Source organism: Papaver somniferum, chromosome 4 (assembly GCF_003573695.1).
Source record: "Papaver somniferum cultivar HN1 chromosome 4, ASM357369v1, whole genome shotgun sequence".
Lineage (NCBI taxonomy): Eukaryota > Viridiplantae > Streptophyta > Magnoliopsida > Ranunculales > Papaveraceae > Papaver > Papaver somniferum.
Window position 1 is genome coordinate 45,995,246 of NC_039361.1, and position 72,089 is coordinate 46,067,334.

The 72,089-nt window shown below is 38.4% G+C and overlaps 1 protein-coding gene across 1 annotated transcript; it reads right to left on the reverse strand.

The window, feature by feature from the left end:
- Window positions 1–49,223: 49,223 nt before the first annotated feature.
- LOC113272446 lies at window positions 49,224–53,993 on the reverse strand. Its single transcript, XM_026522277.1, has 6 exons — window positions 53,969–53,993; window positions 50,713–51,046; window positions 50,353–50,535; window positions 50,087–50,244; window positions 49,753–49,830; window positions 49,224–49,612 (listed from the first exon to the last, which is right to left on the reverse strand). Exons 1-6 carry the CDS (start codon window positions 53,991–53,993, stop codon window positions 49,224–49,226), a joined length of 1,167 nt encoding a protein of 388 aa, XP_026378062.1.
- Between the last annotated feature and the right edge of the window lie 18,096 nt (window positions 53,994–72,089).

Sequence of the window (72,089 nt, forward strand, 5' to 3'; positions counted from 1 at the left end):
GAGAGGGAATCAAAACTCTACTCGACACTAATTTGAGATGGTAAACTAACTGCAATTAATAGATACTTAACTGTTACGGGAGATCCAAAAATTCCAATCAAACTCTCATGCCCTGCAAATTTTAACAAAATTCAGAAAATTTAAGAAGAAATTAAACATATATTTTCAAATGGAGAAATGCGTAATTCGCAACTCATGCATTTTCTACCTTGATTTGTCAACAATGACTGAGAAACCCAACGATAAAAAAAGAAAGATCAGATTGAAACTATGGGAAAAACTCAGGTTCCTCATTACATCGAAAGAAAAGCGATAAAAAACTCATTTTTAATCATGCTCACAAATAAGATTTAACATGACCTTAATTAATCAAAAGTAACGCCTCCTACATCAATAGAAACGACTGAAAAGCAGACCGGGGATAGTAATGGGAGGAAAATATAAACACTCGGAGTTGAAGGGAAAGACTGGAAGAGTACTGAGCGGAAGCAATATAGGGCGTACGTGTGATTGGAGTGTACAAATATGTGGAGACATCTAGGACACACTTTGTAACTCCAATATATATATCCCCGTTCATTAATGGAAAATGAAAACAAAAATTAGTGGCTCAATCTGTCCGTACTTTTTCATATATGAATGATAAGCACCTACATATCCAAGGAAGGACATCAAGGCCAGTTAGTAATGTAGCAGTCAATTGCAAGGATTAACCCTCACTTTTAATATCCAGGTTGTTGACTTATTAACTTAAAAAAGAAATAAAAAACTCTAAAACATTTTATGAAACAACAAGTATGCACTAAGAATTTGTATTACCTTTGGTCAGTTCAATCATCTTCCTTGATGATTGTGTATCATTGTTATCTTGAACTGTTGAGACGCTATATAAATTAGCATACCAATGTTCTGATATGCATGCTTGATTTGAAGAAAAAACTAATTGGCTTACCTAGAAAGAACACATCGTCTCTAGGTGGACGTCACAATAACTAAAGCAACTTCTTGGTGGAGTACCAACTGCAACAATTAGTGAAGAAACATTACTTAATTTATAGAATTTCTAAGAATACAGATTCAGCAAGAAATCAAGCATTGGGAGTATAGACAACTTTTAAATATTCCTTCAAAATTTTAAAATTTAAGAATCTACTGCACACTCTCCTCTACCGGTTTTAGCTTAAATTTGGAAAATTTTAGCCATACATACTGCAAAGAATCGAAAAAAATACTTTCCAAGATCAGTTTATTGGTCCCATCGTCGATGCAAATTTGTCAATTTCCTGAATTCTAAAAATAGCAGTCAAAATGATGTATGAGTTCTTCCCAGAATGTGCAAAATCTAGAGGTGTACAGACTTAAACAAAAAATTGATAAAAACCAAGTTTCAGAAATAACTAAAGCATGTAAATATGATGAATAAATAAAAAATACATAAAAAAAAAATACTAGCATTCTAATTTGAATTAAAAGGAAATTGAAACTACACACCAACTTCGCTAACGCCAAGTAAACCACAACCTGCAACGAAACATTATTCATCCAATCAGAACAACAAAATTCGAAATTAAAAAGTATGAATTCTTCCCAATCACAACCTAAATTACAAATTAAAATCGCTTAATTAACAATTAAAAAGTAGAGATCAACATAGTAACCCTAGATTGAAATCCTAACAAATCAGTTGAATGAACATACTGAAATTGTCATTTCTGCTCTAGAAAATGCTCTCACAGTCGGAGAGAGACTGTATTTTGAGATTATGAAAAGGTGGGGTGAGGGGAAAGAATGAAGATCGGTTCTCGCAAGAATGAAACAGATCGATTTGAAACAGGAAAAGCAATGAGAAACTGATCATCAAACTTTTTTTTCTTCATAAAGAGTGTTTAATTTGACATTGATGCATAAAGAGTAACGCCTCTAGTGAAACGGCTGAAGATGGGTGAAAAGAGTAATAATGGTTGGGGAAATAGAAACAGATGTAGTTGTAAACGAAGAGTAATGGGAAGAATAAATCCAAGATTTCAGGAAAGTTTTATTGAAGTGTCAAAATATTAAGCTCGATCTACACCGTCCTTTATCATCCCAAAATGTAGATTTGGTATTGGCTCAATCTGAAACGTCTTTTATATGTCCCAATTTATAGAATTTCCAAGAATACAGATTCAACAAGAAATCAAGCATTGGTAGTATAGACAATTTTTAAATATTCCTTCAAAATTTTAAAATAAGAATCTACTGCACTCTCCTCTACCGGTTTTAGCTTAAATTTGGAAAATTTTAGCCACACATACTGCAAAGAATCGAAAAGAATACTTTTCAAGATCAGTTTATTGGTCCCATCGTCGATGCAAATCTGTCGATTTCCTGAAATTCTAAAAATATCAGTCAAAACGATGTATGAGTTCTTCCCAGAATGTGCAAAATCTAAAGGTGTACAGGCTTAAACAAAAATTTGATCAAAACCAAAGTTTCAGAAAGAACTAAAGCATGTAAATATGATAAATAAATAAAAATTACATAAAAAAAAAACAAACTAGCATTCTAATTTGAATTAAAAGGAAATTGAAACTACACACCAACTTCACTGACGCCAAGTAAACCACAACCTGCAATGAAACATTATTCATCCAATCAGAACAACAAAATTCCAAATAAGTTCTTCCCAGTCACAACCTAAATCACAAAATAAAATCGCTTAATTAACAATTAAAAAGTAGAGGTCAACATAGTAACCCTAGATTGAAATCCTATCAAATGAGTTGAATGAACATACTGAAATTGTCATTTCTGCTATATAAAATGCTCTCACAGTCGGAGAGAGACTGTATTTTGAGATTACGAAAAGGTGAGGTGAGGGAAAAGAATGAAGACCGGTTCTCGCAAGAATGAAACAGATCGATTTGAAACAGGAAAAGCAACGAGAAACTGATCATCAAACTTTTTTTCTTCATAAAGAGTATTTAATTTGACATTGATGCATAAAGAGTAACGCCTCTAGTGAAACAGCTGAAGATGAGTGAAAAGAGTAATAATGGTTGGGGAAATAGAAATGGATGTAGTTGGAAACGAAGAGTAATGGGAAGAATAAATCCAAGAGTTCAGGAAAGTGTTATTGGAGTGTCAAAATATTAAGCTCGATCTACACCATCCTTTATCATCCCAAAATGGAGATTTGGTATTGGCTCAATCTGAAACGTCTTTTATATGTCCCAATTATGGACAACCGTCCATATAGAAAAACATCATTGTCCCTTATAATATAGATTATATGCTTTATCATGTTTCCTGTGTCCATCTATGAATCTAAGATTGATTATACCCTAACAAGTATTATGTATGTATGCTATGATCCCATGTACTATGCTTATTATTAGATCCATTATGTATGTATATATCTTTATGTATGCTATCTATCTATATATTTTTATTATAAATCTATGACTTTTTTTTCCCTAGGCTATGTATATCTATATGTATTATATATGATGTTTTTTATCTTATGCATCTATATGTTGCTTCCTAGGCTATTTTTATTTTGTCCAGGCTATGTACTGGCTGCACTACTTTTGACTGAATGATGTCACATGCCTAGGATATGTATAATTTTTTCTCTTTCTCCTAGACCACGATCCAGTCTATGAACATAAATGATACAATAGCATTTTTTTCCATCTAGTGCAATCCATCTAATTTTTATTGTTTCTTCTGCAAATCAATTGTTGCATATGTGTTTGCCTATTTCTTTTGTGTGTGGACAAGAATTTTTTTTTAGTGCACGATTGATTGTGACTTATAATGATTTAAACCATTTCTGTTCAGATGCTTATTTTTTTTTGTTATATATTTTTCAAAACCAACTACTTCCTGCTAAATTAGGAACATGTGGTACTGTTAGGTTGAAATTAAAAGCTAATAAACTCTCCTCCTATTTCTCCGCCGTTACGACGAAGTTAATAAACTCTCTTCATGTTTTTCTATCATTACGAATTTATATGTAATACCAATAGGTTATTCATCATGATTCATGGCTCGATAGGTGTGTATATGTGTATATATATATGTATATTACTATTATTAATTTTAATTCTGTATTATAATCATGACTTGACTTCCATGTGTATATATATTACTATCATTTATTCTTTTATTTATTATTGATATTTTTTGAAAACCTGTATTATACTTATTTAATAAATGTATAAATTTAGTATTGTTCAACCTGCGATCTTTTTTGTATGCATGATTGTGTAAAATGCTTTTGTGTTTCATATGAATACTTTTGTGCATGTGATCGTGTTAATTTTTTTTTAAATTATCATTTTAATATGATCCATCTAAACCGTTAATGGGGTGCTGTCATCTTTTGGATTTTGACTCAACTAGGATACTTTAAAAACCATAAATAAATTTGGTTTCTCATTCCATTGGCCATTAAGAAACTTGGTCTTTAGGAATACAGTACCGGAATTAGTCATACAATGAAGTTGACCAACTTATTACGGGTGGCCGAAAGGCACGATGAAGTTCTAGCAAACAACAATACTAGAGCCCCCGGGAAGAAGAAAATTTTCCGAAGCTAACTATGGCGAGGATAACAAAGGAAAACACCCAAAGAAAAGAGGGTTAAAAACGTTGATTCATTTTCTCATGATCCATACTCACGTGGGGATAACAACCCACGTGAAAGAGGAAAAAAGGGTCATCGTGGAAGGGGCCATTGGCATGGAGGTCATTCAAATACCTGGTCTAAATATGTTACTTATGGACCTAGTGGTAGGGGCAACACTGTTGAAAAGAAAAACACATAAGAACCCCACACCTAAGGAGGTAGAGAATGGAAATGCACCTTGTTACAGGTGTGGAATCTCCGGATATTGGTACCACCAATGCAAGGCTAGTTCCAAGGTAGCACCCAGCTACAAAAATTACCGGGAATCTATAGATCAAGAAGCTCACTGTGTGGAAGAACATGATCTTGCCCCATATGTCAACTTCACCATTTCAGACTTCCAGGGGAACAAGAACCATTCCCTTATGGAAACACCTGACTTTGATTGATTGATATTTTCTTTTAGTTATCCTTTGATCCTAAATTTTTTTTCATTTTCTTGCTTTGTGGTTTAACATATTTTGGTTTAAATATTTGTTTCGATGACTTAAACTATGTTAGGTAGTCTTAAATTATCTTTTTTTTTTGTTGATGGATCAGTAGTTTTTTATTTTTATGGATACTCATTATGCTTTAGATTTAATTTTTACTGAGATAATCTATTGCATGATTGAATTATGTGACCGAATTCTCTGAAGTACCATTTACTTGTAGGAATGTCATCCTCAGAAGAGATTGAGTTCCTAGCTGATAGTGGCACCACACACACTATTTTAAGAAATAGACAATTATTTGTTGACTTAATTCCTTATAAACCCTCTGTGACTATGATGATTGGATCATTACAAGTGATCATTGGGCGAGGTAATGCTCAATTTTTGTTGCCAAATGGCACAATGATTAAAGTCACAGAAGATCTATATGCACCAAGAGCTAACCGTACCTTGTTGAGCTTCAAAGATATCCGTGCAAATGGTTATCATTTGGAAACTCACTGTGAAAATGGAATTGAATATATAAATATTATCTCTAATTCATGTGGAAGAAAACGCATTTTAGAGAAATTAATGAGTCACTCTAGTGGTTTGTACACTACTACTATTCGGATTATCGAATAACATGTTGTTACCAATGATGAACTGTTAAACAGTGACTTATACAAGCTTTGGCACGACCGCTTGGGGCACCCAGGTCGTGATATGATGATCCGTGTTTTAAAGAACTCACACGGATATCCTTTCTTTCGAGTGAAAAGTAAAATGAGACAAAAGACAGCTACAATGCAAAGTAACAAAGTCTGCGAGCCATTGCCATCTAAAGCAACTGATGTGCAACCTATCTCTCATTATACTTCGTGGACTTTGTCAAAAGCACACCACTCATTTTGCAAAGCTTGTTCTTTAGCAAAGACATGAACGAGACCATCCTATGCTAAAGATACAAAACAAAACATTCCATTTTTACAAAGAATACAATTCATTCATATCTTGCAATTCATTCATAATATGCATACAACTCGAATTAAGCCAATTAAAAGTAGACTTATCCCACCTTGGTGCTTGACTTACATACCTACTACAAGGTTGTTGATATGTATGAGAATATCCATAATGTTCTGTAGGAAATTGATCATAGCCAAAAGATTGGTTTTGATTGTATCTTAAAGATGGATGGAAGTTGCCATAATGTTGAGGTTGAAAACCGTATTGATTGTTGTAATATGCTTGCTCTTGTCCACCATACATGGAAAACTGGTACCTGAAATAAAAATTATAGAAAATAAAGTTAGAAACAAAAATAAAACGAAAATAAAATAAAAACAACTAAAGCTGCTCCGCTGCTCCCCGACGGCGGCGCCAAAATTTGATGCGTGTCGTAACCACAACAAATTAATTATTATTTTACTACCTAATTAACAAGTAATATAGGGTAGTAAAGTTCGTTACCATGAGGAGCAAGAGGTTTTAGTTGTCTTATAATGTCACAAAAAGGGGGTTTTGGTTTTAGAATTTATAAAGTAAAAGAAAATAAACAAAGCAATTAAAAAGATAAAGTTGAAAACAATAAGAGAGACAATATCAAGGAACCGTTCTTCGTTGCAAAATAATGATTCGAGTTATGTTCTTTTCCACTTTTTATTAGTCACAGATTATCATCAACCGTAGGATAGCAGGTTCGCTTAGCTAACCCCAAAATTCCTCGTTTCACTGAGTAACAGGTCCGCTTAGTTATAAGATTGTATTCAAAAAAACTACCTTGAGGTTCGCTTACAAGATGTAATTCCCCGAACGCATTAAGATTTATGAATTTAGGTTTAGTACTAGTAGTTAAACTCGGTTCGCTTGGTCCACTTTCTAGCGTTGTTTTCACACACAATTTCTCCACAGAATCCCTTTGCAAGGTCTCGTGTTTTCTATTTATGTAAAGTGTCGAGAACGATTACGTATTCCCTAACTCTACTAGCTTTAGGTTGAGTTAAAAAATCAATTCAGCATTCACTCTAAATAATCTGTCAAACAACCATGAATATATAAACATTCCTATTAGTAAAAACAAACGATATTCATGTGAAAAATTCGAAGTAAATTTAAAACAAAACTCAAAACATGTCAAGAACTAGGAATTCATCCTCAATCAATAATAAAATTAGCTACTCATGCTAAGAAGTTCACACAAAAAATAAAGAAAAGAAAAGTGTTGTGTGTGTAAAGTTGTGTAAAAGTATATATAGAAAAGTAGAGAACTTCTCTATTTATAAGCTTCAATTTGCTTGAAATCCTCTTAGGAATAAATTCCATTTCCTTTTGTAGCTTAACTTCCAAATCCTTGTCTTTGTAAAACTCTTCCACCTTCTCCTTCCAAATTCAAGCCCAATTCCTCAAACTCATGAGTCTATATGAGTCTAGAGAATCCTTCACAAAAATATGCACTTTTGTCCGCCTGGAAAAGTTCTTGGGATCACCGGAATCCGGCCTGAAAGTCGTCGATGACCACCTGGGTATCACTGCCGGTCACCGGAGGAATATACCGTCTGATGACGTTAAAGTGAACGGTCAAACTAACGGTCGTTGGTAGTCAAGGGAGTCAAGGGAAGAGAGAGTCAGCCACTGAGTCAGCAAAGAATCAGATCACTTGACTTGGCTTACTGGCTTGGGTTGAATCGTCTCATCGGCTGGTATTGAGTTGACTTAGCCAAGAAATGATTTCAACAGAGTCTCGTTTGTTTTCTGGCATTTCTCAGGCCGAGTTCAGGCATTCTTCTTCTCCCTGTAGCAATCTTAACATACATCTAATGCAATTTATCAGCTCAATCATTCTGCTACTGCAATTGCCGCTTCAATTATTTATTTTCAAGCTTCCAACACCCACAGCTGCAGCTTCTTTAATCTGAATCATTCACACAATTTCAACCACAGAACTTCTTTATTGCAGCAGCTACTCATCCTTATACACAACCACTGACCTATTTCATCAACAACATCACTGGGATTCACTCTTCTCATTTACAGCACCAACAGACCATCACAGACTTCTTTCAATCTACCATGCTCAAAACCCTTGAATCTCCTCCATGAATTCCTCTTCTGCAACTTCAACAACATTTGCATCTACTTCAAATCGTGGTATCATTAAACCCATTCACTCCTAACCCATTTTACCGAACTTCAACAACAGATTCTGTTTACAAATTCTAACTATCAACATCTCTTCCATCCACTGAGTTCGAAGGCAACAACTCCAATTCTTCACTATAAACTCTAAATCGAGGAAAACCCATCTCAATTTCAGCTTCAAATTACTTCTTCAGTTCAATCAAATTTCCATCTACAATATCTTCTCAAACCCTAAATCACCTTCAAAAGAACCTCCAACCCATGAAACTCACCAGTTTTAACAACTTCGAACCCCAATTCTTTTGTTATTGAACCCCTTTCATAATTCCGCCCGATCTCTCAGTAATGGCTGTGCCTCTATTTTCGTCTCTCTTTTTTACATCATTGATTTCAGACGATGGAATGATTGGGGATGTAAAAGAATTATCGTTTTAGGGTTGTAACTGAGTTTGGATTTAGACACCCCAACTGATAAGAACCACCCAGCTGGTATTCCCCTTAGCCTCAGCTGGTCTGTGGTTAATACTCCTCCAAGGGAGTTTCCCCTAACTTTGACTGGGCTCCAGATAGTGTTCGCCCAAGAAATGACAATTATGCCTTTTTTTTACACTCAATTTAGGTGATTTCTTCTTCTTTTCCTCCGTGCGACTCCAGAGTAGCTATGAAACTCAAAACAAGTGTAAAATACATAATTTACAAGAAAAATAGCAAAGAAAGCATAACCAATAGATAGTAAATCAAGGTGTATTCTACACCTAACAAATTCCCCCACGCTTAGACTTTGCTAGTCCTCGAGCAAATCAAACTAAAACTTACAACTTCAAAGCTTTCCAGCGTCCCAAGCATCCAAATAGCTATGAGGACATATAGTTTCTGCATGCTAGTAATAAGAAGTTAGAAATACTAAAGAACATATTCTCATTCTTAAATGTTGAGTGAAAAATAACCACACCATAATGAGAGAACGCGTTTTTGAAAGCGATCAATAAGCATTTTGCCTTGACTTCTGCCTCACCAAAAAGGGTTTTATGAAATTGCACTCAAAAGAAGTACTTTTATGGTTCTCACATGTGTGCTAGTAGGAATGAAGAGAGAAATCCAGCAACACGTTGAATGGTGGGAAGGACAACTTCCGAAATATTTTAAAAACCCACATCTTTTAACATTTTGAAAAAACCATTTTTCTGACGATCTCTAAGAAAGGAAATCAACCACTATTATTGAGGATGAGATTACTTACTTACCTTCACATACGATTGCCAATTATGATAACAACACTCAAACAACATCCAATAGAAATCGTCTTCATCTTCTTGGTCTTCGTCTTCGGCTTCAACTATGATGATAAACACTCGAACTTCGTAATTCCTTGACAATTTGTAACTCTTTACCTTAAACCCTTGTCGCTTGAAACTTCCTTATAGATTTTTCCTTCACCACGACTTATTAAATAAATAAAAACCCAAAAATAACAAAAATTTCTCTTGTCATCATTTTTTTTATTTTTTTATACTTTTTTTTTATTTTTTTTATATATATACTTTTTTTCTTCTATTTTTCATGTTTTTTCTTTAAAAAACAAGAGAAATAAAATATAAAATAGAGTGAAAATAAAACAAACCATGGACGTGGGAAAGTACTTTATCGCTTGATTCTTCACAACTTGTATTGTCTCAAAATCATAAACTTCAATAACTCTCACATTTTAATTTTCTTTGCTCTTGTAAATAGGTCTTCATACTTGGATATCAAATTATGCTCATAGTATTGTAAGTCTTCAACATGTATGTATAAATATGCTCCTTGTTTTGTTGCTTTATTAGAATGTGAAATTTAGCTCTTTTCTTGTTCCGTTGCTTGTATACCTTAAACGTCCTCAACTTTCCTTGTAGATTTTGATGTCGCTCCCTTGTTGATGATGATGGTGTTTCTATGGACCTGTTGTTGGCGAGAGAATGATGCTAACTGCAAATCGAACTATAAGAAGGAGTCTTTCATCTATAGACGTCACCCTCATGATTGACAAAATTAGCACTCAAGAGATAAAAAATAGTGCTGAAAATTGGTGTGAAGTTGGTTAGCTCACCATTCTACCCGGAATTAATGTACGGTCACACACACTCAAAAGAAAGCTTTTTTAGTCCGCTACAAAGAAAATTTGGTTTGTGCCTCACATGATATATATACGGGTAGTCTCCACTAATGATTGATCAGCAACTCTAGTAATGCATTTCTCCCTGCTCCTTATTTGCATCCAGCATGATTAAATCCATTATTTAACCCTCTAACAAGAAAGAAATCCGAACGTAGTTCTCTAACACTTCCAAGTTCAGTTATGTCGGTCAGAATTCTCTATGTAAACATACCTAGAAGTATGCTAGTGACTCTAAAATCTCTACAAGTTGAAGGTTTTATATGCAATTTTTTTTTTAAATATGCATAGCTACTCTCCCACACTTAAACCTTACATTGTCCTCAATGTAATTGAATCGTCCTAGTAAAGTCAAGGTGGGAAATCCTAACATAATATGGAAAAAGAAAAATAAATAACAAAATAAAAAGAAAAAGGATAAGAAATACAAAACCTATGGGTTTCCTCCCATTTAGCGCTTGGTTTAAAGTCCTCGGCCCGACTTGGCTCTTGCTAGATTCATTCCCCATATACTAACAATCTGAAAATTTTGGGATCCTCCCATGGTACCTGTTTTGCACACAATAGCTTCATACAAATGTTAGCACAAGTACATAATAATGATGTTATCGCTCGATAGAAATTTCCCCCACACTTAGTCTTGTCTACACTTGGAAGTGTATAAAAAACATAGAATTTGGGAACTTCCATGGATTCTTCTTGGCAAACCTGCATGGGTGTTAGCATCAAGTGTTTCCAATGGTGGATATCGAGAAACAAAATAATCCAAAAATACTTTCGAAGCACATACATTCAAACCAATAAGAGGTAAAGGAGAAGAATCAATATGCAAAGGGTTAGACAAACCTTGCACAATCTCTTGTATTACAGAATCCTCTTCATCCTTAAATAATTCAAGTGAATTACTTACCTCTTGCGTATCATGGTCCTCTATCAAACCTTGAAACCATTCTTCGTCGTTTTCTACCTTAACCAAAGTCTCGGCATCATTATCTTCATAAAAATCTTTTGCAAGCTTAATTGGGTCTTCCACAATATCATTCAATTCGGTTTCCTTCTCGAGCATATCCTCTTAAACATCCTCGTCATCGGAATCGGGCCATTCCTCTCTCATAAAATCTTCTTAGATATAGATTGTAAGATCTTATTGTGAGGGTGTTACACCGTTTATAAAAATAGGTAAGTCACACCCAATCTCCTCCTTTTGAATAGGTGAAAGATCGTTATTATGATCCGGAGTTGGAATAAATTCCTCATTGTTGCAACGCTCATACACTACCGCAGACTCATTTCTTTCCCTAAGGAATTTTTTAAAATCACTAATTGCATTTTCCTCAAGCTTTACCTTTTGAATTAGTGATTGATCATTATTAAGATCAAGTCTCGAGTAAGCTACACTAGCGTCATTAAAAGTATCCAAAGGTTGGTCCTTTTCAATAAAATCATCTTCACTTTCAGATTCACCATAATAAGAATCTTCATCGGTTTCATAACCTTTATCCAGACGTCTTAAGTTCCATATGAATGGTCCTACTAATTTCTGCGACAAGCTCTTCTGAGGTTCCATCATCTTCCAACTTGTATAATTTCTGTGCAAGTTTATTGACATTCACACACTTACCACCATTGGCTACAATAGGTTCTCTTTCCCAGGACTCTTCCCTTTGAATGGGTGAATGATCATAACTACGATACGGAGTCGGGTAAGAAAAAGTGTTGCAGAAATTGGTTTGTGCGACGTTCTTTCAATCACAGTCAATTTGGTCTAGTATTTGTCGCATATCTTGCAATTCATTCATAATCTGCATACAACTCGAATGAAGCCAATTAGAGGTAGACTTATCCCACCTTGGTGCTTGACTTACATACCTACTACAAGGTTGTTGATATATATGAGAATATCCATAATGTTCTGTAGGAAATTGATCATAGCCAAAAGATTGGTTTTGATTGTATCCTAAATATGGATGGAAGTTTCCATAATGTTGAGGTTGAAAACCGTTGATTGTTGTAATATGCTTTCTCTTGTCCACCATACATGGAAAACTGGTACCTGAAATAAAAATCCTAGAAAACAAAGTTAGAAACAAAAATAAAACGAAAATAAAATAAAAACAACTAAAGCTGCTCCGCTGCTCCCTGGCAGCGGCGCCAAAATTCGGCTGATTCGTAAAAATACTTGAAAGCCGATCTTACGGTTCGGCTGGTTCGAGTTAGACTTACAAAGACGAACTAGTAAACATATATGGGTTCGGCGTATTGGGGACTAACATTATAAGCCAAACCAGCACACTTAAGATTTATCAAAACAATAAAACCATGTTCGTCTGGAATATGTGACAGCCGAACACGACACTGTAATTCAGAAATATTTTTGTACAAGGTTCGGCTTATAATAGAACAACATTCTAAGCCGAACCAAGTAAATTAATTGGCACGAAAAAAACTCAAGGACAATTCGACTTATATAGAATTCAATCGCATAAACCGAATTGTTCTTATATTTTAAGGTTCTGCATCCAAATTATTTGTCGAACCTAACCCTGTTGCGCCGAACTACGTTCAAAAATCCAAACTTTTGGTGAATTCAAGCTACAAAATGGACATTAAACAACGTCTACAACCATACATGTGTATTATTAGCATTGGGTTCCTCAACAATGTACTCATCTTCTGGATTTGGCTCCACAAAGGAATCATCTTGAGCTTGAGAAAAAGGTTGAGTTTGAGATTGAGTTTGGGTAAAATCGTTTTCATAATCCAAAAAATAAGCCATCTCCAGATCTCCATCGTAATTGATATGTATATATTTTCTTAGCTTTACGTGATGAAGATTCACCTTCCTCACTCGAATTTGGATCACACATGTTTTAACAATCACAAATATCACAAAAGAAAAAAAAAAGATTTTTTTTTCTCTACTCCTCCTCCTCCTCCTCTTCTTCTTCTTCTTCTTCTTCTTCTTCTTCTTCTTCTTCTTCTTCTTCTTCTTCTATAATAACTCATTCAATCTCTTTAAAAAGATAACTATTACCTAAATTAACACTAATACAAACTATAATCCAAAATATAAGCCATCTCCGGATCTCCATCGTAATTGATATGTATATATTTTCTTAGCTTTACGTGATGAAGATTCACCTTTCTCACTCGAATTTGGATCACACATGCTTTAACAATCACAAATATCACAAAAGAAAAAAAAAATTCTCTACTCCTCCTCCTCTTCTTCTTCTTCTTCTTTTCTTCTTCTTCTTCTTCTTTTTTTCTCTTCTTCTTCTTCTTCCTCCTCCTCCTCCTCCTCCTCCTCCTCCTCCTCCTCCTCCTCCTCCTCCTCCTCCTCCTCCTCCTCCTCCTCCTCCTCCTCCTCCTCCTCTTCTTCTTCTTATTCTTCTTCTTCTTCTTCTTCTTCTTCTATAATAACTCATTCAATCTCTTTAAAAAGATAACTATTACCTAAATTAACACTAATACAAACTATAATCATTAACAACTAATCATTAAAATTAACACTTAAACACTAATCATCCAAGGATATTTTAGCATTTTTAAAAGTTGCTAGATAAGGGATAGCCTAAAAACACTGTTTACAACCATGTTTTTGTCCTAGAATTTTCTTGTATGCCCCAAATGATGGTATGGAATTTGGAAGTAACATCTTCTTCCTTGGATCATATATAGGTCTTTATGGCTTGGGCCCTCGGCCAGAAACATATCTTTGGATTAGTTGGATTTGAGGCTAACCGCGGAAGAACTGATAGAGTCAAAATGTGGAGTACTACTGTAACGCGTATTAACCAAGACGACTCCAGGACAAAGTAGATACATGAGAAACTGAGGTTGATACCAGATATAGATGGTGTGTTTAGGGGCCACCGGATTCTAAAATTTTTGAGCCTGCAACCATAATGCAAGATAAAATGAGCTGCAAGTTGTCAAGAAGACTCCACTTTAAGTCCTAAAATATACCATTATTCATTTCACTTAACACATCTTTTGAAAAACCTTCCTCCCTTCTTAAGCCTTAAACGTGCATGTATTTTTCCTTACTCTTGATGAGGAAATTGGTTTCTCTGGAAACAACTTTACGTAGAAAAAGAGTTGAGAATATTTCCAATCTTCATGTTCCAAGAATGGTGCATTTGATGTCATGTGAACCCATACAGATGTGATGAAAGTTCCTTACATTAAATCTTTTCTGAATATATTTGATCATTTAATTTTTGTCAACTTTTCTATCGAGCAACTCTATCGCTACTCTTTTTCTTTTTAGGCAACCTCCCAAGTGAATGAGCTAAAACCAAATATTTCGTCGTGTGTATGCGCACTGTTGGCGCTACCACTCCAGAGTATACTGATCAATGCATTTTACTTGTTGCCAAATATTATGATTTTGTTGATCTTTTAGATGGATCAATCTCGTGTCTCTGTAGCTTGTTTGTATTGAAAGATTAGTACAAACTGGATTGCAGCATAAGCATTCAAATTTTATGGTACATTATTTATATGTCCTTCCTTTTCAAACCCAACAAATATATCCTTTCCCAAAATAAATATATCCCTACTAATTTCAGGAATTAAAATCATGAATTATTAGATTACTAAACTGCGCTCACTATATATTTCACATTAAACAAGGCCGGACACATTGAATCTCATTACGTTTACAGGTTTCTGTCACTACCCAGTCTTCTCTCTCCCACTCTCGTTTACAGCACTTCCATTCTCTGAGATCGGACAGTTATCTTCCACATAGAAAACTGAAAATCAACCAGAGAATTAATCCACTAGCCATTGCCGCTGAAACTGAAAATCAATGAGATAATTTCGTTTCTTCTCTCTCTGATAACAACCACGATTTGAAAAACTGAAAAAGAAACTGAAAATCAACCATATAAATTAGGTTTCATCACAAAACCTAATCGAGTATCAATTTTGTTTCATCATCAGAAACCTAATTGAACGATTTGAAGATTGCAAAAATCGAACAGGTAAAACCTAATTTTGATGTCAGATTTAATTGATGCATGTACGTTTTAGTCTTGATTTTGTTAATGTAATGATTTTGTTGTTTGTATTTCGTAGATTTTTACATTGTGATTTACTGATTAGGTTTGATTTTGGTCTTGTTTAGTTATTTTTGAGTTTTGATTAGTGTTCTTGGGATATTTTTGTGGATACTATTATTATGTTGAATGGGTAAATGATATCTCGTCAAATTTGTGTAGGTTATATATACTAGTTATGTTGAAAATTGATATTTCTCTTCAAACTTTTAGTATTGTTTTGCTCAGATGCAAATTCGATCTACTGTTGATGGGTGAAAATGTGCTTCTGAAGGAGTTTTAGATATTTTTGTATCAACAACTGTACTTGATCCAAATAAAAATTGGATAAATAATAGCAGCTAAACCAATTTAGGGGATAAACAATAGCAGTTGATCCAAATAAAAATTGGATAAACGTTAGAAGTTGATCCATTGTATGCATATTTGTTATACAGTTAATGGGTGTATGTGTTTCTAAAGGATTTTTGTATCAACAGCAGTAGTTGATACAAATAAAATGGATCAACATTAGAAGTTTATCCAATTTAGGGGATAAACATCAACAGTTGATCCAAATAAAAATAGGATAAACAATATAAGTTTATCCATTTCAGTGGATCAACAACAGTAGTTGACCCATAGAAATGAAATATTTGCTAGTTATGTTGTTTTCTAATATGAAAATATGAATGCTAACCATAATAATTGTTGAACTCAGATTGAGAAGACACAATGTTTAGGAGATCACCAAGGATAAGTAAGAAAAATGAAGATTAAAATATCTCGCAAGAGATTAAGCAAGCTAAAGAACCAAAACGAAATGCGAAGAACAATAAGATAATTGAAAAAGAGGCAACAAGAAAGAGAAGAACAAGAGTACAAATGAAGAAACAGAAAGAAAGGTGAAACACAAGAGAAATCATATGAAGATGATGATAAAGAGTCAGAAGAAAAGGAAAAAGAAGCTGAAAAGAAGCAGAAAAGGGGAAAACGAAGAAAGTCGTCAAAGGAAATGCAAGGAACAAGAAATATGAAACAAGAAAGAGGAAAAACAGGAGTACAAATGAAGTACCACAACAAAAGTTAAAATTGAAACTCAAGAAGATAGCTGAGGAAGAACCAGAAGAATCTGAATCAGAATTCGAAGAAGAAGCGCAAGGAGAATAAGATGAAGATGATACAGATTTGGAAGAAGAGGAAAAAGAAGCAGAAAAGGGCAAACCGAAGAAAGTCCTCAAAGGTAAAAAAAAATACATTGTAATATTTTTGATGGTATATCTAACTATGTTGCTTAAAAAAAATTGAAAACAAAATGAAAATGACTGAGTTTCATGTATGCAGGCGGTTCAAGGGTGAAAGAAAACAAATTCAAAGAAGGAAATCTGAAAAACAAGAAGGTAGTTGAGGAAGAATCAGAAGAAACGAAATCAGAATCAGATGAAGATGATATAGAGTCGGAAGAAGAGGAAGAGAAAGAGCAAAAAGAAGAAGTAGCAAAAAAGGGCAAACCAGATAAAGAGCTAAAAGGTAAAAACATCGATTTGAATACTTGTGCAGGTTTATAAAATATGTTGTTTAAAAATCGAAAATGAAAATGAAAATAATTTGAGTTTCATGTATGCAGGACCGTCAGGAGAAAAAGAAAATAAATTCAAAGCAGGTCTCCAACAATTGGCTGAAATGGGAAATTTTCTATGCAAAAAGTTTCAAGTAGAAGATGGAAATAATCAGAACAAACTTGCACTAAAGAAGTCTCCGTTCTGGAAATAATCAACCCATTCTACGTAACATACATAAGTCAAATGAGTGATAAATGGTTGAAGAAGATTAATCTTGCAATGCAGCTGGTGATGAGTGCGTTCAATAAAGAAACCAATAAGTTCAAATTTGGAGAATCGTAAGAGTGATGTCTAGAAGCAAGGATTCTGCTTTGATATTCAAGATGATAGAGAGTGAAGAATTGAAGCATCAACTGGAACCAAAGAAAGGACTTGACTACAACGAATTCTTGAATACAAAGTTCATACCAGAAAAGCCGGAAGATTATCCAGATGCAATAATGAAGGGGGAAGTTGTAAAGAAACTGAAAATGGCAGCAGAAGATGAGTCTAATCCAGAGCATTTTGTGAGAGTTTTTTCTATGTGGTTGTGTACAGTTTTATTATTCCCAAACGCTAGAACTACAAGATTTCCAAAGAAATTGTTGCCTCATATTTTACTGATGGACAAAGTGTTTTGGCCGGATAACATTGTAGAATACTTGATTTCGAACTTGGCAAAAAGGAAAGAGGAACAACTAGCTATCGCTGGCTGCACAACTCCTCTAGTGGTAAGAAAAAAACGTTTAAAATGTTTATTGTGGTCAAGAGTGAAATGCATAATGTAGGATAAAACTAACCTTGTTGTTTTATATAATACAGTTTTGGTTCTGCGAACATACAGAAAATTACATCAGCAAAGGAGAATTTCGAAAATTCAACTCCAGGATTCCTACGATGGGACCAGCGCAAACTATGCAAGAAGCTTGTAAGTGATTTTGGCAAGAAAGTCTCGAAGAAGAACATCGATATGACTTGGTTCAAGCATCGGGTAATTTTTTTTTATGGATCAACAATGAGAGTTTATCCAAGTGAATAGGGTAAACAACCAATGTTGATCCAGTTTTAGTGTCAGTTTGTTTGTGGATCAACAGTGGGAGTTATCCAAGTGAATGGGGGTAAACAACCAATGTTGATCCAGTTTTAGTGTCAGTTTGTTTGAGGATCAACAATGGGAGTTTATCCAAATGAATGGGGTAAACAACCATTGTTGATCCAGTTATAGTGTCAGTTTGTTTGTGGATCAACAATGGGAGTTTATCCAAATGAGTGGGGTAAACAACCATTGTTTATCCAGTTTTAATGTCTACAAAATTTTTATTTGTGTTGGCAATGCTTTGCAGTTTCATCAAGACTGTGTTGATCCAGTGTCTGCTGATGAGAACTATTTAATTGACCTATCGGCACCTTCAAGAGAACTAGAATAAAAGAGGCTTAAGTTAGAGGAACTATAGGAAGAAAACCTGTTTCTTGAGTGCGACAAGCACGAAATTCATTACATGGGTGTTGATGGTGGTTTTTAGCTTAGGGTTAAAATCGTAAAACCTTACATCTGACATGACGTCACTACGGCCACTAGCGCATTTATTGAATCATTCAACATGCCTACGTAAGAATTACCAGGATACCTTTTTTTTATATACATGTGTCATATTCTATGACAGAATCCTTAGTATTGACCGACATCATCTTCATACCAAACCCTAATTCTCACACCACACGTGCCAATGGCAAACCATGCAAGCCACGTCTCCGCGCCAAGGCATGCCAACCATGCCATCCGCGCCTCCATGCCAATGGAAAACCATGCCAGCAACGTCTCCGCGCCAAGGCATGCCAACCGTGCCAATGGAAAACCATGCCATCCACGTCTCCGCGCCAAGGCATGCCAACCATGCCAGCCGCACCACCGTTCCAAGGCATGCCAACCATGCCAGCCGCGCCACCGTGCCAATGTAAAACCATGTCAGCCACGTCTCCGCGCAAAGGCATGCCAACTATGCTATCCGCGCCTCCGTGCCAATGAAAAACCATGCCAGCCACGTCTCCGCGCCAAGGCATGCCAACCATGCCAGCCGCGCTACCATGCCAATGACAAACCATGCCATCCGCGCCACCGTGCCAATGGCAAACCATGCCAGCCACGTCTTCGCGCCAAGGCATGCCAACCATGCCAGCCTCGCCTTCGTGCCAATGAAAAACCATGCCAGACACGTCTCCGTGCCAAGGAATGCCAACCATGCCATCCGCGCCTCCGTGCCAATGGAAAACCATGCAAGCCACGTCTCCCCGCCAAGGCATGCCAACCATGCCAGCCGCGCTACCGTGCCAATCGTAAACCATGCCATCCACGTCTCCGCGCCAAGGCATGCCAGCCGCGCCACCGTGCCAATGGAAAACCATGCCAGCCACGTCTCCGCGCCAAGGCATGCCAACCATGCCAGCCGCGCCTCCGTGGAAATGGAAAACCATGCCATCTATGTCTCCGCGCCAAGGCATGCCAACCATGCCAGCCACGCCACCGTGCCAATGGCAAACCATGCCAGCCGCGTCTCCGCGCCAAGGCATCCCAACCATACCATCCACACCACCGTGCTAATGGAAAACCATACCAGCCATGTCTCTGCGCCAAGGCATTCCAACTATGCCATCCGCGCCACCGTGCCAATGGAAAACCATGCCAGCTACGTCTCCATGCCAAATCCATGTCGGCCCTACTACATTCCGCTGGTTGCCAAAACTAAGGGTTGCAACAATCAACAGCCACCCTTCCATCTAAGATGCAAATCTTAGCCGTCCATGGTCGCCAGCTAACGCGCGGTAACCTTTGGCCCAACGTCAAGACCTAATTTTGGACGCGCCCAAACTACACCAAAACCCTAGTTTTTGGCCGCACCTAAACTATGCCAAAATCCTAGCTTGGCCACGCCTAAATCATGCCATAACCGTCCCTTCCTTCACGGCTGCCAAAAAGAAGGGTTGCAACAATCAACAGCCACCCTTCCATCTAAGATGCAAATCTTCGCCGTCCAAGGTCGCCATCTAACGCGTGATAACCTTTGGCCCAATGCCAAGCCCCAATTTTGGCCGCGCCCAAACTATGCCAAAACTATAGTTTTTGGCCGCGCCTAAACTATGCCAAAATCGTAGCTTGGTCACGCCTAAACCATGCCAGTCACACCACGTGTGCCAATGGCATGTCGTGCAACCTTTCCGCGCCAAGGCATGCCAACCGTGCCAATGGCATTCCGTGTCAGCCACATCTCCACGCCAAGGCATGGCAACCGTGCCACATGTGCCAATGGCGTGCCATGCAACCTTTCTGCGCCAAGGTATGCCAACCGTGCCACATGTGCCAATGGCATGCACATCTACACGCCAAGGCATGCCAACCATGCCACATGTGACAATGGCATGTCGTGCAACCTTTCCGCGCCAAGGCATGCTAACCATGCCGCATGTGCCAACGACATGCCGCGCCACATGTCCGCGCCCAAAGCATACCAACCATGTCGACGCTCCACATGTGCCAATGGCATGCCAGCCACATCTCCTCGCCAAGGCATGCCAACCATGCCATCCGCACCGCTGTGCCAAACCCATGCCAGCCTTTCTCCATGTCGTTGGCTACCAAAACGAGGGGTTGCGACAATCAATGGCCCCCCTTCTATTTAAGATGCAGATCTTAGCCGTCCAAGGTCACCAGCTAACGCGTGGCGACCTTTGGCCCAACGCCAACCCCTAATTTTGGCAGCGCCTAAACTATGCCAAAATCCAAGCTTGTCCACTCCTAACCATGTCAAAGCCATGCCGTCCATGCTTTCTTGCCGCTGGCTACCAAATGAAGGGTTGCAATAATCAACGGCTACCTTTCCTCTCAAGGTGCAAATCTCGACCGTCGAGGGTCACCACCGAGCCGGCAAGTCTCCCAAGCTCAACTTGCCAAACAGCAACAACATGCTACATGTTTTCCACGAAAACATTCGAGACATCAACACATGTCACAAACTGGGGGATTCTCATTAGGGTATTGGTTTGGCGGTTTACAGCGTGCGGCATATGCTACGCCCGTTACAAGACAGTGTCATAAGAATGAGGCGGTTAGTAAATACAGGGAGTAATGGTGAAACGCTTTCCTTCATTACGGAACATAAATTCCAGGCGTTACCAGTTACCACCTCCTCCCATCTACTCATCCGTTTCCATTTCTTACGAGATCAGAGTACGTTTCACTTCCACTTGTATAAATAGGTCTTACATATTACCACCGAACAACAAGTTTTGGTCAGGAGCATACAACACTCATAAATCACTTGTTATCTTTCCCGTCTGTTAGCTTTCAATTTATGATACAAATCAAACAACTACTCTGGTCTCAACACTCTCTTCGCTTCCCTCCCCAAAACCAACCCTTCTCCTTCACTTTGTGACCCAAGCAATTCTGGAACAGCCATTTCTTAGTTTAGGACGGATTTGTACAGATTGATCTCTCGAATCTAAAGTACTCCCTTGCAGTAGATTGTTTAGGGTTAAGACTCGTTTCTCACCCACAACACACGAAATTACCGAAACCAGCAGAAACTGTTTTCACCATCAAACAATTGGCGACCACTATGGAAGATTAATCTCTCGGTTACAATATCGATTTCCAACTCCCAATCTCATACTTCAACCTAGACATCAAGGTGGTAGAAGCAAACGATCCGCTCAGGGATCGGTGACTCAGTTACCAGTCATGACACGATAAGAGGTGACCGGGGACTTCCAAGATGGTAGAAGCAAATGATTCGCCCAGGGATCGATGACTAGGTTATCATGTGACTCAGGGACAACTGGGGACTTTCCACAATCACGGTGGTGCTTCACACAAAACTTGGACTTACACCCGGAAGATTCATTTTTCGTCAAGAGATCCGAAAAACCCGAGTAAGTATTGCCTGGATAAAATACATGGTTTACTACTTCAAGTTTTCACGGGAATGATAAAACCGATAGCCATGTTATGTCTCATCTCATGCTCTCTACCGACATGCAACGCTCACGGTTCTATGGTTTTCCTGGGTTGTTTGCGTCACTTCCAATCGTAACCAAGACAACATTATTCTAAAAAAATTCATTCAAAAAGAGTAATCCAAAACCTTCATAGATAACAGTTATCTATCAATTCAAACCAAAACCATAAACTAGGCGTTTCATCTGCTTTTAAAAAAAAACCTAAATAAAGAAGTTCAGAAGACAGGAGTGCATTTAAGGAAAACTATCCATTAAAGGCTTGCTCTTCTTGGAGAAGGCCTCCCTCGCGCTTTCGAGAGCCGCCCTTTTCAGATTCCGCTTCCTGGACAACCTTTCGATTTCCGCCTCCTGCCGTGTGATTTCATCTGCAGAAGGGCCTTCGACCGCTATGGCTTTCAACTTTTCAATCTCAGCAAAGCCTTCGACAAACCAGGAGACGTTGAACTCATGGTCTACGAACATATCACGATGACACTTCCAACTTGCAATCACGTCCTCAGAAACGGTGCGGCCAGTTACTTTGCACATATTATCAATCGAAGATAAAGCTTCCTCCACACGTTTGGCTAGCGCAAACTGACTAGTGACCTTTTTGGTTGTGGAAATGTGTCTGTACCTTTCCCATATCTTGGCATATAGCGTTTCATATTTGGATGGCACGCTGAATCCCTCGATCAACACATGCTCTAGATAAGGAACTAAGTATGAAGGAGCAAAAGTGGCGTCAGCAACTGAACCAGTGACCAGCAAGGGATTCCCAATTACAATTGTGCCTGCATACACGTGAATGTTCTCTGTTATTTGAGTCGCAAAAACACTTCCATCTTGATCAACCTCTGTTTCCAGATTGCCAGATATAGCTTCCGCGATTAGAGGTAGAACTGTATCTCCACGAGCCTCCACTTCAGGGCCATCTCCAGAAGCGGATCCTTCCTGTAATGTCACGAGTTAGAAACTTTCAAAAAAAAAAGGGGGGAAGAGGAATAAAAAAAGATGCGCAGAAGACTCACTGATCCGCTTTCAGAAGAAGACTCAACAATGTTATCGGAAGAGCTATTCTCGTCATCACGAGATTCAGATTCAGAGCTTTCCTCCTTTTCGGACTCCTCTTAACCGTGGGAAGGTTCAGCATTGCCACCCCCTGCCTCAAGAAGTACCGCCTTCTGACGACGTGCAAGTTCAGCATTGCCACCCTCCGCCTCAAGAGGTGCCGCTTTCTGACGACGCGCAAGTTCGGTAAAGGCGTTCACACTGCTGAGACCCTGAACAAAGCGCCAAGACGGAAATTTAGAAATGAAATGAAGTTTACACAATCCATCTAAGCCGGGGAGAAGATAACGCACACCCGGATATTGGAAGAGCTGAAAGTCACGAGAGCCGCCGGATCTGCCGGACCTGACCGAAATCCACCTGCACGATTCTTTGACCTTCGTTCCTTCGCTTGGGGAATGTCCACATTCCGACTAGGGGACTTTCGCTTAGTTGAAGAAGGATACCTCAACAACGGGTGCTTTACCAAAACCTCAGGGGAGGGTTTACCGCGGGTATTCTCCACTGTATTATTCACGAAATCTTGGATAGCAAGGAACTCATCCTGCCAGAACGCATTATACTTGGAAGTCGTCGACGGGTTTCTTTCCAAGGGCGAGAAGGGGAGACTATTACCCGGAGCAAGGGCACTGGCGTCGAGAACTGATGATGTTTTTCAATGATGTTGTAGTAATAAGTTCGTTGAGACTTGTGAAAGCCAAAGATTTTAGACTTATAAAACTTAAAAATAGAAAATTTATTACAAGATTGATTTCAAGATATTAAAAGTAACCAAAACTCTAGATTCCACTATTACACATGAATGAACGACACCAATATGTTTCAAAACTCTAACTATCCTTTAAGTCCTTTATTTTTTAATTCACACATAATCAAGCATATTCCCAAATATTAATTTTATTCCCTAAGAATAGACTATCAATAAATTAAACAAAGTATAATCTATCAAATTGAATCACAAGTAATTAAGAAAATTATGTGAACATTTAGAACTCCGCAAAAGCGGCGACTGAATGAATTATAAATTGTAAATTAAAGAAAATAAAATTGTTACCAATCATTCATGCATAGATAGCTTCATTCATTGCCTTGGTTGCGCGAGAATTAGCTCATCATCGTGGAAACACGCTCAAAATTCATTTTTATTGCTCAAAGGGTGTTTACAAAGATGAAATGGGAGAAACAATGATTTTCTTTTCTCTCCCAAAAACTCCTCCCCAAATGTGCTCTCTAGCTCTCTATTTATACACACATATACACATCACTCAAATATATTCTTCCATAACTCCAAAATTTTCTTCTTTTTAATTTAAAATATCTTCAGAATTTTTCCTTCTCTTTATTCTATATATTTCTTTACTAAACCCATATCTTCTTTAATTCGCAGAATAAAATCCAAGATAAAATCTTCTAAGGATATCTTTCTTGTTTAATACAAGATAACTTCCTTTTTCTTCAAAACTTCATGTTTGTAAGGCAAGAAGATATTCTTATCTTAAAGATAATAAATCCTTTACCGTTAAAACCAAATTTCCCGCCAATTTTTTCTTTTCAAATCAAGGAAGAAGATGGAGCCCCCTTAACCAGTAATGGGGTGCGATTAGCAGTTGGTTCCCTGGGGTGCCCCTTATCAGTTAGGTGCTCCTTATCCAAAACTGAGAGTCCGAATAACATGTGACCTCCGGGTGTCTATACCAACTTTTCGAGACGAATTTTCCAAAAATGTTTATTTTCCAAAAATACCTACAAACACATAAAACACCATAATAAGTAGAAAATCGAGTACCAGAAATACTGAAAATTGAGGACAATTTGGTCACAAAAATGTGTCTATCAAATACCCCCAAACTTATTATTTGCTAGTCCTCGAGCAAATCTAATCTAGAAAAATAAAAATGACTACACTTAGCACGTGCAGCAAGCCGTTAAACCGCTAGGTGGCCCTAGCGGCGGAGTGTTGTCTCCGGAGGGTTTTCCAGAGGTGTACCCACAAAACCTTTACTCCAGTCCCTAGCTATCTACGCAGAACCTTGGAAGGAACTAAAGGATATCCTTGGTTGGCATACAATCATTGACTATAAGAGGAAGTACCCTGATGCGAAATTCCAATTGTTGTACACGAGTTTGCACTCAGCATACTAAAATTCATATATAAGTGACAGAGCTCTACTCAGATAGTTTCTATACATCATAACCGGAGTCAACCAATCACATGGAAAGATTAAGAGGATGGATAAAGAGAAAAATAGATGGTTCAAAGTGAACGGTGTTTCCCATATCTGTCTGAAGGCCTCTGCCAAGATGAACCTATCCTAACGGACTGAGATACAGGTCTGGCTAATATCAACACAACTGGCATATACAAGGGAACCAGTGGTCGATAAACCTAACTCTAGGTCAACACAACTGGCATATACAAGGGCACCAGTGGTCGACTTTATTGATTTTATTCCGGTTGGTCTGATGGTCTGGTCTCAATCACCCTATTTCACCTTAGCAATCACCCTATTTCACCCTAGCAATGGTAACAACTTGATTCGTGTGGCCCACCAAATCACTTAAGAAATAAAAACAGAAGGGATTAGGATTCAACGAGTTATGGCGAAACTACCATTTTTTTTTAATTCTAACACCTGATCTATGTGCTTTTATGAATAGACTCTTTAGATGTTTCCATCTAATCATGGTTCCTCAACTCCTACAACCAAGATATTCCCATCCACTTAGATTGGTTAGTTCCAACCTTAATAAGCATAAATTTCTAGGCTCTGGAGTTTATTTATTGCAACTAAAAGCTAACAAAAAGTTTATTCCCCACCCCCAAACTTAAATCTAACATTGTCCTCAATGTTTCTAATGAAAGAGCAATACCAAAAATTAAGGTAACATGAGGAATCAGTAAAGAGAGAAGTCGGAAAGATAGTACCTGGGTGAAGAGAGAAATCAAAAACTAATATATAACATACAATCGCCTAGATGGTCAATCAAGGGTAAACAGGGTCCTCCAGAGGGACTTCCTCAACATCACCTGTAAGAAAGGGCTCTAAAAAGGGTTTCAATCTCTGACCGTTAACCTTCAAACAACTACTACCATCCGGTGTCTCGATCTCAACAGCTCCATGAGGAAAGACAATGCGAACAATAAAAAAGACCCGTCCACCGAGAACGTAACTTCCCAGGGAAAATATGCAAGCGGGTATCATACAGAAGAACTTTTTGACCTGGAGAAAATGACTTTCTTAAAATATTCTTATCATGCACAAGTTTCATTTTGTTCTTATACTCCTTCGCACTATCGTAAGCATCTACACGAATCTCTTCCAACTCATTGAGCTGGAGTTTCCTATGGGCTCCTGCCTTGTCAAGTGAAAAATTTAGCTGCTTAACAGCCCAATAAGCTCTATGTTCTAACTCAACAGGTAAATGACATGCCTTTCCATACACAATCCGATAAGGTGACATTCCAATGGGGGTCTTAAACGCAGTACGGTAATCCCATAAGGCATCAATAAGCCTAGACGACCAGTCTTTCCGATTAAGATTAACTGTTTTCTCTAATATACGCTTTATATCCCTATTGGAAACCTCTACTTGACCACTAGTCTATGGATGATATGGGGTATCTACCTTATGTGTAATACTATATTTCTTCATCAAAATCCTAAAAGGTCCATTACAAAAGTGCGACCCTCCATCACTAATTATAGCTCGCGGTATACCAAAACGTGTAAGTATATTATTTTTCAAGAACTCAATCACAACCCTATGGTCATTGGTTTTACACGCAACCGCCTCAACCCACTTAGAGACATAGTCTACAGCGACAAGGATGTATAAGTTACCAAAACAATTAGGAAACGGACCCATAAAGTCAATACCCCACACATCAAATACCTCAACAACTAAAATAGGGTTCAAGGACATCATGTTCCTACGGGAAATGGTTCCTAATTTCTGGAAACGTTCACAAGTAACCCAGTAACTGTGGGAGTCTTTAAACAACGAAGGCCAATAGAATCCACACTGCAATATTTTAGCAGCAGTCTTATTAGCACTAAAGTGACCCCACAAGCATGATCATGACAAAAAGAAATAATACTGGACTGGTCATTCTCAGGTATACATCTCCTAATAATCTGGTCTGGACAATACTTAAACAAATAAGGATCATCCCAAAATAAGTGCTTCACCTCGGCTAAAAACCTAGAACGATCTTGTTTACCCCAATGTTGGGGCATTCGACCAGTAACAAGATAATTCACTACATTCGCATACCAAGGTGCTTGGGTAACAAAGAACAGTTGTTCATCAGGAAAACTATCCCTAACAGGAGGAGAATCATTAAGGGTATCCACAACAAGCCTAGACAAGTGGTCTGCTACTACATTTTCTGCACCTTTTTTATCTCTGATGTCTAAGGAAAATTCCTGCAACAATTGGATCCATATAATCAATCTAGGTTTAGTATCCTTCTTGGAAAGAAGATACTTCAAAGCAGCATGATCGTTAAAGATTATGACCTTAGAACCTAAGAGGTAGGATCTAAACTTGTCTAAGGCAAACACAATAGCTAATAGTTCCCTCTCCGTAGTGGTATAGTTCAACTGGGAATCATTCAGAGTTTTGCTAGCATAGTAAATCACATGAAGTAACTTATTTTCTCGCTGACCTAGCACAACACCAATAACATAATCTGAAGCATCACACATGATCTCAAAGGGTAGGTTCCAGTTGGGTGCCTGGACTATGGGGGCGGTAGTGAGTAAATTCTTAAGCTTCTCAAAAGCCTCTAAACAAGCATCATCAAAGACAAACTTAACGTATTTTGCAAGCAAATTGCAAAGAGGTCTAGAAATTAAGCTAAAATCCTTAATGAATCGACGATAAAAACCTGCATGCCCTAAGAATGACCTAATATCTCTTACGGTTTTTGGGACCTGTAAAGTTTTAATAAGGTCAACTTTGGCTCTATCTACCTCTATACCCTTCGAAGATACGATATTCCCTAGAACAATTCCTGAACGAACCATAAAGTGACATTTCTCCCAATTAAGCACTAAATTATTTTCCTTACATCTAGTCAAAACTAATGACAAATGATGCAAGCACTCATCGAAAGACGAACCAAACACTGAAAAATCATCCATAAAGACCTCTAAGAACCGTTCTACCATGTCAGAAAATATGCTCAACATACAACGCTGAAAGGTAGCAGGGGAATTACATAGCCCGAAAGGAATGTGTTTATACGCAAAGGTACCAAAGGGACAGGTAAAAGTGGTTTTCTCGTCTTCTGGGGCTATAACAACCTGATTATAACCGCAGTATCCAAAAAAGCAATAATGGCTACGTCCAGCTAATCTCTCTAGCATTTGGTCGATGAAGGGAAGGGGAAAGTGGTCCTTCCTAGTGACCTTGTTCAATTTCCTATAGTCAATACAGACACGCCAACCCGTGGTCACCCGGGTTGGGATTAACTCATTGTTATCATTCTGGACTACAGTAATACCGGATTTCTTGGGAACAACCTGAACGGGGCTGACCCACTTACTGTCTGAAATGGGGTAGATAATGCCTGCATCTAACAGCTTAAGAACCTCGGTTCGAACTACTTTTTATTAGGGTTCAGTCGACGTTGCATCTCCCTAGAAGGTTTGGTGTCACTCTCTAAATAGATATGATGCATACAATCAGTAGGACTTATACCCTTAATGTCTGCTATGGTCCACCCTAAAGCTTCCTTGTTATTCTGAAGGACAGTCACTAGCCTACTTTCCTGATCACTATCCAAGTCGGATGCTATAACAGGTAAAGTTTCAGATGGGCCTAAAAACACATACTTCAGGGAATCTGGTAATGGTTTAAGGTCCAACTTAGGAGGCTTTTCTAACGAAGGAACTAGGGTAGACTCAGAAACGGGTAGAGGTTCGAACTTAGGTTTCCATCCATTACTAGTGTCTATCAAAGGGGTTGAATCTAACAAAGCATTCACCTCATTAATCACATCGTCATCATCAAAATCAATCCCAAAGTGGGCTAGGCATTTCTCTAATGGATCTTCTAACAAAGTGTTTGGTAATGACTCCTCGACTAATGTTCCTATCATGTTCACCTCTTCTATGTTCGAGTCATCTAGTTCAGAGGGTAGCTTACTAATATTAAAAATGTTCATCTCAATAGTCATATTAAAAAGACAAATTCATAATACCATTTCGACAGTTAATGATCGCATTGGATGTAGCTAAAACGGGCGACCTAAAATCACTGGTATTTGGTTCTCTGGGTCAGGGACAGGTTGGGTATCTAGGATAACAAAATCCACTGGATAAATAAACTTGTCGACCTCAATAAAACGTCCTCGATCACACCACGAGGAATTTTAACGGACCTATCAGCTAACTGAAGTGTCATCTGGTAGGTTTCATCTCACCAAGTCCTAGCTTAAGGTACACATGGTATGGAGTAAGTTCACACTGCTCCTAAGTCAAGCAAAGCTTCTCGACACGGTATTTACCTATGTGCAAGAAATAGTAGGGGACCCGGTCTTATACTTAGGAGTAGTGGTATTCTGAATAATAAACTCACTGACTAGCTAGAAGGCTTTCTTCTGGACACTAGTTTCGCTTCGCGTACATATATCCTTAAGAAACTTGCATAAGCGGGAATCTGATTAAACACATCTAACAAGGGGAGTTGATAGTAACCTGCTTAAAACCTCCAATATATCATTAAAGTTGGACTCCTCTTAGTTGGAACTAGCAGCTGGGGGAACGGGGCTCTGGGAACAAACGGGCTCAGCAGGACCCTCATTGGTCTCTTTGGAGACTCTATCAGTCTCCTCATTTTCTGGCTCAGAAGGGTGAACTACAGCATGTTCACTATCAGGCATGGCAACCTTATTGTCAACTTTCTTTCCACTCCTAAGGGTTGTTATAGAATTCACATGATTGTACGATTTCTCTCCTTTAGGGTTAGGATCAGTTTGACTAGGGAATCTTCCATCTTCTCTTTCACTAAGAAACTTAGCTATTTGGCCGACTTGAAGTTCTAAGTTAGCAAGAGACTGGGAATTATTCTTAAAATTCTGCCTGGTTTCTTCTTGAAAACCACAGTGGTTCTTTGATAACATCTCATGGTTCTTTGCTAACATAGTAAGGGTTTCTTCTAAGGTGGAGATCTTTTTCTCATTCTGAAACTGGGGTTGACCTGAAGAGTTCTTAGATAACAAAAACCTGGGGAGGCTGAGAATTACTAGACTGTCCTTGATTCTGACCCTTAGACCAAGAAAAATTAGGATGGTTTCTCCAACCAGGGTTGTAAGTCTCTGAGTATGGGTCAAACTTCTGACGGTTCTCAAACCTAGCATTGTTATAGACACATGGGCTTGCTCTTCACTAACCTGACCTTCCCAAAATTATTGGGTTCTACTCCACAACTAGACACTTGAGAGGCTCTAAACCTATCATCAGGTTCAACAAGAGACCTATGTTTAGGATGATTCAATTCCAAAGCTTCTAACCTTCTAGACAAAGCAGCAAACTTAGCATCAGACCCGAAGCTTGTATCTACCACATTGGTGCTACTTTATTGACCAAGAGTCTTTTGGGGGTTCAACACAAGACTCCCACTGTTGGGATTTTTCAGCGACATCCTAAGAAGGTGAAAGCATCATCACACTTTTACTAGTGAACTCACCAGCGCACATAGACTCAACCATGGCTTTGGTTGAATAGTCTAAACCATCATAATATATCTCTACGAGTTTCATCTTATCAAATCCATGGTGAGGACACTGGGATAGGAGATCATTGAATCTCTCTCAAGAACCTATAAAGAGACTCTCCCTCTTGTTGCACACTAGCACTAATTTTCTGCCTAACAGACGCAGTTTTATGCTTAGGGTAGAATTTCATATAGAAAGCAGCAATAAGTTCCTGCCATGTTTCAATGGATTCAGATGGTAGGTTGTTCAGCCAGGTCTTGGCTTTATCTCTCAAGGAAAAGGGAAACATCTTAAGTTTCAAGACTTCATCAGTAAGGTCTTTTATTCTAATTGTCCCACAAATTTCCTCAAAGTCCCTAATATGAAAATAAGGGTTCTCATCATCTTTCCCTAAGAATATAGGGATCATCTGAAGAATACTAGGTTTTATCTCGAAATTAGCCGTAGTGGCTGGCAATTTAATGCACGAAGCTCGGGTGGACCTAGTTGGGAACATGTAATCTTTCAAAGTTGTCATTGCTGGCACAGCTGAAGTACTAGGGATATTTTCCTCACGAAGAGACAAATTATCAAAATTGAAGTTTCCAAAAACAGGGCTCTCAAAAGAAGAGTCTTCGAGCTCCCCGCCTTCACAAGAAGAACTACTAGGTTTATCACTAATCAAACGACCTAGAGTGTTTCTTTTCCAAGCCCGATCTTTAGTAACCTTGGGCATACACTAGAAAAACAAAATATAAAGAAAGAAATCCTAAAAGGAAGGGAAGTTCTATGCAAACACAAAGCAGGCTGACTCCACCAAAGCAAACCTAAAGATTTATAGCAAACAAAAAGCATGATGGCTCCACTTAGATTGTTTCTAGACCAACTTCTAATCCTTCGAAAGGAATTTCGTTACAATTTAAGAAAACCCCTCTGGAATCAATCCGAGTTTAAGTAAGTTGAATCGAGACGAGGGAAGCTCAATGGAGCTTTGATACCCAAGGCCTCACCGGCGTTACCAGGCGGCGTATTCAACTCGCAGAAACCATCATGAACTTTGAAGCATGCTTAAAAGAGTAACCAATATTTTTCGAATGACTTTCCTATTAAGCTCGTTACCCTATAGGTCTCTTTCTAGTCAAATTTTAGGCTTAGGTTCGCGTTTGGTTTCGTTTTCCTAAGGCGGGCCAGAAGGGAACGGTGATGAAATCCGAACCCTTATCTTGTATGGCCAGTCCTTTCCCTTTACTAGGAAATTAAAGAAGCCGTTTTCAAATCCTCAGCATATATGCAAACGAAGGAATACAGTAACTCGCTGACAGGAGATTCACGAGTGTTTCGACAAACTTACCTCCCGTATCAGACGGAGGATGAACCGTTGAAGTCGACTCGGGCCACGACTCCTATGTCATGTACGAACCCGAGGGGCCGAGGCGATATCGTAATCGCCGTCCTTCTCTGCAAACAATTTATATTTAAACTACCCTTCCGTAGGGTTTAAAAAAATAAAGTCCACAGTCCAAAGTCCAAAAATAAAGTGCAAAAGAAAAAGATAATCTAAAAAAAATTCTAAAATAAATAAATAAATTGTCTCTCTCTCTCTTTTTTTTAATTAATTTTTATTCTCCTTTTCTTTCGCTCCTTTCGCTTTGCTTTTATTCCAAATCTTTAAGTATTCACCAAAAGCTTTGGCAAATTTTTCTTTCGCTCCAAATTCCAAAATATGTAAGGAAAAGACAAAAACCCAGAAACGTAAAGAAGAAAAAATAAAATAAACAAATAAAAACCTTAAAAAAATCTAAAAACTCTAGCCTAAAGACAAGTCTGCGTCGGCGGCGCCAAAAATTGATGATATTTTTCAATGATGTTATAGTAATAAGTTCATTGATACTTGTGAAAGCCAAAGATTTTAGACTTACAAAACTTAAAAATAGAAAACTTATTGAAAAATTGATTTCAAGATATTAAAAGTAACCAAGACACTAGATTCCACTATTACAAATGAATGAACGACACCAAATATGTTTCAAAACTCTAACTATCCTTTAAGTCCTTTATTTCTTAATTCACACATAATCAAACATATTCCCAAATATTAATTATATTCCCTAAGAATAGACTATGAATCAATTAAACAAAGTATAATCTATCAAATTGAATCACAAGTAATTAAGAAAATTATGTGAACATTTAGAACTTCGCAAAAGTGGTGATTGAATGAATTATAAATTGTAAATTAGAGAAAATAAAATTGTTACCAATCATTCATGCATAGATAGCTTCATCCATTGCCTTGGTTGCGCGAGAATTAGCTCATCATCATGGAAACATGCTCAAAATTCATTTTTATTGCTCAAAGGGTGTTTACAAAGATGAAATGGGAGAAAGAATGATAAAACAGTGATTTTCTTTTCTCTCCCAAAAACTCCTCCCCAAATGTGCTCTCTAGATCTCTATTTATACACACAAATACACATCACTCAAATATATTCTTCCATAACTCCAAAATCTTCTTCTTCTTAATTAAAAATATCTTCAGAATTTTTTCCTTCTCTTTATTCTATATATTTCTTTACTAAACCCATATCTTCTTTAATTCGCAGAATAAAATCCAAGATAAAATCGTCTAAGGATATCTTTCTTGTTTAATACAAGATAACTTCTTTTTTCTTCAAAACTTCATGTTTGTAAGGCAAGAAGATATTCTTATCTTAAAGATAATAAATCATTTACCGTTGAAACCAAATTTCCCACCAATTTTTTCTTTTCAAATCAAGGAAGAAGTTGGAGCCCCCTTAACCAGTAATGGGGTGCGATTAGCAGTTGGTTCCCTGCGGTGCACCTTATCAGTTAGGTGCCCCTTATCCAAAACTGAGAGTCCGAATAACATGTGTCCTTCGGGTTCCTATACCAACTTCTCGACCCGAGTTTTCCAAAAATGTTTATTTTCCAAAAATACCTACAAACACATAAAACACCATAATAAGTAGAAAATCGAGTACCAACAATACTGAAAATTGAGGACAATTTGGTCACAAAAATGTGTCTATCAAGAACGGCGGGCAACGGATTCTCTGAAGCAACCGACTGACGAGCAAGAGGGACTCCTTGGTCAAATCCCACATGTCGAGCTGCCCGATCAATATTGTAGGAGACTACCTGGAACGATCCTCGAGAGAAAGACGGTATACAACCAGGCACGCAACTTCGCATGAATACAACCTCTCCAACACTCATATTCCTTTCTTCAGAGAGCAAAGACATGTTCGAAGCAGAAGCAAAAGTATTAACCTGAACTATGGATGCGCACACCGGGACCCACGGGAGAAAGTTGACCGCGTACGAATTGTCGAGAAAATCAACCAGGTTTAAACCGGATCTTGGGCACCTATTCGACCAGTGAAGTATCCTCAAACCGCCGCAAGCCTCGGGAAGTGAATCCAACGGTTTAGGAGCGTATCTCTAGAAATGCTCCCATAACCATGCCTGGAGGAAAGAGGCATGGACATACGAGTCCACTTTCATGTAACCATTTGAAGTGCGCATGTCTGCAAAAAGATGATCTAAGTGTGTGTACAGAGAACCAAGAAACAAGCCGCCAAGGGATAAAACGACGCCTTTCGCTAATTTTATGGCAAGCTTTGTAAGTTCCGGTCTTATCTCCTTCCTACCAGAGCCATCATCGAAAATATCTCTGGATAACCAAAGAGCCAAGAATGCCGCAACATGAAGTGTACTATTCTTTTGATCCGGCTCCAACTCATCGGGAAACCATTGAGACACCCACCAGTTGTAGAAACACCTCGTCTCATTTTCCTTCCGAACGAATCCTTTCGACTTCGCAACCAGAGCGGTGCGTGTCTCTTCTTCATCTTCTGATAACTTGATATCGAGGTTTCCTTATATGGGAAGATTCAGCAAAACGGCCACACTTTCTAAGGAGATAGTCATTTCGCCCCACCTACATACGGCCGTGTGAGTACCTTTACACCACCTGGAGATGAAAGAAACCAGAACCGGGATATCTTTCCTAACTTGAAGTGTCGTAGAGGCCGCGACATCATCAATGATTTGCGCCCTGGTCAAGCTATCTCTTACGCAGTCTTGGATTATCATGAATCGCATCCATTTGTCGAAATAACGCAATGGACTCACACTGATTTTAAAGTCAATAGGGGAAGCAGATTACTCTCCTCTGTGGAGACAGAACCGTATTACACCCTATGGTCGAACCAACCGAGTCTTGCTTTCATCTTCTGAATCGGTCAGAAGAATCGGCACATACTTGGGATGATTTTTCCTAGCTGTGGCAGAAGACATCGTGAAGAATTTATCATCCATGTTTGGTTTGGAGTTGCCAACGTCTTTTGGTACAGCAAGACTTTTCTCAGGTGACATCCTAACGAAAGTTTCTTACGCTTGCGCTATCGAGGTAACTACACTGGAAACAAAACAAAAGGAAGTTACTATAAGGTGAAAGTTATTTTGTCAACAATGGAGAATCCATTTTAGACGCGAACCAACTTGTTTTGGTTGCAAAGTCATAACATGCATAACCGAAGAAATGGAGACTACCAAACCCTACGAAGCCACGGAAAGCACACTCCTTGCGAAGCCGTACCTTGCAACGGAAAGTACGCACCCGACCAAGAAAGCATGCTCCACCGCGGAAACTATACGCACGGCTACACCAAGGAAAGGGAGGAAACCCTAGAAACTAGGTTTTCGTTGTGAAGGAATGGGTGGCAGTGACCTGTCCATGCATGCCTACTTTGCGTAATAATTAAAGTGGCCAACATTACTACGGTATTCACGCCAAAATATTTCTACAAATTCATGGAAAGTATATCTACGACTAGGGTTCACACCAATACATAAGAAAAATATTTCTACAAGTTAAATGAAAGGTACACCTATGGCTAGGGTTTGCACCAACACAAGAAAACAAGAAAAACAATTTGAAGAGGAAACGCTGGAAGACATACCTAGGATACACTTGCTCACTTTATTGCTACCGCGCGGCCAGGACGTAAGAACAAAGGTGTGAAATAAAAGGGAGAGACCGACCCCTTTTATAGGCGTGACACTTTGGACTTTGAATAAGGAAAGGACTTCCTATTTGAGTTAAGTAAGGAAAAGAGGCAATCGGGCCCGCGAAGACAAGCCACCACCGTGCAAACAGTCCGCGCCATGCCTTACCTCACCGTGCCAACAACCCGCGCCATGCTAAGCAATCTTCACCATGCCAAGTCCGCGCCAACGCCCATGCCACATCGAGCCAGCGCCCATGCCAGAGCCCAAGCCAACGCCCACGCCAAGTCTACGCTAACGTCCCCATTCCAAGCCAATACTACGCTGGCGGCTCAATTCCAATCCAATACTACGCCGGCGGCTCCATTCCAAGCCATAACTACGCTGGCGGCTCCATTCCAAGCCAATATTATGCCGACGGCTCCTATTCCGAGCCGAGCAACGCCAACAACTCGCTAAGCCAGCACCTCCGCGTTCCCTAGCCCAGCACAGATGACGTGGGACCAAGACAAGTCGACAGTCTACATCTCACCACTTCACGGTCGAGCCAACAACATCACGAGTAGAATTTACACAAGGCCGCCAACACAAGAATCACGAATTCTCCTTACCTCTCGAAAAAGGTTAGATGGGTCTTCCTGACCATCTTTTCATGACTTGCCATTTCGATTTTGCCCTTGCCTGTCACCATCTTATGCTTACCTCGCAACAATGCTCCTGCTCCGAGCTAAACATGGGACTTAATATTGATGGTGGTTTTTATCTTAGGGTTAAAATCGTAAAACTTTACATCTGACATGACGTCACTACGGCCACTAGCGCATTTGTTGAATCATTCAACATGCCTACGTAAGAATTACCAGGGTACCTTTTTTTTTATATACATGTGTCATGTTCCACGACAGAACCCTTAGTATTGACCAACATCATCTTCATACCAAACCCTAATTCTCACACCGCACATGCCAATGGAAAACCATGCCAGCCACGTCTTCGCGCCAAGGCATGTCATCCGCATCACCGTGACAATGGAAAACCATGCCAGCCTCGCCACCGTACCAATGGAAAACCATGCCAGCTACGTCGCCATGCCAAAGCCATGTCGGCCCTACTACATGTCGCTGGCTTCCAAAACGAAGGGTTGCAACAATCAACGGCCACCCTTCCATCTAAGATGCAAATCTTAGCCGTCCAAGGTCGCCAGCTAATGCGTGGTAACCTTTTTCCCAACGTCAAGCCATAATTTTGGCTGCGCCCAAACTATACCAAAACCCTAGTTTTTGGCCGCGCCTAAAATATGCCAAAATCCTAGCTTGACCACGCCTAGATCATGCCATGACCGTCCTTTCCTTCACGACTGCCAAAACGAAGGGTTGCAACAATCAACGGCCACCCTTCCATCTAAGATGCAAATCTTAGCCGTTCAAGGTCGCCAGCTAACGCGTGGTAACCTTTGGCCCAACGTTAAGCCCTAATTTTGGCCGCGCCCAAACTATGCCAATACCCTAGTTTTTGGCCGCGCCTAAACTATGCCAAAATCCTAGCTTGGCCACGCCTAAATCATTCCATGACCGACCTTTCCTTCACGACTTCCAAAACGAAGGGTTGCAACAATCAACGACCACCCTTCCATCTAAGATGCAAATCTTAGCAGTCCAAGGTCGCCAGCTAACGCGTGGTAACCTTTGGCCCAACGCCAAGCCCAAGTTTTGGCCGCGCCCAAACTATGCCAAAACCCTAGTTTTGGCCGCTCCTAAACTATGCCAAAATCCTAGCTTGGGAACGCCTAAACCATGTCAGACACACCACATGTGCCAATGGCATGCCGTGCAACCTTTCCGCGCCAAGGCATGCCAACCGTGCCACATGTGCCAATGGCATGCCGTGTCAGCCGCATCTCCACGCCAAGGTATGCCAGCCGCACCACATGTGTCAATGGCATGCCGTGCAACCTTTTCGTGCCAAGGCATGCCAACCGTGACACATGTGCCAATGGCATGCGCATCTCCACACCAAGGCATGCCAACCATGCCACATGTGCCAATGGCATTCTGCGCAACCTTTCCGCGCCAAGGCATGCCAACCATGCCGCATGTGCCAATGGCATGCCGCACCACATCTCCGCGCCCAAAGCATACCAACCATGTCGGCTCTCCACATGTGCCAATGGCATGCCAGACACATCTCCGTTCCAAGGCATGCCAACCATGCCACCCGCACCGCTGTGCAAAATCCATGCCAGCCTTCCTCCATGTCGTTGGCTGCCAAAACGAAGGGTTGCGACAATCAACGACCATCCTTCCATTTAAGATGCAGATCTTAGCCGTCAAAGGTCACCAGCTAACGCGTGGCGACCTTTGGCTCAACGCCAAGCCTTAATTTTGGCAGCGCCTAAACTATGCCAAAATCCAAGCTTGGTCACGCCTAACCATGTCAAAGCCATGTCGGCCATGCTTTCATGCCACCGGCTACCAAACGAAGGGTCGCAATAATCAACGGCTACCTTTCCTCTCAAGATGCAAATCTCGACCGTCGAGGGTCACCACAGAGACGGCAAGTCTCCCAAGCTCAACTTGCCAAACAGCAACAACATGCTACATGTTTTCCACGAAAACACTCGAGACATCAACACATGTCACAAACTGGGGGATTCTCATTAGGGTATTGGTTTGGCGGTTTACAGCGTGCGGCGTACACTACGCCCGTTACAAGACAGTGTCATAAGAATGAGGCGGTTAGTAAATACACATAGTAATGGTGAAACGCTTTTCTTCATTATGGAACATCAATTCCAGGCGTTACCAGTTACCACCTCCTCCCATTTAATCATCTGTTTTCATTTCTTACGAGATTAGAGTACGTTTCACTTCGATTTGTATAAATAGGTCTTACCTATTACCACTGAACAACAAGTTTTGGTCAGGAGCATACAACACTCAGAAATCACTTGTTAGCTTTCCCATCTATTAGCTTTCACTTTCTGATAAAAGTCAAACAACTACTCTTCCAGAATCAACTACTCTGGTCTCAATACTCTCTTCGCTTTCCTCCCCAAAACCAACCCTTCTCCTTCACTTTGTGACCGAAGCAAGTCTGGAACGACCATTTCTTGGTTTAGGCCGGATTTCTACAGATTGATCTCTCGAATCTAAAGTACTCCCTTGCATTACATTGTTTAGGGCTAAGACTCGTTTCTCACCCACAACACACGAAATTACCGAAACCAGCAGAAACTGTATTCACCCTCAAACAATGGGAAAGGATGAAAGTAAATTGTTTGTCAACGGCACGATATTCTTGAAAAATCTGTATGAGAGGAACAAAGAGAAAATAGAGTTGCAAGCTGGAGAAGCGGAGCGACTTGCTGAGATTGACAAGAACATAAAGGAATGGCAGGAAGCGGAAAGGATTTTTCAGGAATCAAGGAAAAAACTAATCCAAATTATACAGGGAAGGAATTTGATGATTTGGAGAATGTGTTCACACATCAACAAGATGCGAAATCATCTGGAAAAGGGAATGAACATGAAATGAACTTTGCAGCAGACGATCAAGCAACAGATGGGAATGAAACGAGAGTAAACATAGAAGTCAAAGATACAGTGGCTGTGAGCAATGAAGACACTCAAGAAATGAACGAGTCGTTGTCAGATGGAACTCCAAGTACTTTGGGGACTCAAGAAAAGTTTTTGCAGAAGGGTCTTGAAAGTCTAATGAAGTTAAGGGGAGAACCGAAATCTACCAAACATATGGACATTTGGAAAGATGGCTTTGATGCAGGAAGAAAAATAAAGAAACTGATGATTTGGAGCTCAATTCAGTGGTCAAGAAAATTGTAACATCTGTTGGAATAGTAGAAGAGAAGAATCGGTCTACTGAAAAAAATGATGAGAAGAACGAGCAGGAAGTTGTTGTGTATGATACTCCTCCAATTACAAAAATAAAACCAGATGGATCTGGGTATGTGAATACATGTACAACTCCGAGTTTCGGTGCAATAATGGATGAGGTATATCGTACGGCAACATGGTAGGCTTGGGAATGTGTGTAAAATAAGAGAATAAGAAGAAGCCTACTTGTTAACCGCAATTGCACGGTGTCGATTGTAGCTTGTGCAAATACGGGTCGAATCCACAGGGACTAGGGTGTGAGTTAAAGTTTCCTAAGCTAATTCTCTAAACTAAATGACCTAACTAAACAAGGATATGAAAACTAACAGTGAATTGAACTAACAGAATTAAACAAGACACTAACAGGACATGAAACAACAAATATTGATCAAACTAAACAGTGATGGATTTTTGGATGAAAGTGAGTTTTGGAAACTAGGGCTTGGATTCCCCTCTCCACCTAAGCTAAGTCCTCCAACTATGTTCTTATCCCTTGTTAGTTATCAGTGAGCTTCTAGGCTCACTGATTAACTAGATAACAGTTGCGGTTCAAAGCCGGCTGTTCATCTAAGGGTTGGTCTAGAAAGATTACTAAGAACACTAAGATGAATCTAATCCTAGTAGTAGTTGGGGATCTCACACCCGCAGAGAAGCTTGCTTAGTGTTTTAACAACCTAAAAGGATATTCAATCCTAGACAGTTCAAGCACAACAAGATCAGAGCATGGATGGGACAAATACAATTGAAATTTACAAAATAATTTAAACTAAGAACTAACCCTTGAGGCACTGGCTGTTCCAGTCCTCTTGGGTGAAGCACTGGCTAGCCCAGACATATCTTCAACACAACACACAAGCCTTCTATTTATACCCAAAATTAGGGTTTACAATTTTCCCCCAAATTCCCAAATCAACAGTTAGAGTTAGGGTTACAACAAAATTCGAGAAATTGATGGGACAATTGCTTACCCATACTGTTGTTGCTTCTCCTCTTCCTCTCCATGCTCTAGCTTCATAGCCATCATCCTATTTCACCACTTTCGCACGCCAACAGTGAGAAGAGGGGTGTGACATCGATGAAATCGATTGATAGTTAGTAGGGAAGGTTGGTGGTGATGATGGGTTTTTGTAGTTGGTGAAGTAGAGTGGGTATGGCAGAGGAGAAGGCGGCTAGGGATGGTGGCGATGACAGAGTTTTCTCTGCATACGGTGAGGGAGAAGATGGGATCGATAGAATTTGGGGTAGGGGCTGTTTGGTTCTGTTTTGGGTATAGGGTTAGGTGTTTGGGTGTTGAGCGGTTGCATCAAGTCTCGATGATTCGCGAAGCTGAGCCGTGGGATGCGGAAATGATAGATTGATCTAACGGCTACAAGTGAAGAGGCTGGTATCGACCATTGGATGCCTGATACAACGAAACTGACGGCTCAAGATGGAGTTAGGTGTTGTAGTGTTAGACAGGAGCTTCAGACTTTGATGTACTGGCGATGCTGCGACCATTGGATTCAGATGTGATCCAATCTGACGGCTGACGAAGGAGACGGGTATGGATATTGGAAATGGGTTTGGGTAAGGGTTTTGGGCCTTGGGTATGCCAAGCCCATATCTTCTTTAAGAACAATTCTTCCTTGTTGAGCCCATTTCTAGCCTTTTGGTCTTGTGCACAACATTCCTCGTGGCTTCCTTGCGTGATTCCTATCGGCTTCCACCACTTTTCTGTTCTTTTCGCTCCGTAATTCCATCCAAACTTTATTTAGAACCTAAAAATAAAAAATTAATTAAGAAAAGTATTTATTCTTGAAAACAATGAAAATACAGAATGTGGGATAAAATGGAGAATTAGAGCACAAACGATGAGTTAATTGCCAACAAAAAGATATAGAAATATGCACTTTTTAGCACTCATCAAATACCCCCAAACCTGAATTTTACTTGTCCTCAAGTAAAACAAAACTAAGGAAATCCTACCTATACCACTGTCGTTGGTCTCTAGAATGCATTTAGCGTATGCACTAAGCCTTTTAAACTACTAAGTGTCCCTAGTGGACGAGTTGAAGTCTCGTGAAGGTTTGCTTAGAACGTACCTACAAAGTTCTAGGACAAAATATAAGCTCAGATTCCATCAAATGTGACATGTGCAAGACAGTAGAAGCTCACAGCAAAATGGAGATGTCAATCTAGCTATCAAAGGCACAATCCTAGCACTGATAACAACTAAAGACACGTGATAAGAGTGTAAAGTGTATCTACACATGTTTAAAGAAAGATCGGATGTTATGACTACTAATCACCAAGAGATAGTTTCTCAGGCTAAGAACCGAGGTCGAAATCTAGCTAGCTGTCCGGACTTTACGAGAATTGTGAATGAGTTGGAGGTATTTCACAATTACTCGCGTTGTACATCAATGGCATACACCCTTCCTTGCTTATAACACAAAAACACAAAAGATGACTCTTTACATGACTCTTATTTACATTGACTACTCTCTTTTATTTTTGGAACAAGAGAGGATGGAATTGATAAATACTTGATTTTTTTTTCTTTTTTTTTTAACATGGTAACACTTTTGATACATATACAAAAGGAAACAAAAAATTACATGACTCTTAGTAAGAGGTAGCCCTTTTTGATGCACCCAGTTAAATTCGATGGTTGTCTTTCTTAATGTAACCTCCACCTTCTATCCCAACCAACCAAAGAACAAGCTAGTCAAGTTTCGTTTAGTATTCTAAAGTGATTGGCAATCGTGACTTCCGATAGAACACCTCAAGGATGAGGCTATACATGTATTGGTAGATCGTGCGCGTACAAGTTTCTTATCACTATGTGAATTGTGCTAGAATCAGGGTGCCTAAATATCTAGACTAAGAATCTTTATGTTTACATACATGCACAAGAGTCAACATTTCAAGGTAAATGAGCTCCATTTTTATGTTTTTTTTTCAATTTTTTCATTTTTTATTTTGATTTTTTCATTTTTTTTTAACAAAAAGAAAGAGTTCAGTTTTCAATTATAGCATGTGATCGTGGTATCTATACCATACCCCCAAACCTAAACTAAAAATTTTCCTCAATGTTCCAAAATATGAAAAGAATTATAACATACGAAGAGGATTATGCTGAGTAGATAAAAAGGAAAGAGAATACCCGATTTGATGGCGAAAGCAAAATTAGAACTCCGTTATTCAAGGAAAAAATCCAACATATTTCAGTTAAGAGTCACATTGGATTAGCAAAATATGTACAAAAGAAACAAAAGATTTAACTAAGAAACTATCTACTAGATTCTATACAAGAAAATTTGGTTTTTAATGGGATTGGACTTTTTGGGAAAAATTTGGTTTTGTCGGAAGACATTTGGTTTTGATGGGAAAAAGAAAAATTTTGGTTTTTAGGGAAACATTTGGAAAACTTTGGTTTTTGTGGGAGAAAAACATTTGGTTTTTAATGGGTTTTGCAAAGAAAAATTTGGCTTTAAAATCGGGAGCAAGCCCACATTGGTGGAAGAATGCACAGCCCACTAGAAATTTGAAAACAGCCCACAACTTGTGTGAAGTGAAGCCCAACGAATTAGTTTGAATTGAGCCCAGCAAAAGGTTTTGAAAAAGAAGAGGTCCAACTGTTTGGGTTCAGGAGCCCAGAAGTTCAGTTCCAGTTTGGTTTTGGGCTAACAGAATAGCCAAAATTCGAGGCCCACTTGGGATTAAAAATTGTTTTTCCAATTTCAATTTGGGTCAAGCCCAGAGTTCAGAAATTCAAATTTCAGGGTTGAAACCCACAGTTCTGAAACAAAATAAGCCCACAGTTCAGCTTAAATACAGGCCCACAGTTTAGTTAAACTACAAGCCCAGCACTCAGTCTTAAAATTACAAGCCCAAAAATTGGGTTTATTGATGGGTTTAGGCTTACTAGTTAGCACAGCCCAGCTGCTCAGTAATTGCAGTTGCACAGCCCAGTTGGGCTTGGTTCTTTTCCAGCAGCACAGAGCAGCAGCAGCATAGCAGCACCAGCAGCAGCAAGAGGCAAACAGCAGCAGCACCAGAGGCTGGCTGTAGCAAAAGCAGGAGTTGACAGCAGCAGCAGCATCAGTTCAGCCACAGCACAGCAGCAAGTAGGAAGAAGAAGAAAGAGTAGCAGCACAGCTGCAGCAACAACAGCAAGAGCACCAGAGGCTCAGCACCAGCAGCAGCAACTCCACAGCAACAAAAGACAAACAGCAGCAGCACCAACTACCTGACACTCATTGTGTGTGATCAGTACACAGAAAAGGCAGGGAAAAAAAAAAGAAAAACTGTATAATCAGTGCAGTTTGCAGTTGTAGTTGGCAAGGCCAAGATGATTGACAGATAATATGCAGCTACAGATGTAGTGACCAAACGGAACACTAATATGCAGGCTAAGCTAAAGCTATAAAGCAGGCATACAGGCTAATATGCAGATGCAGATGCAAATGGAACAGATGCAGGATAAGCTACAGATGCAGATGCAGATGATGCAGATATGATGCAAAAGTTACAGACTAATTTACAGCTAAAGACACTAAGGATAAGTTAGAGATGCAAGAATTACAGACTAAGTTACAGCTAAAGCAGCTAAAACAGTTATACTAAGTTACACTAAACAAGCTAAGTTACAGCTAAGTTTGAAAACAGAAAAGCAAGAGCACAATTTTTTTTTTTTTACTACACAGCACCAGTCCCCGGCAGCGGCGTCAAAAACTTGGTAGTCTTGGGAATGTGTGTAAAATAAGAGAATAAGAAGAAGCCTACTTGTTAACCGCAAGTGCACGGTGTCGATTGTAGCTTGTGCAAATACGGGTCGAATCCACAGGGACTAGGGTGTGAGTTGAAGTTTCCTAAGCTAATTCTCTAAACTAAATGACCTAACTAAACAAGGATATGAAAACTAAAAGTGAATTGAACTAACAAAATTAAACAAGACACTAACGGGACATGAAACAACAAATATTGATCAAACTAAACAGTGATGGATTTTTGGATGAAAGTGAGTTTTGGAAACTAGGGCTTGGATTCCCCTCTCCACCTAATCTAAGTCCTCCAACTATGTTCTTATCCCTTGTTAGTTATCAGTGAGCTTCTAGGCTCACTGATTAACAAGATGACAGTTGCGGTTCAAAGCCAGTTGTTCATCTAAGGGTTGGTCTAGAAAGATTACTAAGAACACTAAGATGAATCTAATCCTAGTAGTAGTTGGGGCTCTCACACTGCAACTACCCGCAGAGAAGCTTGCTTAGTGTTTTAACAACCTAAAAGGATATTCAATACTAGACAGTTCAAGCACAACAAGATCAGAGTATGGATGGGACAAATACAATTGAAATTTACAAAATAATTTAAACTAAGAACTAACCCTTGAGGCACTGGCTGTTCCAGTCCTATTGGGTGAAGCACTGGCTAGCCCAGGCATATCTTCAACACAACACACAAGCCTTCTATTTATGCCCAAAATTAGGGTTTACAATTTTCCCCCAAATTCCCAAATCAACAGTTAGGGTTAGGGTTACAAAAAAATTCGAGAAATTGATGGGACAATTGCTTACACATACTGCTGTTGCTGCTCCTCTTCCTCTCCATGCTCTAGCTTCATAGCCATCATCCTATTTCACCACTTTCACACGCCAACAGTGAGAAGAGGGGTGTGAAATCGATGAAATCGATTGATAGTTAGTAGGGAAGGTTGGTGGTGATGATGGGTTTCTGTAGTTGGTGAAGTAGAGTGGGTATGGCAGAGGAGAAAGAGGCTAGGGATGGTGGCGATGGCAGAGTTTTCTCTGCAGACGGTGAGGGAGAAGATGGGATCGATGGAATTTGGGGTAGGGGATGTTTGGTTCTGTTTTGGGTATAGGGTTAGGTGTTTGGGTGTTGAGCGGTTTCATCAAGTCTCGATGATTCGCGAAGCTCAGCCGTGGGATGCGGAAATGATAGATTGATCTAACGGCTACAAGTGAAGAGGCTGGTATCGACCGTTGGATGTCTGATACAACGAAACTGACGGCTCAAGATGGAGTTAGGTGTTGTAGTGTTAGACAGGAGCTTCAGACTTTGATGTACTGGCGATGCTGCGACCATTGGATTCAGATGTGATCCAATCTGACGGCTGACGAAGGAGACGGGTATGGATATTGGAAATGGGTTTGGTTAAGGGTTTTGGGCCTTTGGTATGCCAAGCCCATATCTTCTTTAAGAACAATTCTTCCTTGTTAAGCCCATTTCTAGCCTTTTGGTCTTGTGCACAACATTCCTCGCGGCTTCCTTGCGTGATTCCTATCGGCTTCCACCACTTTTCTGCTCTTTTCGCTCCGTAATTCCATCCAGACTTTATTTAGAACCTAAAAATACAAAATTAATTAAGAAAAGTATTTATTCTTGAAAACAATGAAAATACAGAATGTGGGATAAAATGGAGAATTAGAGCACAAAAGATGAGTTAATTGCCAACAAAAAGATATAGAAATATGCACTTTTTAGCACTCATCACAACACAAGAAACAGAAGAGGATTTTTCTGAAAATAAATCACAAGATGCAATACTGCAAGGGTTGAACCATATTTATAATGTGGATGTAGTTGAAGAGCAAACTGAAGAGGAAACAGAATCAGAGGAACAATCAAAAGAAGCAAAAGCATCAGAAGCACAAGAACAGATATTCAGTTCTCTTGTAAAACGGGTGAAGAAAGGAGAAAGGACAAAGATAAAGACGTATAAACTTCGAAGTCAATCACCTCCTAAGAGAAATAGGGCACAAAGGAAAGGTGGAAAAGGAAAAAAAAGAAAGTGAAGAAAGAAAGTGAAATAATTGACCTCGAGCATGTCATTGACGTCGCACCACCCGAACCAAAAAAACTGACAAGGCCACAAAGACTGAAATTGTGGAAAAAATGCACTGACGACGAAAAAGAAATCATCCAGCCGTTATTTCAGAATGCAAATGAATGGTATGTAATACACCTCAGATCACATAGTTGTTTCTTTTGGGTTATATGCTAGTTCTTTTTAATTACATTTTCATTTGTTTTTTATTTGTTGAAAATGCAGCGACAAAGCTTATAGTTTTTATTTCTGCAATACTGATTTGGGAATAATCATCAATGGAAAGCATATACAACATCTAATGAATAATCAAAACATTCACGGTGACATTATTGATTACTACACCACCATGCTGAAATCAAATATGGAATCGCCGCATAAACCTCAATACAGGAACCACATTATTCTCTCAAAAAATGATTATGTAAGTAGCATAAAATCTTGGTTTCGTTGTGGATCAACAATGGCAGTTTATCCAAGTGAATGGGGTAAACAACCACTGTTGATCCAAGTGAAATTTACTTGTTTTGATATATAGTTCTCTAGTTAAGATGATTCATAATATGGCAAACTAATATATTTGAAAAATATATTGATACATCCAATATTGGGAATGACATTAGCCTCGCAAAATATAGCAAAGGTAGAGAGATGTGGGATTCAGGAAAAGCTAAGGAAAAGTTACATAGGGAATGTTGAAGACACATACCTTATTATACCAATGTGCTTGACTGATCAGCAAGGTGTTGGATACCATTGGGTGGTGCTTGCGTTGGTAAAAGGAAAATGGATGATAGTGTACAACTCTGCAAGGCGCAATGCGGCTTACAATTGGCAGTATTTTGTGATGATAATACCACTGACTAAAGTGCTGAATGAAATGGGCCACAAAGATCCAGAGACATGTGGTGACATATAGACAAGATTTTCACACTACAATATACCAGCACAAGACGGATGCGATTGTGCATTGCACACTTGCATGTACATGAAGAATTTGGTAAAGCGTGGAAATTGTGAAAATCTATCTGAAATCACTAACTTAGATGAGAAGTTTAACAAGAAGAGAGTGAACATTGCAACAAGAATCTTGTCAGAACTGGGTACATGGAAGAATCCTGATTCAGCTGCTGACTCTACTAAAGATATTATCCTACTTCCTGATTCTGCTACTGACTATGTTACAGAAATAATGCAATTGCAAGACTCAGTTGAACTATTAGAGTGAGCTTGATGTCATAGTCTTTTTATGGTCTGTAAAGAAAATGAAACTGAAGTATTTAAAAAAATCTATATTAGTAAGTAAATCGAATTGTAGGTCTGATTATGAATGAATATGTTATCATGAAACATTATTGTAGGTCTGATTATGAATAAATATATTATTATGAAATATTATGAAAGTATGATTGCTCTGATTATGAATGAATGTTACAGGTATGTAAAGCTTGAGGAGTTTAATAGCAAATACAGATAGAACCATGCCAATTATTTTTTTGTTTTGTGTGTCAACACCCATTGTTGATCCATTTCAGTTGGATAAACAATCATTGTTAATCCATTTATTACTAGCAAATTGGTCTGATTATGAATGAATGTTACAGGTATGTAAAGCTTGAGGAGTTTACTAGCAAATACAGATAGAACCATGCCAATTATATTTTTGTTTTGTGTGTCAACAACCATTGTTGATCCATTTCACTTGGATAAACAATAATTTTTGATCCATTTATTACTAGCAAATTGGTCTGATTATGAATGAATGTTACAGGTATGTAAAGCTTGAGGAGTTTACTAGCAAATACAAATAGAACCATGCCAATTATTTTTTTGTTTTGTGTGTCAAAAACCATTGTTGATCCATTTCAGGTGGATAAACAACCATTGTTGATCCATTTCAGTTGGATAAACAATAATTGTTGATCCACAAAAAAAGGATAAACAAGTGCAGTTGGCACAATTTATACAAGTATGTTTCCTGTAAAAATCAATAAAACTGGAACCAGCATACTGACATATACACAAGAAACAAAAGAATAAAATTCATAACAACAAATAAGAATCTATGTCATTAAGAAAATTAACAAGTCCAAACTGAAAAATCATTTTAAAAAAGAAACAGCCAACTAGTCAGAAACCTAAAACAAGTTGTTCAGAATATGAAAACACCAAAAGAACTTCAGAACAACATCCTCTTCAAGAACTTAATCATCCTGTAATTAGACTCCTTGCGAAACGTTGGTGCACGAGGATCCAAATGAGCTCTGCGACATGTTTGCCGATTGTGAAAGGTGAGAATCCCACATTGGCCACACTTTCTCATCTTGCGCACCTTTTCACGACAACCCCGATATCTAGCACCTTTAGGCCTTCCACCTTGTTCTCGACCACCATTGGGAGGCAAAACATACACCTTTTCATTAATTACAGGTGGCTTCTCAGAGTCCGGAATATGATATATGGGTCGAGAGTACAACTTTCTATAATAGTCAGAAGTATAGTAAGGGCTGATGTACTTGTACGGTTTATCATTTCCAATCTGCAACATTGCCTTCATTACATGACTGCAAGGGAAGCTATATTTTTCCACCAATTGCAGCTGCAAGTTCTAGAATCCAAGTCGACAATATGCTTTCCTGTTGGAGAAATGATCTCAAATACTTTCTCAGTTGATCTCCGAAACTTTATGAATGGCAGTCGCTTATCCTCTTGTTAAACCTCGCTTGCATACGTGGAGTAAGCACTATAGTCCACTTGTTAGACTCCAATAACCTCTTGTAATTCTGCTCCATTACCTTAGCACGAATAACATCGACAAGCTCAAGTGCTGGAAGCGGCTTATCATGCTTAATAACATTATTAAAACTCTCAGCAATACTAGAAGTGTTCTCACCCCACCTCTCTCTTGGAAATGCATGAGCAGCCCATTTCTCAAATGGAATCTTCATCATCCAAGCAACCACTGAATCCAACTTTAGATTACTCATACTCTTCGCAGCAGCATAAAAATTTTCCTTTGTTAATGCAGTGAACACTGATCGAATAACTTGACTGCAGTTTGTCTGCTCTTGCCCTTTGGAACAGGAATATTTCATTTCATATGGTACAAACAGAAGGAATGGTAAGCATGTGGGAAGACTTCAGGAACATGCTTCAAAAGGCCGATTCCATGATCTGATATGATGGTCAGTGGACGATCTTCACGAATAATACCCTTCAAATTGGTTAATAACCATTGCCAACTCTCACAATTTTCATAAGGAACAATTCCAAATGCAACTGGATAGATCTCTACAAAAACCAAAAAATAAAATAAGTGCAATAAAACTGAAATTGATAAATTCATGCATTTCATTTGGATCAACAATAGAAGTTTATCCATTTCAGTTGGATCAACAATGGATGTGTATCCATGATGATGGATCAACAGTAGAAAGTTGATCCATTTTAGTTGGATAAACAATGGATATTGATCCATGATGATGGATCAAACAAGTTGGTTACTAAAACTACTAAATGAAAAAGAGTAAAAAGTTAAAAGTCATACCTTGGCTACCAGTTTTGCCGCAAGCAACCATAAGACCACCTTTGAACTTCCCGGTGAGAAACGTGCAATCGATAAATAGCATTGGACGACAGTAATTGTTGAAACCAGTTATGGAAGCTTCAAAAGAAACGAAAAACTTTTTAAACTGACGCGTCACACTATCAAACTCAAAATTAACGACACTTCCAGGATTGTAATGTTCAATGGTATCTTTATACCAAACAAAGTCTGAATAGGACTTGATTTCATCACCCCAAAGAAATTACTTGGTGAATTGTAAACCATGGTATGCCTGACTATACGTGAGGTCAACTCCATATTTCATGCGGAATAAATCTATAACATCAGAAGCAGTCTTCTTCTTCTTCGATGCTCGTAAATCATCTGCTAAGATATTCTTCATAAACGATTTTCTCATCCTAACTTTTGATGGATCAGAACAAGCTAAACTACATGAATGCTCTGCAACATATCTCTTTCATTGGAATACACCATTTGATTTGGCAAGGAGAGAGGCGTGAACCCTCCAGCGACAATTTTCCTCCACCTTGAACTTGCACTCCACAGTGTATTGTTCAAAGTCACTCTTAACTATTTTGTATTTGCGACCACTACATATTTCATACTTTTTAACACAGTTATTAACTTCAACGATACCACCTTCAAACAATTTCCCTACTCCAGTTAAGATGTTGACCCAAGCATCAGACTTCTTCGGTACCTTTTTGATCAAACACGCGTCATCAATGACATCTTCCACAACAACTACCTCATCACTTGAAATACAACTTGATGATGACGAAGATGCAGGAGCACGAGCAGAAGAAGATGATGAAGAGATAGAATCAACACAAGTCCTTAACTGGATTTCAAACTTCAACAAGTCAATCCCTTGTGAGCTGCAGTAGTGAATGAAAAACCTCAAATCCAAATCGTGATTGATGACATTTGAAGTACCATCTACAATGTAACCAAAAAGTATAAGTTATTTAGGAACATAAGGCCACTTTTGTTTCACCACACTTATCATATCCTTGACAATAGTTGATACTGAAACGGGATGTGAGACGGTCTGATTGCAAAATTTGAACTCTAAAACAACCATCTTTGGCCTTCAACAACCATAAGATATAGTGGTGTTGAAAATAAATCTGTGTAAACAATTACAGTTAATCGAATAAAATGGATCAACAGTAGAAGTTTATCCAATTTAGGGGATAAACAACAACAGTTGATACAAATAAAAAATAGAATAAACAATAGAAGTTTATCCATTTCAGTGATGTTTTTGAGTAAACAATCACAGTTGATCCAATAAATCTGTGTAAAATACCACAGTTGATCCAATAAACGGTAATTAAAGCATGAATTCCAATGCAAACCAAAAAGAAAAGCAGTCTAAACTACCCTAAGTTACATATTGTATTACATCGCACCTCATGAGGGGGCGTATTCAATGTAGAAGGTGAGAAACCTAAAATAAAAACTACATTATCAACAAATTTAATGCATAATGATTACCATCAAATATACCAAAGAAATAACAACACAAAATAAGAACATTTTGTGTTCAAAAATTTGGATCAACAACAGCAGTTGACACAAATAAACTAAAAAACATCATAATTTTTGTATCAAAAATCAAGGTTGATCCAAATAATATCTAAATTTCATCAAAAACATAATCAGTAGAGTGTCTAAAGTACATCACAAACATGAATCATCAACATTTCAGCATAAATTTTGGATCAACAACAACAGTTGCCACAAATAAACTAAAAAACATCACAGTTTTTGTATCAACAATCAAGGTTGATCCAAATAATATCTACTTTTCATCAAAAAAATATTCACTAGAGTGTCTAAAATACATCACAAACATGAATCATCAACATTTCAGCATAAATTTTGGATCAACAACAACAGTTGACACAAACAAAATTCTTCAACATTTTAGCATAAACATAAAACCAAAGTTGATGAGCAGATTTAAGAAAAATAAAGTGTAAATAACAAATCAAAAATTAAAACGTACCTGTTTAATAGATGAATAAGGATCTCGAGATTAAACTATATCAATATCAACCAATCAATCTAACAGAATAATCACGAAATCAATCTTCCCACATAAATCACGATCTCTGCATCAACAACAACAAAAAAAAAGAAGAATTGTATATAAAAATCAATGAAACGAACATGCAATCATCAAAAACAACTATATGAATCTTCAAATAACGTCAACAGTACCAATTTGTTTCAGAAATACAGATCCAGTGATTTCTGTTGTTCACGGAAATTTCAGTTAAACAGAGCTAAAATCTCTGATTCCGTTGATTAGTTGATGAATCTTGCTGCACAGATAATGAAGAAGAAGGAGGAGAAGAAGAATTTCAATATCCGAATCATAGATTGAAATGAAAACGAAAATCTTCGGGAAAAAAATCACGAGCTGAGCTTTTGCAGCTGGATCTCTTTCTCTCTCTTTCGGTTTTCAGTTTCTGTTTATAACTGAAATTCAATTTTTTTATCCAAATATATATTGGAGGTATATTTGGAAGTCCATAATTTTTTATTGGGCCCATGATGGGATTGTACAAGGAGAGGGATAGAATTATTGTGTGATAAGGATATTTGTAAAGTCCATCAAAAGTAAGGACAATAATTCAATTTCCACCAAATTTTACGTAGTTCAGTTCCAACTTTGACAAAGAAAATCATCAACCAAATATTTATACCTAGGTTTTCTATTGTGTCATGTACCCAACTGAGATAAGGGCTAGCAAGTCTGTTTTAGGGGCACCACAAAACTGTTAGGCGTCATTAATTAGGGCTTAGTCTCTCTTTATCCTGTGAACTGTAAGAGAAGGACATCACAAGAATTGTTAAAGAAATAGGTTGTATTAGTGTATACATAAGGGTTTTCATTATCTTTTGTACTAAGAAGAATATAATTGGTATCGAGAGCAGGTTACGATGACAGGAACAACAGGAACATCACTAATGAAAGACGTAGACGCAACAACCAAGGATATGAAACAGAAAATCAGCGAGTTGAGTGAGACCCTGGATAAAAATGCACAGGAAATCAATAACTTTCTCCAATAACTTGTACGTTCTGCTGATGAAAGTAAAGATGTGGCCGAGAAAACTCTAACTACAATAGCTCAACTATTCAAGCTTTTAGTGGTAAGAGAAAATACAGAAGATAACGTTAAAGAGTCCGTCTCAAAATCACCTGAAAAATCACCAGAAGTGATAGATCTACATTCAAGACGGCGAGAAAAATCTCCAGAAATGACATATCCACATGACCGGCACGGTGAATCATCTAGACTAACTACGGAAGAAACCCAAATTTGGATTTTCCCAGATTTGATGGAGAAAATCCTAGAAGTTGGATCAGAAAGTGTGAACGTTACTTCCAGATCTGCAACACTGATGATACTCAGAAAGTAAGTATTGCTTCTTTATATCTAAATGGTAAAGCTGATTAATGGTTCTTAGATTATCACACTGGTAAAGGATATATTAGCTGGAGAGAACTAGTAGAAGCAATCTGTTTGAGGTTTAAGGACCTTGAAAATGATAACTATGTGGGATGTTTCAACAAGTTATTTCAAGTTGATACAGTGAAGAATATTATACTGAGTTTGAGACACTTAAGCCTTGATGATTAGTAAGAATCACTACATGACTGAAGACTATTTCATTCTTAGCTTCATCAGTGGGCTAAAGCCTGAAATCAAGAGTGCAGTACAAATGTTCAAACCAATTACATTATTTCAAGCTTTTTATTTAGCCAGAATGTAAGAATTCACTGTGAGTACTGGCCAAAAATCTGCTAATCCACAACTTAATATCAATCCCACCACTGCATACCCTTCTTAAACTTTTGCACCACCATCATTCTCACCAAGAGTACCCTCACCAAACACCAATACTCAAAAACCCACTGTCACTCCTAAACCCCAACTTACATCTTCAAACTTTAGAAGTAACAAATTCCCACCCATTATAAGACTCACCCCAGAATAGATGGACCAAAGGCGTGCAAGGGGACTCTGCTACAATTGTGATGAACCATATAAGATTGGACATAAGTGCAAGAGCCAACAACTATTTATGTTAGGTACCGAAGGAGTAGAAGAAGAAGAATCTGAGGAGGAACTGTCTTTAGAAGAAGAGAACACAAACCATGTGGAGTCAGATATGGAGATATCCCTCCATGCTCTAACTAGTGGAACAAATAGTGAGACAATCAGAATACTAGTTATCTTGAAGAAGCAAGCCATAACAATCCTTACTGACAGTGGAAGTACTAATAGCTTCATTGACACTAATGTAGCTCAAAAATGTCATGCCTAGTACATCCCACAACTAATCTTTTAGTGACAGTGGTTAATGGAGAGAAGACAATAAGCACAGGGTTTGCACTATGTTGAAATGGGAGATGCAGGGACATACTTTTGTTGAAGATTTGAGGTTACTTCCTCTTGGAGGGTGTGATATGGTGCTTGGGGATGAATGGCTGAGAAAATTGGGTGATGTAATGTTTAACTTTGCTAACTAAGTGTTACCTTCAGACACCACATAAGAAAGTTCACCTTAACTGGAAGCTTTGAAAAAACCATCTTGATGCAGATGAGTTCTAGTGCAGTAAAAAATTTCCATAGAAATAACACTCATGGGTTGGTAGGGCACTTATTTTCTATTTCAACTACCTAACTACCCATAACTTCAATACCCTCTAATATTCAAAACATGCTAACCACTAATGATGAGGTTTTCAAAGAACCAAACCAGCTACCCCCTGTTAGAGTACTAGATCATCAGATACCACTGAAACCTAACTCACAACCCAAAAATCAGAGGCCCTACAAGTGCCCTATATTCAAAAGTCTGTGGTGGAGAAGATAGTCCAAGAAATGCTAGAAAATGGTATTATACAACCAAGTCACATCCCATTTTCCTCTTCAATACTACTAGTGAAGAAGAAGGATGGAACTTGGCGATTTTGTGTTGATTAGAGACAGCTCACTGAACTCACCATCAAGGATAAGTATCCCATTCCAGTCATAAATGAGCTACTAGATGAATTGCATGGATCTAGAGTGTTCACCAAGATTGACTTAAGGTCAGGGTATCACCAAATAAGATTCTATGAGAAAGACATTCCCAAGACTGCTTTCAGAACACATCAAGGGCACTATCATTTCAAGGTTATGCCCTTTGGACTCACCAATACTCCAGCCACCTTCCAAGACTTTATGAATGATGTATTCAAACCATACTTAAAGCAATATGTTTTGGAATTCTTTGATGACATCCTGATACACAGTCCAAGCCATGAGGAGCATGAAAAACATTTATTGATTGTTCTTGAGTTACTAAGGCACCATCAGTTATTTTCTAAGCAATCTAAGTGTTGTTTTTCCCAAGAAGAGCTGGAATATTTAAGGCATTTGATCACTCGACAAGGTGTGGCAGCTGACCCTAAAAAAATCTCAAGCATGAAGGAATGGCTTGTTCCTAAAACTATTAAGGAGTTAAGAGGTTTCTTGGGCCTCACTGGCTACTACAGAAAGTTTGTGAAGGGTTATGGTAATATCAGCAAGCCTTTAACAGAGAAGAAGAATACCTTCAATTGGTCACCAGATGCCACTGAAGCTTTCAATACTCTTAAAGCAGCCATGTGTAGCAATCCAATTCTAGCCTTACCAGATTTCAGCATAGTTTTTGTGGTGGAAACTGATGCTTGTGCAACAGGTATTGGGGCAGTCTTGATGCAGGAAAGTGGACCTATAGCTTTTTACAGTAAATCATTGGGCCCAAAATCCTTAGGTTTTTCCACATATGAAAATTAATTTCTAGCCATAGTCTCAGCTGTCACTAGATGGAGGGGATACCTAGCAGGGCACAAGTTTATCATCCATACAGATCAGCAAAGCATCAATTACTTCATGGAGCTAAGAATTACTACTGTCCTTCAACAGAGATAGCTTATGAAGTTACTGGGATTTTATTATGAGATCCAATACAAAAAGGGAATGGAGAATAAAGCTACAGACGCAATTTCTAGAATACCTGTGACATATTCTTGTAATGTCATCTCTGTTACACAACCTATATGGGCCCAAGAGTTAATTAACAGCTACAAAGATGATGAAGTTGCTGAAGAAATCATACCTAAGATGATAGTGTTAGAGCATTTCTCGGTCGAACTCACATGCGTTGCTATATCAAGCATGTTTGTCAATGTTAGTGATCAAAACTATAAGTCTTGATTTCTAGTCTACTATAGATAAGTCTCGGACTAGGATAGAAAGTGTAGTTGAGCTCAAGCACTCATGGCGGATCATCTTACAAGACGAAGAACTACTCAAGGAACTGGTGGAACCTCATCAACTAAAAGGTATGTGGAGATTTGAACTTATCTATCACTCAAAAGTCTATCTACTATATCTCCTATCTTGAGACAAAAGTCGTTTTGCTATATAGACTTTGATTATACACATTTGCTATTTCGAGCCGAGTATATCTCGCCTATCTATTTCTCGAAATATGTGTTGGTAAGCTTTCGATTTAACCAAGTTCATATTTACCTAGTGACGAAAGTCATGTTATGTTTCAATCACTTTTACGGAAAATGGTTTGTGAATAACAACTATATAACGTCCTCTAAGAATGTTTCAATGATTGAAATGAGAGTTTAGATTATATAACCAACAATGAATATAAGCATTGTTGTGGAAACACATATACGTATAAGTCCTTATTCCCCGAAGTTTGCGAACTTTTTTGATCAAGAGAACCGGAACAAGAGTCGTGAACTCAGTACGCGAACCCAGTCCGTGAACTGGCGGAAGTTCTCGTCCTTAGAAAATCTGCTGGAGTTTGAGAACTCCTTCCGGGAACTTAAGTCCGCGAACCCAGTCTGCGAACTTGAGTTAGGTTATATCTAAAGACGATTGTTTTTAAACTTATACTTATATAAACTAAGGAATGCATTTTGCAAACCGTGGCTATAAAGTTCATGAACCGATTCATGTGAATCAAATCGTTTTTGCTTCAATTGTGTCTTGTGTAGTTACATAAGATTTCCTTGCAATTGAACAACTATCTAACTAGTTCATTTGATCATTTGAACTAGTTATGGTGAAGAAGAATATGGTTGATATGAAAGTGCTCATATGGCTAACCATTTAGTTAACTATTGTTGAACCAACAAATGTACATGTTTGGGTATGATTACACAAACCTAGAAACGTGCATTTCATTTGTGTGTAACAAGCTAAGTTTTCGATCCAACGGTTGAAAGATATTAGCTTAAATCTAATAAGGTTTTAATTTAATGGTGAATATTGAATGCTTTGTTACCAAGCTAACATTGATTGCAAACCCTGATTTAAAAGACTATATAAGGGAGTGAAAAAGCGGGGGTCTAACAACACCACCCAATATTTCTCTTAGCAATCTGTATGGACAAAATCGAATATATTTTTAAGAGAATCAACAAGACTCAATCAATTAAAAGTACATCAACGAGTTTATATCTCTCTCTCTTGATTTGATTTCCTCAAACAGAAACTGCGAGTACTAATCAAATACAAGGAATAACTTGGATGGTACCAAAGACCAATATCCAAGAATCAATCAATGACAATCAACAACCAAATGTTGGATTATTCTAATTGATGATCTAACGCACAACCTGTATTATTTCAATTATAAAGATAAAACAATATAATGTGGAAACTGAAATAACACAGACACCAGAAATTTTGTTAACGAGGAAACCGCAAATGCAGAAAAACCCCGGGACCTAGTCCAGATTGAACACACACTGTATTAAGCTGCTACAGACACTAGCCTACTCCAAGCTAACTTCGGAATGGAGTGTAGTTGAACCCCAATCAGTTTCCCACTGATCCAAGGTACAGTTGTACTCCCTACGCCTCTGATCCCAGCAGGATACTGCGCACTTGATTCCCTTAGCTAATCTCACCCACAACTAAGAGTTGCTACGACCCAAAATCGCAGGCTTTGACAATAAATAAATCTGTCTCACACAGACAAGTCTTTCAAAGGATCAATCTGTCTCCCACAAGAAAACCCTAAAGTTTTTTCCGTCTTTTGATAATAATCAAGGTGAACAGGAACCAATTGATAATCCGGTCTTATATTCCCGAAGAACAGCCTAGATAAATCAATCACCTCATAACAATCTTAATCGTGTGGTAGCGAAACAAGATGTTGCGGAATCACAAACAATGAGACGAAGATGTTTATGAATACTTTTTATATCTTGCCTACCGGAGATATTAATCTCAAGCCAATCAATCTGATTGTACTCGTACGATAGAAGATGCAAGATCATATCACACAACTATGATAAAAGTAGTATCGGTATGGCTTCACAATCCCAATGAAGTCTTTAAGTCGTTAACCTGGTTTTAGAAGAAGAAAACCAAAGTTTAAAGAAGACATGACTCTAGCACGTAAACTAGTATCACACGTGAAGTGTGGGGATTAGTTTTGCAGAGTTGCTAGATGTCCCCTTATATAGCCTTTCAAATCAGGGTTTCGCCTTGGACAAAAAGAAAACAATATCCACCGTTAGTTGAAAACCTGATTTAGATTAAATCTAATATTTCTCAACCGTTAGATCGAAAACTTATCTTGTTATACACAAATGAAATGCACGCTTCTAGGTTTCTTAACCGTGTTCAACAATAGTTAACCAAAAGGTTAGCCATATGAGCATTTCATACCAACCATATTCTTTTTCACCATAACTAGTTCAAATGACTCAAATGAACTAGTTAGAGAGTTGTTCAATTGCAAGGAAATCTTATGTACTACATAAGACAGAATTGAAGCAAAGATGATTTGATTCACTCGAGTCGGTTCATGAACTTTATAGCCACGGTTTGCAAATTTCATTCCTTAGTCTTTATAAGTTTAAGTTCAGAAATCATCTTCAGATATATAACCTTCTTAAGTTCGCACACTAGGTTCGCGGACTTAAGCAACCGGGAAGAGTTTACAAACTCCAGCAGAAAATCTCGGCAAAGACTTTCCGCCGGTTCGCGGACTGGGTTCGCGGACGCATCTAGTTTTTCAACTCCAGCAGAATTTCTCGGGATGAGAATTTCGGCAGTTCGCGAAATTGGCAACAAGCCATTCTTCTGGTTTCTCTTGATCAACAAAGATCGCAAACTTTGGTTCAAGGGATAGGACTTATGCACATATGTGTTTCCACAACAATACTTATTTCCATCATTGGTTATGTAATCTAAACTCTCATTCCAACCATTGAAACATTCTTAGTTATATAGTTGTAATACCATTTCTCGTCAAAGAAATTTTCAAAGTGATTGAAACATATCATGACTTACGTCACTAGGTAAAGATAAACATGGTCGAAGCGAAACGCTTACTAACACATATTTCGAGATATAGATAGGTGAGGTATACTCGGCTCAAAATACCAAATGTGTATAATCTAAGTCTATATATAGCATATGAATTTTTGTCTCAAGAAGTAGGAGATAGAGTAGATATACTTTTGAGTAACAGATAAGTTCAAGTCTTCGCATACATTTTTGTCGAGAAGTTCCACCGGTTCCTTGAGTAGTTCTTCTTCTTATATGATGAATCGCCATGAAGTCCTTGAGCTCAACTACACTTTCTATCCTAGTCCGAGACTTATCTATAGTAGACTAGAAATCAAGCCTTATAGTTTTGATCACTAACATTGACAAACATGCTTGAGATATCAATGCATGCGAGTTCGACCGAGCAATGCTCTAACAATCTCCCCCTTTGTCAATTTTAGTGACAAAACTATCAATACATATGGAATACAAAAAAGATAAAGAAACTTTAGTAGCTCCTATTCCACATGTCTAATCCTCAACATTCCTCGAAATCTTCGTCCTAAAGGTTGTAAGTTTAGCATCACCATTGTTGAAGATCCGTATCTATAACAATGAGAAAACACCGGTCTCGATCATTGTTATACACTGTCATAGTATTATTACACAGTGTCAAAGTCCAATTGTATCATAACTTCAACAATAATACTATGGTGATATGTATTACTCCCTCTTAGTCAATACTCCATCTCACATGGAAACCACTCCCTCTTACACAATGATCCGAAAACCATATGTATTTGTAGTGTGAACGAAATATTAATTCTCCCCCTTTTTGTCAATAAAATTGGCAAAGGTACAAGAAAGGGATCATAATGAAATTTCCGTAAGAGACATTTCATGACTAATAGGAAATACATACCATCTAATTTAGATGCAATCATATACCCGAAGCTAATAGCATTCATCAAGGAGTTTAAAGATACAAGATAACCCCTTTAAAATTCCACATCCGCACACCCCTCAAGATATGACCATTAAGCACAAATTCAAAAGAACTCTCTCCCATTTGATGTCATTCCCAAGGGAACAACAAGAGCGACCTTAATTTCAAAAGAAAAGAAGGATTTTCATTGGACACCAAAAACCATGAGATTTTCTATATCCAAAAGCTCAATCAAATTAATCACAAGTAAACCCATGATTAATTTAATCGAAATACGCAATCAAATTAAACATACAAGTGATCAATTTAACTGATTATGCTCGACATAAGATAACTTACGGAGCATACGACTAACATAACCATTAGAAAATGAATATGATAGTCGTTCATATACTCAACATAAGAGGAATCTTACGGAGTATGAAAATACTCAACTAGATTAATTACAAGAGAACCCATAATTAATCTAATTGAAATACACAACCAAACTAATTACAAAAGTAATCAATTTAATTGTCATTTGTTTTGCTCGACATAAAAAGACTTATGGAGCAATAACTAAATAACGAAACAAGATGATTAATTTAGTTCAAGAATGCTCAACATAAAGTACCTTACGGAACAACCAACAAAGCTAATCAAAAATTAATCAACTTGGTTGTATCGTGCTCAACATAAAACACATTACAGAGCCTCACAGTATTACATAAAATATGGATCAGTGAAGATCAATACTGTGGAATACACAAGGATTCATTCTATCTTCTATCACTATTTGCATAACAATTTTCAATAGACATAATCCTTGAACACAAAAGATTTTAACCTATCTTCCATCAAAGAATTGACAATATAGGCTTAATTTTTTTATATGTCAAAAGTATGTTCATCCTTAAATCAATACATGAATACCGATCATGAACGACTTTATGATGAGTGCTAAAAAGTGCATATTTATATATATTTTTCTTGGAAATTAACTCATCTTTTGTGCTCTAATTCTCCATTTTAACCCATATTCTGTATTTTCATTGTTTTCAAGAATAAATATTTTTATTAATTAATTTTGCATTTTTAGGTACCAAATAAAGTTTGGATGAATTGCGGAGCGCAAAAGGGCAGAAAAGTGGTGGAAGCCAAGAGGAATCACACAAGGAAGCCACGAAGAATGTTGTGCGCAAGACCAAAAGGCTAGAACTGGGCTTGAAGAGGAAGAATTGTTCTTAAAGAAGATATGGGCTTGGCATACCCAATGCCCAAAACCCTCACCCAAGTCCATTTCCTATATCCATACCCGTTTCCCTTTCTAACCGTCAGATTGGATCATCTCAGCATCCTACGGTCGCAGCATCGCCATTACATCAAAGTCTGAATATCCTGTCTAACACTACAACACCTAACTCCATCTTGGACCTTCAGTTTTGACGTATCTCAGATCCAACGGTCTTTCCACACCCATCTCCATCACGTCGTTGGATCATTCCTTCATCTTTTCATCCAACGGATTCCCCTTACAAAACATCAAATATTGATGATCCCGCACAACACTCTATTACCTAATATCTATACCCCAAAACAAACGATCCCTAAACCTAAATCCATCGATCTCTTCTCCTCCACCTCCTCCCTCACCGTCTGCAGAGAACACCCATGTCCGCCTCTGCCACCACCACAACTCTCACCAAAGACATCATGGATCCTACCAACTGAAACCCACTCTTCCCCTACTCCTCTAGCTTTCTATAACATCAATTCCTCGATCTTTTCCTCTCACAGGAACCCTAGGTTAGGGGTTGATGAAATAGATGAGCTAGAAAAGCAATTAGGGCATGGGAAGAACAAGAGAAGCATCAGGAGAAGAATTGGAGGCATGGGTCGACATCTACCAGTGTCATCAGCGATTAGGTAAATTTTAATAGAAATTTTTATAAGAACCCTAATTCCATAAATTGGGGATTTTTGGGGGAAATTGATTGTACGTCTAATTAGAAGCATGGGTCACGTATTAGGGTTGTTATCAGTGTGTTAGGTGAGTGAATTTTGGATTTTTGGGTAAACCCTAATTTCACTGATTTGGGGGATTTTTGGGATTTTGCTTATATGTATAAATAGATGATGTGGGGGTATGTTGTAACTATGCCTGGATTAGCCAGTGTGTCCAGAACTGTGAGTTCTGTAAAAATTTCCATTTTATGCTCTGTTTTTATCCTTTGTTCTTCACTGTTTTGCTATCCATGTTTTTCCATGTTCTGTGTATTGTTCAGTTTCTCCATTTGATGTAATGTGCTGTTGCTATCCATGTTATGTTTCATGTCTCCTGTTATGTTATGTTTCTGTAATATTTGTATCATGTTCTGTACTGTTTCTGTTATGTATGTTCTGAATCCCAAATGCTAGGACTAGATGAAATTATGAACCAGCTGAGATAGTCTTCATCATGTGCATCTCATGTTCAGTGTTGCTAAGCCCTTAGACTAGTTGTGCTTTAATCAGACAATTAGCACTTTGGTAATTATCTTAGCTGTGAGTAGAATATCCCTTAGGTTAATGGTGGATTCAACATCCTAGTGTTCTTTCATCACTCTTGTTTACTGTCTCCCTTCATTGTTGTTTTCTCAATAGTTCACTGTTAGTTTACTGTTATGTTTAGTGTTTAATGTTTAGTTCCTCAAATGTTAAGTTTGTTCACTGTTAGTGGTGGAAGTTTAGGTTAGAATTCATGTAAATTGAGCTGATTGAGAAATGGAGGAATTTAGTGTCCATTGTTGCTTGTGATTGATTGTGCTGTTAAAAGACAGTCAATGCTAGGAGTAAAACAGTTGGACAAGCTTCTTCTCCTTCCATTCCATTTATGTATGCCCTGGAACATAGGCAGGCTAGAACCTCCACCTAGCTCCATTAGGGACAAGGATTTAACCAAAAAACAGCCACTGCCTAGCATCTTCCCTGTTCTTCTTTGTTATCTATCTGTTTTTGTGGCTTCTTATCACTGTTTTTATAGCTGTTTTTATAACTGTTTTGTGCCCTGTTCTTCCTTTGCCTTTGGCCCTTGGCCATTGCCTTTGATTTATCACTGCTATGCCATTGTAAATTTGCATCCTTTTGCCCTGTGTTGCTTCCATGTATATACCATTGTCACTTTTTCTTTGTACATGTCATTGTAAATGCCATCCTTGGCCCTGTGTGACTTAGTGCCCTGTCTGCCTAGAGCCTGCTTTACCTTGTCTGTTGCTGCTCCAAACAGTTAGCTTAGAACCAAAGGATAAAAGCCCAGATTCATTACAAAGCCCAGTTCAGTCTTGGGTTAATCTAGAAGCCCATTGACACTCAAAGCCCAATGCACTTCAAAGGCCAAGCCTAGTGCACTTCAAGACCAACTGAGCCCAAGCTCAGTTCACTTCATTGTCAAACAAGCCTATAATCCAAAGGTACCCTAAGCCCAAAGCCCAAAAGGCTTCATAGTTAACCAACAACAATTTAGGAGCCCAAAATAGCTAGAAAACTCCAAAACACTCCCAGTCTCTGTGGATCGACCCGTACTTGCACGAGCTACAACTGACGACCGTGCACTTGCGGTATTACTGTAGGCCCGTTTTTATTGCGCTTAATTTTCACACATCTCCGGGCCCACCACTTTACTTTTGACAAAATATGGGACAACATATTTCACGGACGTAAACACCAATATCCCATGATAATTGCAATATAACAAATCATAGAGATTAAATACTGCAAAACATCATCCTCCAAATATTTTTAGAAATTAAACCAATAAGCCTAAAAAAGAACAAGAAGATGAAAAATAATAGCTACGTGTAGTCACAATCACTGTTATTCAAGCACTAGTTATTCTTCTAACTAAACCGAAAAGAATACATACTAGGCAACAATATCTTTGAGAAATTCCTTAACATTCCCGAACTCCTTGTCATCAACAGCCATCAAAATAGAAGGTTCGTGGAGGAAGGAGTCAATACCAACAAACCGTCTTGGCTGATGATGTCGAACCAGGGCCTTTTGAATTTCCAAAGATCTTAAAATGCAAGCCTTTATTTCACTAATCTCCTTTCTTACTTCCTTCAACTCATCAATAACAACGGAAAACTTCTGAGAGTTAGAAGGGACATCCCTTGGCTTTCTTGTATTCCTCCTCTTTCTTTTCAAGGAAGGAGTTACTGTAGATTTCTCTTTTTCCTTAATTGATGGCTTAACAATCATATTGACATCTTTTCCATCCAAAAACATGATGCTTAGAGAACAGTTATAAACAACTAGTTTTTGTGAGTGGAATCCACAATCTCATCAAGCAGTCTTAAGATATAAAAGATATCAGAGAGGAAAAAGGAATGTAGGGTTCGCAACCTTTAAACAGGTTCGTGGACGCCCAATTCTAAACCCTATAAAGAGTAGACTTGTCGATAATAACCCTTTACTTTATTTGATAGACAGGAAAAACAATCCTAAGAAAAAAAACTTTTCCTAAAGCCTGAGCGGTACACAATCTTATCTATTTTTTATCAGGCACATGAGACAAGATTTACCAAACAACATAATTAATTTGTGTTGTGGTGAACAACAATTTGTCCAACATTTTCCTCTTGAGAGGAATCCTCAGACTTCTGTCTATCAAACCGATTTGACCATACCTTCTTCTCTAATGGTCTTATTTTGTCTTTGATAACCAACTTATTAGACGAAGATAAAATCCTACATACCTCAGCAGTCTTCTGAGAAATTTTAAGCTTCTTTGCCGATGGATTTGATCTTCGTTGAAGTTTGTTGGCATGCCTCACTTGATGTTTGTACTTGTAACATCTTGATAGTTCATGACCCTTCTGAGATCAAAACGAGCACGTCAAACTTGGATAATATTCAGGCATCTGTGGTATGAAAGCAGCCAGATACATAGTAGATCCTGAAACATTACAACCAGAGTTTCCAAAGGATGGGTCAATTGATTCTTCCAGTTTGATTGGATTCTCTTCTTCATCGAAACCATCAAGGTTGATATATGTATTGCTACAATTATAAAAATAAATGTTTTCACATAGAAGACCAACACTTGATTTCCTATCTTCATCGGAATCATAGATCTCAGACATCTCATCAAGTGTTACATCAAGACCTTTGTTCCCAGTATATTTTCTACGATTTGGGCACTAGTTTGAAAAATGACCAAAACATTTACACTTAAATCATTGTGGCATATCCTCGTCATCATCCTCGTCAGCATCCCTGTTTTTAGGAGGAACGCGATTGTGAGGTTTATCTGACGACATATGTTTGTCTCTTGAAAACTATTTACTTCTCTTCAATAGAAGATCCCTAAACTGTCTTGTGATCAAGGAGACTGATTTGTCAAGATCTTCATCCAAAAAATCACCCTCAGACTGATCATCCTCAGATACATAAACACTTGTACTTTTATCAAGTAAGTTAGTGTTCTTATGTGCTTTAAAAGCAACATCCTTTCCGATTTTGGATGTAAGCTCATGACCAAATATCTTTATCTTTCCAACCAATGTATTTTTGGAAAGATTATCAAGGTTATTTCCCTCAACAATGGCATGCTTCTTAGACTCGTATCTAGATGGCAGCGATCTGAGAATTTTCATCACAGTGTCCTTTTCATTAATAGTCTTACCCAATGCAAAAGATGCATTAACAATTTCAGACACTTTGTGATTAAATTCATCAAATGTATGTTCATCTGCCATACGAAGATTCTCCCAATCGGAATTTAAGGTTTTGAAGCCTAGCTTCCTTTTCACTGGAGTTTCCTTCAAATACAGTTTCTAAGATATACCAAGCATCTTTATACCTAGTGCAATTTGACACATGGTGCTGAAGATTTGGGGTAATGGCATGTATGATGGCATTCAAACTGTCGGAATTTTGCTTTGCAGCAAGTATCTCAGCGGGATTATATTCACCAATATTCTTGGGAACGTTTACATCTCCAATTGCCACAACGGGAGCATCATATCCATTAACAACATATACCCATGATTGAAAATCACACGCTTGAAGAAAAGCTCGCATAGAAATTTTCCACCATAAGTAATTAGAGTCATCGAAGACAGGTGGTACGTTAATAGAGATGGCACCTCTGTCCATAGAGTCAGATCGCTACAAACAGAGACTTGTAGGGTCTTGAACGTGTTTGCCTGCTCTGATACCAATTGAAAAAGCGGGGGTCTAACAACACCACCTAATATTTCGCCTAGCAATCTGTATGGACAAACTCGAATATACTTTTAAGAGAATCAACAAGACTCAATCAATTAAAAGTACATCAACGAGTTTATATCTCTCTCTCTTGATTTGATTTCCTCAAACAAAAACTGCGAGTACTAATCAAATACAAGGAATAACTTGGACGGTACCAAAGACCAATATCTAAGGATCAACCAATGACAATCAACAACCAAAGGTTGGATTATTCTAATTGATGATCTAACGCACAACCTGTATTATTTCAGTTATAAAGATAAAACAATATAATGCGGAAACTGAAATAACACAGACACAAGAAATTTTGTTAACGAGGAAACCGCAAATGCAGAAAAACCCTGGGACCTAGTCCAGATTGAACACACACTATATTAAGCCGCTACAGACATTAGCTTACTCCAAGCTAACTTCGTACTGGACTGTATTTGAACCCCAATCAGTCTCCCACTGATCCAAGGTACAGTTGTACTCCCTACTCCTCTGATCTCAGCAGGATACTGCACACTTGATTCCCTTAGCTGATCTCACCCACAACTAAGAGTTGCTACGACTCAAAATAGCATGCTTTGATAATAAACAAATCTGTCTCACACAGACAAGTCTATCAAAGGATCAATCTGTCTCCCACAGAAAAACCCTAAAGTTTTTGTTCCTTCTTTTGATAATAATCAAGGTGAACAGGAACCAATTGATAATCCGGTCTTATATTCCCGAAGAACAGCCTAGATAAATCAATCACCTCACAACAATATTAATTGTATGGTAGCGAAACAAAATGTTGTGGAATCACAAACAATGAGACGAAGATGTTTGTGACTACTTTTTATATCTTGCCTATCAGAGATATTAATCTCAAGCCAATCAATCTGATTGTACTCGTACGATAGAAGATGCAAGATCAGATCACACAACTACGATAAAAGTAGTATCGGTCTGGCTTTACAATCCCAATGAAGTCTTTAAGTCGTTAACCTAGTTTTAGAAGAAGAAAACCAAAGGTTAAAGGAGACACGACTCTAGCACGCAAACTAGTATCACACGTGAAGTGTGGGGATTAGTTTTGCAGAGTTTCCAGATGTCCCCTTACATAGTCTTTCAAATCAAGGTTTCGCCTTGGTCACAAAGCAAACAATATCCACCTTTAGATGAAAACATGATTTAGATTAAAGCTAATATTTCTCAACCGTTAGATCGAAAACTTAGCTTGTTATATACAAATGAAATGCACGCTTCTAGGTTTGTTAACCGTACCCAAACGTGTACATTGTTGGTTCAACAATAGTTAACCAAAAGGTTAGCCATATGAGCATTTTATACCAACCATATTCTTCTTCACCATAACTAGTTCAAATGACTCAAATGAACTAGTTAGAGAGTTGTTCAATTGCATGGAAATCTTATGTACTACACAAGACACAGTTGAAGCAAAGATGATTTGATTCACTCGAATCGGCTCATGAACTTTATAGCCACGATTTGTAAATTGCATTCCTTAGTCTTTATAAGTTTAAGTTCAGAAATCATCTTCAGATATATAACCTTCTTAAGTTCGCACACTAGGTTCGCGGACTTAAGCAACCGGGAAGAGTTTACAAACTCCAGCAGAAAATCTCGGCAAAGACTTTCCGCCGGTTCGCGGACTGGGTTCGCGGACGCATCTAGTTTTTCAACTCCAGCAGAATTTCTCGGGATGAGAATTTCGGCAGTTCGCGAAATTGGCAACAAGCCATTCTTCTGGTTTCTCTTGATCAACAAAGATCGCAAACTTTGGTTCAAGGGATAGGACTTATGCACATATGTGTTTCCACAACAATACTTATTTCCATCATTGGTTATGTAATCTAAACTCTCATTCCAACCATTGAAACATTCTTAGTTATATAGTTGTAATACCATTTCTCGTCAAAGAAATTTTCAAAGTGATTGAAACATATCATGACTTACGTCACTAGGTAAAGATAAACATGGTCGAAGCGAAACGCTTACTAACACATATTTCGAGGTATAGATAGGTGAGGTATACTCGGCTCGAAATACCAAATGTGTATAATCTAAGTCTATGTATAGCATACGACTTTTTGTCTCAAGAAGTAGGAGATAGAGTAGATAGACTTTTGATGACAGATAAGTTCAAATCTTCACATACCTTTTTATCGAGAAGTTCCACCGGTTCCTTGAGTAGTTCTTCTTCTTGTATGATGAATCGCCATGAAGTTCTTGAGCTCAACTACACTTTTTATCCTAGTCCGAGACTTAGCTATAGTAGACTAGAAATCAAGACTTATAGTTTTGATCACTAACATTGACAAACATGCTTGAGATAGCAACGCATGCGAGTTCGACCGAGTAATGCTCTAACAAGGAGAACTCTAGCAACTGGGAAACCTAATCCCCGCACCTTACGTGTGATACTAGTTGTATCTGCTAGAGTCGATTCTCCTTTAACCTTTGGTTTCTTCTTAAAAAGCAGGTTAACGAATTAAAGACTTCATTGGGATTGTGAAGCCAGACCGGTACTACTTTCTCGTAGCTGTGTGATCTGATCTTGTTGTTTCTATCGTACGAGTACAATCGCAAAGATGGCTTGAGATTGATATCTCCGATAGGTAAGATATAAAAGTAATCACAAACATCTTCGTCTCATCGTTTGTGATTCCACAATATCTTCTTTCGCCGCGTCGATTAAGATTATTTTAAGGTGATTGATAATTTTAGGCTGTTCTTCGGGAATATAAGTCTGGGTTATCAATTGGTTCATGTTCACCTTGATTTATCAAAGACGGAACAAAATTTGTAGGTATTTCTGTGGGAGATAGATTTATCTTTTATGTAGACTTTTCTGTGTGATACAGATTGGTTTATTTCAAGTCTTCAACTTTGGGTCGTAGTAACTCTTAGTTGTGGGTGAGATCGGCAAAGGGAATCAAGTGCGTAGTATCCTGCTGGGATCAGAGACGTAGGAAGCGCAACTGTACCTTGGATCAGTGTGAGATTGATTGGGGTTCAACTACAGTCCATACCGAAGTTAGTTTTTAGTAGGCTAGTGTCTGTAGCGGCTTAATACAGTGTGTGTTCAATCTGGACTAGGTCCCGGGGTTTTTCTGCATTTGCAGTTTCCTCGTTAACAAAATTCCGGTGTCTGTGTTATTTCTATTTCCGCATTATATTGTTTATCTTTATAATTGAAATATCACAGGTTGTGCGTTAGGTTCAATCAATTAGAATATCCGACCTTTGGTTGTTGATTTAAATTGATTGACACTTAGATATTGGTCTTTGGTACCATCCAAGCTATCTCTCTAGTATTTGATAAAGACTCGCGGATTTCTATTTGCTTGAGTATAGATCAAATCGAGAGATTGAGATAATATAACTCTTTGATATACTTTTAATAGATTGAGTCTTGTTGATTCTCTTAAAAGTATATTGGAGTTTTTCCATACAGATTGCTAACCGAAATATTGGGTGTGGTTGTTATACCCCCACACTGAGGTACAAAAACAGATTGTATGTAGGGAGTGGGAATAACATGAGGAGTACCATCATAAACTCCTTACACTCATCATCTATAGGAGGGCACTCAGGTATCCAAGGAAGCTATGCTAGAGCCAAAAAATTATTTTTACTGGAAAAACATGAAGAAGGGGATATTTTTGTTTGTGTTTGCTTGTGATATTTGTCAAGGAAACAAAGGGGAACATACTCATCCAGCTGAGCTACTACAACCTCTGCCTATTCCAGAGCATGCATGGCAGCACATTACAATGGACTTTATTGAGTGATTGCCAAAGTCTGACCGAAAAGATGTGATCCTTGTGGTGGTGGATAGGCTCACCAAATATGGCCATTTTATAGCTCTTAATCATCCCTACACAAGCTTTCCTAAATCATATCTTCAAGCTGCATGGGCTACCTACCTCAATCACCTCTGACAGAGGCAAGGTATTTGTGAGCAACTTCTAGCAGGATTTATTCAATATTTTAGGTACTTCTCTCAACTTAAGTACTGCCTACCATCCTCAAACTGATGGCCAGACAGAAAGGTTCAACAGTTGCTTGGAGAGCTATCTAAGGTGCATGACAGGGTACAAGCCAAAAAGATGGAGCCAATGGCTACCACCAGTTGAGTGGTGGTATAACACCAATCATCATTCAAGCTTAAAGATCCCTTCAAAGCCTTGTATGGCTACACTCCACCACATCTTGTTTTTCCTATTGAGGTCACTACTTCAGTTGAAGCTGGGGGAAAATACTTGACAGAGAGAGATGAGATGCTAGCTGTACTGAAAGAATCCTTGAGAAAAGCACAGGAAAGGATGAAATGGTATGCAGATAAGAAGAGGACTGACAAGTCATTTAAGGTGGGGGTCTATGTATATCTCAAACTACAGCCCTACGGGCAAACCACTGTGGCCTTAAGGAGGAATCTAAAGCTGTCAGCCAAGCACTATGGGCCCTTTGCAGTAATTGAGAAGATTGGTGAGATGGCCTATAAGCTTCAGTTACCTCCTAGCTCAAGTATTCATCTTGTTTTTCATGTCTCCCAGTTAAAGAAGAAAATTTGAGCTACTATCATTCCCATGCTGGCCTTGCCATTGGTGGATCATCAGGGTCAAACTCAAGTACAACCAGCAGCATTATTAGGTGACAGGGTTATTGAAAGGAATGGGGTGAGTGTTCCTCAAGTGCTAATCCAATGGACCAACTCCACTCCTGCTGATGCTACTTGGGAAGATAGTTCCAGCATTGCATCTCAATTTCAAAAATTTCATCCTCAAGGACAAGGATGAGCTGAAGAAAAGGGTATTGTCATGTACCCAACTGAGATAAGGGCTAGCAAGTCTGTTTTAGGGGCACCACAAAACTGTTGGGTGTCGTTATCAGTTAATTAGGATTAAGTATCTCTTTATTATCCCGTGAACTGTAAGAAAAGGACATCACGAGAATTGTTAAAGAAAGAGCTTACTTGCAACAAATAATTCTTAACAGGTGGCATGAGTTGCAAGTGTGCATTTGAACAATTTGAAGGACCAAATATGAATTATTATTTGCTATAATTACAAGACTATTGTTGAAAATTTGCATATGGAAATGACCACACATGAAGATTATATTCAAACAACAAGTCCCTCATGTATCAACTTGTAGTATTGTAGGCCTGTAGGGCATATTAACTAGGATGATGACTCCACCATAGACAAAAAGCTGGGATATATATGAGAAACTGAGGTTGGTACCAGATATAAATGGTGTGTGTTTAAATAGGGCCACCAAATTCTAAACTTTTGAGCCGGTAACCACCATAATGCGAGATAAAGTGAGCTGCAACTAATTTACGTCCTAAAATACACCATCACTTACACATCTTTTGAAAAAAGCCCTCCCTTCTTAAGCCATAAAACGTGCCTATCCTTTTCCTTATTCTTGATGAGGAAATTGGTCT

What these genes read in the sequence shown, in the direction of transcription:
- LOC113272446 (XM_026522277.1), bottom strand. Translation starts at nt 53,993, where the DNA reads ATGGTGGTGCAAAAGTTTAAGAAGG. An exon ending in GGTGCAAAAGTTTAAGAAGG is followed by an intron (nt 51,047 to 53,968) that starts GTATGCAGTGGT and finishes GTTACATTGTAG; the next exon opens with ATGGTACTTCAAATGTCATC. An exon ending in CGGCAAAACTGGTAGCCAAG is followed by an intron (nt 49,831 to 50,086) that starts GTATGACTTTTA and finishes TGGTTTTTGTAG; the next exon opens with AGATCTATCCAGTTGCATTT.